The 67,696-nt window shown below is 52.3% G+C and overlaps 19 protein-coding genes across 19 annotated transcripts; 6 read left to right on the top strand and 13 right to left on the bottom strand.

Moving 5' to 3' along the window:
- Positions 1-459: 459 nt before the first annotated feature.
- On the top strand, positions 460-943 carry JN550_013023 (uncharacterized protein; the record flags this gene model as incomplete). Its single annotated transcript, XM_049311564.1, has 3 exons — positions 460-622; positions 676-754; positions 811-943. The coding sequence occupies 3 exons, from the start codon at positions 460-462 to the stop codon at positions 941-943; spliced, it is 375 nt and encodes a 124-aa protein (XP_049165015.1).
- Positions 944-3,453: 2,510 nt separating this feature from the next.
- On the bottom strand, positions 3,454-4,990 carry JN550_013022 (uncharacterized protein; the record flags this gene model as incomplete). Its single annotated transcript, XM_049311563.1, has 4 exons — positions 3,454-4,646; positions 4,700-4,747; positions 4,798-4,854; positions 4,906-4,990. The coding sequence occupies 4 exons, from the start codon at positions 4,988-4,990 to the stop codon at positions 3,454-3,456; spliced, it is 1,383 nt and encodes a 460-aa protein (XP_049165014.1).
- Positions 4,991-10,305: 5,315 nt separating this feature from the next.
- On the bottom strand, positions 10,306-13,631 carry JN550_013021 (uncharacterized protein; the record flags this gene model as incomplete). The annotated part of the gene is made up of 6 exons (XM_049311562.1): positions 10,306-10,852; positions 10,901-11,322; positions 11,388-12,817; positions 12,884-13,089; positions 13,163-13,363; positions 13,558-13,631. The coding sequence occupies 6 exons, from the start codon at positions 13,629-13,631 to the stop codon at positions 10,306-10,308; spliced, it is 2,880 nt and encodes a 959-aa protein (XP_049165013.1).
- An 11,354-nt stretch (positions 13,632-24,985) lies between these two features.
- Positions 24,986-27,682, bottom strand: JN550_013020 (uncharacterized protein; the record flags this gene model as incomplete). The annotated part of the gene is made up of 3 exons (XM_049311560.1): positions 24,986-26,955; positions 27,005-27,475; positions 27,526-27,682. 3 exons carry the CDS (start codon positions 27,680-27,682, stop codon positions 24,986-24,988), a joined length of 2,598 nt encoding a protein of 865 aa, XP_049165012.1.
- Positions 27,683-29,525: 1,843 nt separating this feature from the next.
- Positions 29,526-31,877, bottom strand: JN550_013019 (uncharacterized protein; the record flags this gene model as incomplete). Its single annotated transcript, XM_049311559.1, has 1 exon — positions 29,526-31,877. One exon carries the CDS (start codon positions 31,875-31,877, stop codon positions 29,526-29,528), a length of 2,352 nt encoding a protein of 783 aa, XP_049165011.1.
- A 921-nt stretch (positions 31,878-32,798) lies between these two features.
- Positions 32,799-34,433, top strand: JN550_013018 (uncharacterized protein; the record flags this gene model as incomplete). The annotated part of the gene is made up of 1 exon (XM_049311558.1): positions 32,799-34,433. One exon carries the CDS (start codon positions 32,799-32,801, stop codon positions 34,431-34,433), a length of 1,635 nt encoding a protein of 544 aa, XP_049165010.1.
- A 1,007-nt stretch (positions 34,434-35,440) lies between these two features.
- Positions 35,441-35,884, bottom strand: JN550_013017 (uncharacterized protein; the record flags this gene model as incomplete). Its single annotated transcript, XM_049311557.1, has 1 exon — positions 35,441-35,884. One exon carries the CDS (start codon positions 35,882-35,884, stop codon positions 35,441-35,443), a length of 444 nt encoding a protein of 147 aa, XP_049165009.1.
- Positions 35,885-36,775: 891 nt separating this feature from the next.
- On the bottom strand, positions 36,776-40,327 carry JN550_013016 (uncharacterized protein; the record flags this gene model as incomplete). Its single annotated transcript, XM_049311556.1, has 1 exon — positions 36,776-40,327. The coding sequence occupies one exon, from the start codon at positions 40,325-40,327 to the stop codon at positions 36,776-36,778; it is 3,552 nt and encodes a 1,183-aa protein (XP_049165008.1).
- Positions 40,328-43,205: 2,878 nt separating this feature from the next.
- On the bottom strand, positions 43,206-44,796 carry JN550_013015 (uncharacterized protein; the record flags this gene model as incomplete). The annotated part of the gene is made up of 5 exons (XM_049311555.1): positions 43,206-43,369; positions 43,420-44,283; positions 44,336-44,547; positions 44,607-44,662; positions 44,743-44,796. 5 exons carry the CDS (start codon positions 44,794-44,796, stop codon positions 43,206-43,208), a joined length of 1,350 nt encoding a protein of 449 aa, XP_049165007.1.
- Positions 44,797-45,391: 595 nt separating this feature from the next.
- On the top strand, positions 45,392-46,759 carry JN550_013014 (uncharacterized protein; the record flags this gene model as incomplete). The annotated part of the gene is made up of 1 exon (XM_049311554.1): positions 45,392-46,759. One exon carries the CDS (start codon positions 45,392-45,394, stop codon positions 46,757-46,759), a length of 1,368 nt encoding a protein of 455 aa, XP_049165006.1.
- A 457-nt stretch (positions 46,760-47,216) lies between these two features.
- JN550_013013 (uncharacterized protein) lies at positions 47,217-48,743 on the bottom strand (the record flags this gene model as incomplete). The annotated part of the gene is made up of 2 exons (XM_049311553.1): positions 47,217-48,627; positions 48,694-48,743. 2 exons carry the CDS (start codon positions 48,741-48,743, stop codon positions 47,217-47,219), a joined length of 1,461 nt encoding a protein of 486 aa, XP_049165005.1.
- A 1,232-nt stretch (positions 48,744-49,975) lies between these two features.
- JN550_013012 (uncharacterized protein) lies at positions 49,976-50,455 on the top strand (the record flags this gene model as incomplete). The annotated part of the gene is made up of 3 exons (XM_049311552.1): positions 49,976-50,147; positions 50,248-50,345; positions 50,399-50,455. 3 exons carry the CDS (start codon positions 49,976-49,978, stop codon positions 50,453-50,455), a joined length of 327 nt encoding a protein of 108 aa, XP_049165004.1.
- Positions 50,456-51,377: 922 nt separating this feature from the next.
- On the top strand, positions 51,378-52,544 carry JN550_013011 (uncharacterized protein; the record flags this gene model as incomplete). Its single annotated transcript, XM_049311551.1, has 1 exon — positions 51,378-52,544. One exon carries the CDS (start codon positions 51,378-51,380, stop codon positions 52,542-52,544), a length of 1,167 nt encoding a protein of 388 aa, XP_049165003.1.
- A 262-nt stretch (positions 52,545-52,806) lies between these two features.
- JN550_013010 (uncharacterized protein) lies at positions 52,807-53,634 on the bottom strand (the record flags this gene model as incomplete). The annotated part of the gene is made up of 1 exon (XM_049311549.1): positions 52,807-53,634. One exon carries the CDS (start codon positions 53,632-53,634, stop codon positions 52,807-52,809), a length of 828 nt encoding a protein of 275 aa, XP_049165002.1.
- A 678-nt stretch (positions 53,635-54,312) lies between these two features.
- On the bottom strand, positions 54,313-55,744 carry JN550_013009 (uncharacterized protein; the record flags this gene model as incomplete). Its single annotated transcript, XM_049311548.1, has 5 exons — positions 54,313-54,766; positions 54,823-55,291; positions 55,344-55,380; positions 55,445-55,549; positions 55,607-55,744. The coding sequence occupies 5 exons, from the start codon at positions 55,742-55,744 to the stop codon at positions 54,313-54,315; spliced, it is 1,203 nt and encodes a 400-aa protein (XP_049165001.1).
- Positions 55,745-58,159: 2,415 nt separating this feature from the next.
- JN550_013008 (uncharacterized protein) lies at positions 58,160-59,365 on the bottom strand (the record flags this gene model as incomplete). The annotated part of the gene is made up of 1 exon (XM_049311547.1): positions 58,160-59,365. One exon carries the CDS (start codon positions 59,363-59,365, stop codon positions 58,160-58,162), a length of 1,206 nt encoding a protein of 401 aa, XP_049165000.1.
- A 549-nt stretch (positions 59,366-59,914) lies between these two features.
- Positions 59,915-62,308, top strand: JN550_013007 (uncharacterized protein; the record flags this gene model as incomplete). Its single annotated transcript, XM_049311546.1, has 1 exon — positions 59,915-62,308. The coding sequence occupies one exon, from the start codon at positions 59,915-59,917 to the stop codon at positions 62,306-62,308; it is 2,394 nt and encodes a 797-aa protein (XP_049164999.1).
- A 635-nt stretch (positions 62,309-62,943) lies between these two features.
- JN550_013006 (uncharacterized protein) lies at positions 62,944-63,927 on the bottom strand (the record flags this gene model as incomplete). The annotated part of the gene is made up of 1 exon (XM_049311545.1): positions 62,944-63,927. The coding sequence occupies one exon, from the start codon at positions 63,925-63,927 to the stop codon at positions 62,944-62,946; it is 984 nt and encodes a 327-aa protein (XP_049164998.1).
- A 697-nt stretch (positions 63,928-64,624) lies between these two features.
- On the bottom strand, positions 64,625-65,830 carry JN550_013005 (uncharacterized protein; the record flags this gene model as incomplete). Its single annotated transcript, XM_049311544.1, has 3 exons — positions 64,625-64,877; positions 64,929-65,610; positions 65,668-65,830. 3 exons carry the CDS (start codon positions 65,828-65,830, stop codon positions 64,625-64,627), a joined length of 1,098 nt encoding a protein of 365 aa, XP_049164997.1.
- Between the last annotated feature and the right edge of the window lie 1,866 nt (positions 65,831-67,696).

Here is a 67,696-nt window from a genome sequence, read left to right as displayed (position 1 = left end):
ACAAGATCTCCTTCATTGATTGGCTTTCACCATAGATCCGTCTAAGAAAGGACTTAAATCGGCGAATGGGAAGCAGATCTGAGACCCCGAGACTCCGCTTTATGATGTTCTGATGTCAGATGGTAACTAATGTCATCTCCGTGACTGCTTACGGGCTTGCCGAGTCCTAGGCCAAGCAGGAATTGAACGCCATGAAGCAACATGGATGCATTCCGAATGGTTGGTCAAATGGAAAAGATCAGCGAAGGATTGAATCTATACGGTGTCACTTGCAATGCACAGTCGCGAGGCTGAGTCTATGCTACCCAACAGTTCTGATACTCGGAAACCCCGGGACCGCGGGATCAGCAGCCTTACTGACAGCGCTGATTATAAGAGCCAAAAGGAACGTGTGTTTTGCACAATTCTCAGTCTCAAAGCACATCTGAATCTACTTGCACCAATCGACTATTCTGCGAGATGTTTGCCTTCAAGCCCGTCGCCTTCGCCACAGCGCTGCTGGGTTTGGTCCATGCTGCACCAGCCGTTACAGAGCGCCAGGACATTATCTTATTGACCTTGTGTACTGACGCCAACCTTGGTGGATCATGCCTAGATTATCAAGGAACCCCTGGTGTCTGTGGTTAGTATTGGTTAGCAATGAATCCCTCTGACAGCTCACTAACCCCTGCATAGGCAACGTTGTAGGTGAATTCGACAACAGCATCAGTTCCCTTGTGGCTGGAACCGAATCACGCCCCTGCATCTTCTACAAGTATGTCATCTCAGTCCGTTGGTACAAAACTTGAGAGATTAACAATGAATGCACAGCAATCCCAACTGCGATCGGAGCGGCGGCTCAGTTACCCTTGGCGGAAGGCAAGATGCTCTTCCAGCGGGCTTTGATAACAGCATCAGCTCTATCGAATGTCTAGCCTGCCTGATCCCCGAGGGATGCCCTTAGCTCTTTGACGGGCACCTGGCTTCTTGAGGGTTGGAAACGTGCTGCTCTAGGTTACGTGGATATTTTTTGAACTGTCGGCTTGGGGGCACCGCACCGCTGGCGAATGTCGTTGCGAAGGGTATTGCACGAAAGGTTACCGGTCTGTTTACAATGCTTCCGATTCGCCTTCACTATCTTCTCGCCTTGACGAAGGCAGTAGTAAGCCATGTTCTAGCGCGGTCTGACCGGCTTCAAAACGCTCTAGTATATGATCAGGAAAACATGTAGCCTATTTCATGAAAATTTTCAAGCTACTACGAGGTGAAATAAAGTTGTAAGGAAAGGGCGTTGAAGAGGCGTTCCGTATCTACATGCTTTCGTCATTTAGCAGCTGATGAAGGCGCTTCCGGGCGATTTCAAAAAGTGGAATATCAGTATCTCGCAACTACCATAACAAGCTGTACATTGAATGTATTATTAATGCCCCGTTCAAACGTAGTTTATTTAGTGCGAGCATAAGCCAGAAAAGTAAGTATAGCAAAGTACACCAAGGGAACAAAAATGTTGCTGTAATTTAGTGATAAATGATTGCTTTGGTGTGATTTTGGATATACACATAAGGTTAGGTTGCTGTCATACTGAACATTGTAGCATGCCCGCATCGGAGACAACAGCAGTTGGTTTCTTACAAGTAATGTATCGTTTTACAGAAAATCACTAGTCGGGATGTGAGCAGTCATGTGGTGCGCCGCTCTGCTTACCATGGAGCGGCCTGGCCCGTGGTCTGTTCCTCCTTCCATATGACATGCAGCGATTCAATCTCGATAGAAACATCTTAAGACATGTCCAGCCTAACATGGGTACACCACCTTCTTTCACTCGAGAATACCGTTACACTTGAAGATTGCATTCACCCTCTTAGGGAAGCTCAAAGGGAAGCTCAAGTTACGACCCATCCTTGTTTCGCTATTTGTTCTTGTAGCAATTCTTATTGTCTCAAGTCGCGACTTTCAAGATGGCAGCGTCAAGCAAAAGTCCTGAAACCATAGCTATGATCCAGCAAAGTGAAGTGAGCGTACCTTGGTGCGATGAATTTGAGAAAATGATTAGTGGCATGCGGTAAGTCTTTCTGTGCGGCAACCCTCCACTTTCTCAACCTTGACGGCTTACCGGCCCTCGAGCAGTCCTCTTATTTCAAGAAAATCACTGATATCAAATCCTACGGCCATGTAGTTTCAAAACTTCCAACGACCAACGACTTGTACAGTACAAGGTCGCCGTTATGAGGAAACTCCAGTCTTTTAACGATGCAACAATTCCCAACGACGCTACGCTCGCATCACTGGCATCCCGTCGAATGATCGTGGCCAAGGGAATGCTCGGAAAACTTGGTACAAATGCGAATATTGAGCCACCTTTCTTCGTAACGTGGGGATGCAACATTTTCATTGGTGACAACGCCTATGTGAATCGCAGGTGAGACTGTTTTCATTAATAGCATTATAGCCGTGTTAAGCATTTTACTTGATCTCGTCCCAATACTGATGTTCCAGTCAGTGTTTCGATATATGACAACGCACCTGTGATTATTGGTGATCGTGTTCTTATCGGGCCGGACGTATGCATTTGTACGGGCACACATGATATTCACTGGCAGGCCCGTGAGGAGGCTAGTGGTACCTCATTTGCCTTGCCAATATCCATTGAGGCTGATTGTTGGATTGGAGCAGGTGCAATCCTTCTACCTGGTGTCCGCATCGGCAGAGGTGCCACAGTAGCAGCGGGAGCTGTAGTAGCGAAAGACGTTGAATCTGAATGTGTTGTGGGCGGTGTACCTGCTAAGTTGATACGAAGGTTGGGATAGCACGCATATAAATTTGTGAGCACAGGAGGGGTATTGATCCAAAATGCATCCTGCAGATCATAAAAGTGGCCACCATCAGGCATGACTCTTATATCTGCATATCTATACTATTCATGGTATCTTAATGCTGTGCGGCCACCCTTTCAGCCAGTAGCAGAGTCCCCAGCGCGTAGGATGTGAGAACGTGGCAGTACGGCCTCCGTGACATAGATTGTTCCATTACTCTGGGGCTTCAATGCTCGGGAGTCCAGTCCGACGGGTGTTCGAGGCAGATACTGTATGCTGAAGTCGATCTGTGAAAGGCCAGCGAGGAATGCGTGACATGTGCGCATTATCATCAAGGTCGCTGGGCAGTCTCCTGTCGTGAAAACCGTTCCCCTAACCAACCCGCAACGAAAGTGCTAGACGATCTCCGTTGGGCCTCAGTGCTGAGTCAGCATCTCGCTTGCCATTCCCTGCCTCTCTAATGCTCCTAAAGTCCTGGTTGGCAACACCTAAACTTCATAGTTGCACCATGCATCCCCCTTCCCATACTTGACTAGATAGGCATTTCACGCACTTCGCGTTTGTTCCGGGTGCCTCAGTTTTGACAAACAGGACTCCGATGAAACCAGCTCAACATAACTGACCAGTTATGTAAGATCAGAATATGCATGCTTGTTAACTATCAATCTTTAACCAAGAAAACCACAGCTCCTAGCAGTGATCCTATTATTAATGTTGTCAGGATACCCGCGCCTGCCCGATCAGCATTTGTTATTTCCCTGGGCTTGTCAAGCTTGCTGTCGTCGCTGACACCGCCATCCACATGGCCGGCAGATGTCCCGCCCGTGTTAGATGTAAACGGCGACATAGCAGAATCGACCAACATTGTCATGATCACGCTCATGGCATTTAGCTGTTCACCGACGCCTGATGTCTCCTCGTACGTTGAGTCTGCAAACCAACTAAAGGTACATGCAGTACCGGGGTGGCCTTTGAAATTGGAGGGTGAGCCAACACAGTGCTGAGCGGCTGCTTTGGCCGTGCTCTGCAACAATCCCATAACTTGGTCGTACGTGAATGGAGCGAGTTTTGCTGTGGCGGCCATCCACCGCGACAAAAGACCTTTGAATGTTCGTTGATCGTTGTTGCATGAGCCTGACGTGGTCTCGCAGGGGGGTTCCCACATGATGCCGCCCTGGAACATGGTCTTCGAGACGCTGTCGACCATTCCCTGCACGCGGGTTTTCCAAGTGTCCGATTCCGTGAAATTGTACATGTACGCGGCACCATGGAGGAAGATGCCTGCGTTATATGTAAACAAGGCGCCATTGATTTCCGTACAATTGGCGCCTTCTGCGACGCCCGCACCATCTCGAACAGTCCATTCGTCGTTGATGAATCCCACACCTTGCTGCCATTCAAAAATCTTAGTGGCCCAGTCTGCATATGTCGTGTTTCCAGTGAACCGGGCTAGTCGTGCGGCAATGTTGAAGAAGCAACCATTCGAGATGGAGTTCTTATAGGTGTAGCCGTTGTTGAACGTGTAAATCTGCCACCTTAATCCTCCGTTGCAGGAATCGCTAGCTTCATTCCACCGTTGGACATACTCGTTGAAAATAGCCTGCGTGAGACCCAACCAACCTGGCTCGCCTTCGGGAGGATTTTGGAAATTCAGCTCGGCAGCGGACATGGATGCCAAAGCCCAGAAGCCCTGGTCGTCATTCCCCAAGGCACGGGTCTGATTTGTTGGCATGTAGTCGTAGTCATCTCCTCGCTGGTGCCACATCGCCTGATAGGTGATTTCATTATAAGAGTCGTCTCCGGTAAATGCCCAATAGTCGAGGAGTGCACCGAACATGGCTCCCGCTTGCCACCCTGGTGTTGAGGTCAGCTCTTGGATCACAGGTTGGATTGAACCCAACACGAACAATAATACGGATCGGGCAAGTTCCCCGGTACATCACCAGTGTTGTTGCCTTTACAACGTCAGTCAATCTGCAGTCCTTCGCAGTCTCGAGGACAATACCTGTGTAGAACTTGACAGCTCCATATGCTATGGTAGCGGCGGCCTCCTTGACCGATGCTATTCCGAGGTCAGTACCCGGATGATCCGGGGTAAGCATATCAAACTCACCATCATTTGTTATATCCACATCAATCGCAGTGGCGTGAGAATTGAAAAGTTGGACCAGCCCAAGTAGACTCAAAAGATGCCACATCATGAAACACGCGGATATAGATGGTGCAAAAGAAGGAATGTTGGTCTCTCTATCGCGGTCAATCCTCTCACTGAAACCTTCGACCGCGCGAGGACAAGATAGACAAGGACGGCCGCTCAAAGAAAGTTGAACTGAAAACACAAAGAATGGGAATCTCGTCTTGAAATCGGGAATCCATGGACCCCACCCAGGCGAAAGGGGTACAAGACCATTGGCATGGCCCCAGTTGACTATACTTGGCGTTTGAAGAAAACCTACGGCGCAGATGCTCAACCGCGTGCGACAGCCTTGGCGACGTGCGATACGGCTGGGCAGCCAGCGGGCTCACCTGTGGCCAAGAAAGGAAGAGATTACGAGTGTGATGACAAGAGCACCACCAGCCACGTTCACCGGAAAGACTCGATTTCCAACTGCGCGCTCTAAATGCGCTGCTGGGCGGCGAAAGGGCCATATCCGCTCCACGCTTGATGGTAATGACCCCATAACGCTGGATCTGACTCTACTTGAGACCCTGAAGTTGCGGAGAGAAAAGGGCTGTCGAAATGAGTTGGTGAGTTGTACCACAGCTTGCGTAAGAACTCATTTGGCGCCAGGGTCTTGGAGCTCACTGACAAGAGACTAATTCTCTGGGCACCCGGGCTACTGGACACCAATTCTCGTGTCTCATCTCCGCAATTCTGCACAGCCACAGAATGCCAACCAACGCCAAGCAGACTTGACTTGCTACACGAACTTGCACTCGCCGTATCGATCCCTTGAGCTGTGCTCCCGGAGGTTCCGCCCCAACTGAAGCGGTATGATCATCTCCCAAGCTGTCGGATGGATCTCAGGTTCTTACCCCATGTCATAATGTGGATTACCATGTTTCCCCATGTAGTTCTCCCGTTCTCCACTTATCGGGTCGATGGGACCGAGCAATGCTGCAAGGTTGACTTCTTTAATAATCTCGGCCTGTGGCAATGCAATGCAGCTGCCAGAACAGAAGCAGAAGAGAAACCACACGCACGATGCGTATCATTCAAATGGTGTGTGTGGTATTCCGTGCGTGCCGACCCTCTGTCAAAAACACATAAGACCTATGGGTTCAATTCGACTTTGACTTTATATTTATTCAACTTTCGAGACGACGTTGGACCGGGTTTAGACTCACAAATGACTGCTTTCCTGAGAAGAATATGAACCTCGCCATGATGCAAAGTCTTGCACGGTGCATGTGCATGTTCGGCGCGTATCACTTCATGTAAGACGAGCCTCGCAAGCAAAGCAGACAATCGATATAAACTTGGCGTTTCGGGTACCTGCTAGGACATAACGGCCGCCTCGAATCACCACACGGAAATTAGTAGTCCTTTTGAGTTTGAGCACCTCTTTTACGTGATGGAATCGACGACGAGTACCCTTATAGCATGGGAATTTTGGTCTCGAAGTCTACCTCCCGGCAGGTCATGTGTATAGAGATTTTGCAACATAATCAAACAACATAATCAAAACATAGGCGAAATGCAACACAGCCGCGACGTTTGACCCAGACCCAACAGCAAAAATGGCACGGTGATCTGACAGACGACGCATGTTATATTAGTGCCATGATACGTCCGGCACATTAAGCCTAATCTAGGTCTTGTATACTTCTTCTTCGTCTCACTTTTGATTATTGTTCTTTTTTTAATTCCTCGCAGAAGGGCAGTCCCCTCACTTTGTTGGAATCAACATCTATTCAACATATACTTACTACTCTCTTTTTCGAGGGTATTTCACGGTCATAGGTCATGATCGAGCTTTGACAAGATTCGTCACAAAAACCCGCGATGGCTTGTGTTACTACATCGCAAAATACAAACATCAAGGTATATTGAAATCGCACGGTATAATTGCCGCTTACACGTGCCTTACACATGGCTTGTATAGCCTTCGTCGTCGCAGCGTAGCTATTGCAACTCAGCCCTCTTCGACCCCTCAATTTCGACGTATACGTGGTCCTGATAGTCCTGGAGTATCACTTCAGCTTAGTATCCTCAGACATAAAACTACTGATATCATTTGGTGTGTACATTACAAGACCGGGTGGATCGGAGATAGACTCGGTTAGAGCCTCACGCCCTACCATCTATCTAGTTACGACTAGACCTTGGCACAAAGTTCTAAACTTATTAATAACTACCTTGACCTGTATGGCACGTTCGACTTTGTCCGATTATCAAGGGGGCTTCCCTAGGTCAAACTATCACTGACAGGCCAGCATAGCAGACGCTGCAGAGGTTTGGCACTAACAAAGCAATCCATGCCGCTGTCAGAGTTCACTTTGATTGCATAGGCGCACGCTGATCGAAGGCACATTTATACAGAGTGCTCAGTCAGAATCCATGGAGTGTCGTTATGTTCAATCATCCCGGCAAGATAGTCCTGGAAAGTATTACCACAGCATGTGCCAGAGCCTCTTGGCAGTTACCTATCTGGTCAGTGCACAATATCATAACCACAAAATCAAATAGAAACTATATCGCGAATGGCCCACTACCGGCGCATGCTGAGCCAGGTAGTTGAGAAGTTTTCAAGCGACATTAACAGACGTTGGAGATGAATATAGCGTGGCTCTACAGCCAGCAACGTTGTCCAGTGTCTTGCTGATAGTCTGGATCATTGAACCAGGAAAAAGCACTTTTGGGCGCATGGAAGTGCTGAATACTTGACTAGTCATATTGGTCATATCACAAGAAAATACCGTTAATGCACTCCATATTCACTTGTGTACGGAAATACAATTAGATCTCCGTGGTACTGTTACCGTAGCACAAAAGGGCTGACACAACCATGAGCATGGACTTAGCCTTCAGCAATAACGGAAGTTATAGTCCGAAGAGCGACCTCCATCTTCTTCTTTACGGAACCAAAGCCTTTGAACGAAGCCGAAGATGGTTGAACCGCCACCAACTCGACTTCGTGGCCTTAGAAACAAGAGGAAAGCAAAGAGGTTGAGAATCAAGTGCGTTCAGTGAAAAAATAAGAGGCCGAAAAGAGATATTACAAAGTCACCAAGGCAGGAAATTGAACTGCACGTTTTAGGAATGCACCTCAGTTTTGCGGTCTAGGCTCGGCCGATTGTAGTGGAAAGATGATCTGCTTGTTGACATACATGCGTAAGAAGGTTACTAGGGCGTATCTCGTCTGGTATTGATCACATTATATCCAAGGGCACATGTGTCACCATCAAGTGGGATTTTACATGCGTAGATTGTTTCGTGGGAGGTAGTATACTGTGGAGTTCTTTGGGTGATCGCTCTAATCTAAATGTTCATCGCTTGGTGCTGAGCATGAGGCTCAGTCGCGACAATGTTCTCTTCAATTATCATTCGGTGTAGTCTGATAACCGTTCACGGATTACACAGCTTTATTAAAGACACTTATCGGAACTATCAAAATCTTGGTATCCAGCTTTGGACAGCTTGATAGATAAGTTCACATCATGACAACGCAATGACATGTTCCTGATTTCTTCCACAGCGAGAAGTGGTTTGATACGTTCGCTCTCTCATTGATCTCTACTATCACTCTTGCGGCTCTATTGCAACCAATAATGAGCCAAAGATTTGAAGAAAAAAATGCTATATTACATACAATGCATTTTTAAGTTTCTACACATTGTATTAACCATGTTGGAACGATGCTGATTCATGGACCGGTGTTGCAGTGAAATTTTCATCAGAATGTAAATTAACATAGATCTAACAGGTTACGTGAATAACCTTACATCCCTCTACCTTTGGTCGCACGGCTACTACGTTGAAGTCGTTTCATCACGACCTAGCTTTATCTACAAAAGCAGGCACACTTTCGCCGGGTATTTTATTCCTCTTCTTTACTCGATGTGCACTATCAACAAAGCAGATTTCGACACGACGAACGATCATTGCCCAAGAAAACACATAATACCTAAATCTCAAGAAATCAACTCCGTCACAATGCCAGAACAGGTTCGTGCCCACAGCTTCTCGTAGTATTCCTCAACAGCATACGGCCCTGCTTGATAGCTGGACTAATATCGTGATTTTAGGCCAACACTAGTAAGAAGCGCTCCCCCTCGCCGAAGGTTCGCGAAGCATCCAGGTCACGTTCGAGATCAAGTTCCAGGGGCCGTTCGCACAGCTCCCGGCCAAAAACAAGCTCGAAGCCGACTTCATACGCCTCGAAGAAGCTGTGGGAGCGCCATGTCGAGAAGAAGAAATAGGGTGGTTAGGATAGCATGAGGTACGCCATACGCAAAGTAATCTTAAAACGCGTTAAAGCGAGGCTCTGACAGAGAATCTCTACGTGGTTTTGTTGACATGAGTTGAACCATATGATATCTCGACAAGATTGTCAGCATTGTTGAGAAGCATTATGATTAAGTGAGTTTACATGTATGAGAGATCTAAAGCTCACGCCCCCGTCCAATTCTATGGTGAACTCCAAAGCCTTGACCCTCGTCTGTATGCCTAGTCTCAATGCACCGTTGACTGGCGAATCCAATAACCCAGGGAAATGATGGGGGGTATAATGCTAATTTCCGGCCAAGTTCCTGTAGAGCCATATCTTTCCGGTACACCTTGCCAAATCTAACCCATCGCCAGCCAAGTAGATCCTCGTTACCATCTAGCCCATCTGCCATCATCTCATCTACCAGTACAAGTTCGGAGTCGCCCCTCCCTCCAACTAATGAAAACACAGACCGCCTTCCCTGACAAGGACCCAAAGAAAATGGGAAACGTAGAAAGAAGAGAGCAATGCAATGGGGAGAACCAGAAATGCAAGCGGTGAACTTCCAGAAGCCTAAGGAACTGCAAAGCAGAAAAGGGGTAATAGGAAAGAGAACACGATGTGATATGCCGTTTGAGAGAAAAGGTCGCCTGACTGCCTTCAACACCCTCCTCCTGCGTCGCGCAAAGCTACGCGTGATCCACAAGCCTGACGTTCCCCAGCTGCACATGGTCGATTCTCCAGAGTGATTAGCCAAGTCGGAATTCAAGTGCAATGTTATGGCTTGGCAATGATGCAGGATGATGCAGGCAAGTTTCATCTGCATCTGTAAATGCAGAGGCTGCAGAATGCGTCGCATCGCTTAGAATCCATTGTTGGGAGGTCGAGACTCTGCAGACTGGTGGGTTGCGAAGGTATCAGAAAGACCCCCCGAGTCCGTCCCCGTAATGAATGTGTCGGGCATCGTGTGGGTCCGTACGCTAGTAGATTGGTCCAGTATGTTTGTGAGGCATGACAAAGGGGCATCCGATAGTGGTGACCGTGACAGTCGAGCAGGCAGGTGTTGGAGAGAATCGGATGGATCAGGCGAGATAGTGAGCGGAAAGCAATTTCCCGTAAGGCGCCGTCGAGAACCGTGGAAAAATGACCACCGGGGAAAGCCAAGATATGGTGTGGTGTGGTGGGTGAGAGGTCATGATAGTAGCTGCGAGTAGATGGAGTGCCGCGCAGAGTCGTGATTGGGTTGCGCCACCAACGCCACAACACCTGACCCGAGCTACACCCCACACAGCGGCCGAGTTGAACCACAACCCGAACACCCTCATGAGAAGCACGAACTCACATGGCGAAAGGTCGTGTGGTGGTCCTCCCATGGTGACTGCCAGCTCCGCACCACCACATGCAACCTCAGCGCGGGTGCTGCCCGAAGGGTCGCGGTGTCTCAGTCCGCGCATGACCTCTACCATGTCTGCATAAACGCGCCGTGCCGTTATGAAGGCATCAGAGGACGATGCACGGCTCACGATCGACAGCAGGGTTGGCTTGCCACCCCTGTCCAGATGGCTCCATTGGAACGACGAGTCGCATCGCAAGCTGCTCGGCTCATCCGGGCAGTGGACTCGACTTGGTCTGCCTCATGCCCGTGGACCACCATCCCCATAACCACCAGCCCCATACACCTGGCCTTGGTGCTGGTGGCTCGTATAGGTCGATACCGCCCCCGCGTCAATGTAGCCGTTGGTAGTTGCTGCATCCCACCGTGTGGGCGGCTGTGGCGTCAAACCATAGCTTGATGCTGAGGCGTGCCGACCGTCCGGCGTCCCGTAGGAGGGCATGCTTGGTATCCTGATGCCGGCGCTCGTGGGCGAGTGGGACTTCAAGCTCGGCGATAATGGGCGTGTAGAATACGAGCCCCATGACGAAGACGCGCCTGACAGGGATCGCGGTGATGCAATATGAGGGTCATGATGTCCATATGTACTCTCGGGGACCGTGGTTGTGTGGGCTGGGTGTGGGTATAGCGCCGGGCTTGTGCTGCTCACACGGGTGAGCATGGCGTGGCTCGGGGTCGGGGCAACGGTCGAGGAAGGCGATGCAGACTGCTGCGCATTAGTCACTGGGCTTCGAAAGCAAGGCCCGGTCCACTGAGCCACACGGGACTTACATATTTAGAGATGATCTTCTTGAGCGCCGGTGCCAAGATCTTCCAGGGGAACACCTTGACATCCTTTTCGATGTTGCGAGGTTTGGGATTCGGGAATGCCATGATGATCTTGAAGAACTCCTCGCTGTCTGCCTTGGCCTTGCTCACCGTCAGGGGGCGGAACCCTTCCAAGTTGCGTCGGATGCGGTTCTTCTCCTCCACCGTGAACCTGGCAGGCGCCGCGACCAGTTGTTCGAGCAGGTAGATGGTGTCAACGCTGGTAACAAAGCACTCGCTCTTCTCGGCCCAGTATATGCAGCTAATGCAGATGCTGTTTGCCGGGCGTTCGTTCACACCCACTGGCTTGAAGGTGGCGGTCAAGGTCGACCCCTGTTGATGCTTCCTGAATAGCACGATCCTCCTGCGGTTATCCCACTCCTCCTTTGTCCACCCAGTGGCCATAGACTCTAATTCGCCGGCGATCTTGAGCGCCGCCTTTTGACTGTATATCGCGTAAGGATTGAAAGACGAGCTAGGCGCCCCAGACTGCAGCGTGCTCGTGCGGACCAGCTGTGGGTTGGCCGAGGTCGGCGCCGGCAGTGAGGACAAACTAGGTCGAGTAATAGTTGTGTGACTTTGGTGGCTCATTGTCGGACTCCTCATGGAGTGGAGTGAAGCTCCGTAACTTCCCCATAGCGAAGGCGTTCTGATTGGAGGCGGGATTTGACGCGTGTAGTCGTCCGCGTACGAGGATCTATGGTATGCTCCGATCATGCTGCCGTTGGTGCTATTGCTCGAATAGCTCGGGTCGTAAGCAGTCGCGGCAGCAGCTTGCTGTGACCCCGGTGGGTATCCATAAGTATTTGTAGCAGCATCTGTGATCTGGTCCTGTTCAGACTTTTGCGCATCTATGTGCTCGGGTGACTGGGATGCGGTTGGTCTTGTGACTTCCTCAGCTGCCGCATCAGCTGGTCCTACTTGGGCGTCGTGATATGTGAACGTGCCTATATCAATGGACGCAAGGGGCTGCGCGTCTGGAATTTCAATAAGAAGTGATAAAGGCACGTTGACGCTGGCGCTCCTCGTGTCTTCGAAAGATGGCGCATCACCGCTCACCACATATCCGAAACCGCTGGCGTCATGAGAGTCCCGCACGGCGTGTGCTGCGCACCTCTGTTCGCCGAAGGCGAGATAGAAATGGCTGGTCACTGCAATCAAGTCATAAGGAGCCGATATTCTGATCATGACCTTGGTCGCGCAGACTCCAGATTCTGGCTGGTAAGAGATCAGGGTCGGCAAGACAGGTGCCATGTACTGGCTAGCAGAACCATTCGCCGTGAAGGCCAACTGATTGAGTTGTGCGGCAGCATTTTCGGACTGGTGTGCCGCTGGGAAGGACGGCGCCGAGTATTGATATTGCGAATCTGGAAATGGTCTGACTTGGTCGTATCCTAAATCAAAAGCTTCTCAGACATTGGGGTTCGATCATGCGAGGGACTTCGGGACAGGAATCTTACCGTGCATCTGGGGCGGTTGTGACTTTGAATACGAAGCCGTTGTCAGGAGGCCAGGTGGGGACTCCTCACGAAGAACTCCGCCGTTGGCTCTCGCCGCCGCCTCCTCCTCGTACCTAAGAGTCACAGTCTCCGGGGACTCGATGGCGTCGTCAACAATAATAGGCCTGTCGGTGTGAAATTGAGGCTGCAGAGACCAGTTAGGTCTGCTATATCTTGGGAAAATAGCCATTGCGCATGCGGACGGTGCCAGAACTGGCTGTTTTGCTGATCGTCACTCACCTCAAAGAGCTTGTAGGATTGATACCCGAACTTTGCAGCAGACATTCAAACTGCTTGCAACCAAAGTTGTCCGGAACAGCAGAGGCCGTGGCGCCCGAGGATTGCGATGCAACACTTGTTTCGGGAACAGTGTTGCGGAGACGGGTAGGCCTCGCGAAAGCTAGTACTGTGGAACTTTCTAATGCCTGGATGATCCAAGGCCTGTAGAAACGTTGTTTGGTTCTGCAATGTCTAAAAAGCGCCCTATAGACACGCGTATGAAGGGCCGAGGAATGGTGAAACAATACGACTCAAACTGGGTTATGCCGTTCTCAGTCGCAGCTTGGGTGGGAACCTGTTGAGGGAGTTAATGGCACTGAGATTGGCCTAGATCCCAAAATTGCAGTTTTCCTGACCTCAGAAGGTAGATTAATAACACAAAATATTTTGCTTCAATCCTTTGATGGTAGAACTGGTACGGGTCAGTCATGTTGTGAGGTAGCTCATTGGCTCGTAAGGCTGGTTGACAAACTAACTGAGTCGAGTCTCGGAAGAGGGAATCGTTCAAAACTTCGTTTCTCCACTCATGAAAATACCCAATGAGACAGCTATACAATGATCAGTAAGTCAGTCTGGCGGTAGAAGATTTCCTTTGACGTTTGGGTAGCAAGATTTGCTCCGCATATGATGGTGTTGCCAAGTTTCTGGTGGTTACACCTCAGGCTGGGGGATGTTGTATCTCACCTAACACTTCCGTAAGCAAATCAATCTGGGGACCGATGCAGTGAAATCCGGGCGGTTCCCTAAAGGGGTTGATATTGTGGACAGCTGGGGGGAAGAGGTTCGTTGGTAATGCAGGTAGCCCGAACCTGTTCGCATGAAGTCATGTTAGAGCGAAGTGCAATCAGAATACGCAAGCTCCCGAGTGGTTCGTGGGCTCCGCATGGTTCGTGCAATCGTTGGCAGAACCAGAAACATGACGGGGGAGGGGCAAAGGGCGACAACTAACAAGATCTAGAGTGGACGAACCAGAGAACTGGAACAGTTGGAAAGACAGCCGTCAGCAAACGGAGGACCCGAGTTGTCAAAGAATGTGTGAGACGCTGTTCCTCAAACTGGGACACTGGAACAGAGAAAGGGGAGGTTGAAAGTGTAGAATCAGAGAATTAGGTTTTCTAAGGAGGAACGAAGGGTTGATTCTCGAAGTGGTGGTGTTGAGCACAGTGAAGTAATGGGGGCTTGTCATCAGCAATCCTGTGATCGGTCGAGACCATGCATTACACGAGTCTTTCTACCGTAGAAAGTACCTTTCCCTAATTGTTCGCGTCCTGGGCGTTTCTTTTCGACGCCGCCCGGTGTCCCCCTCGTGATTGGTCTAACGGCGGCCACAGGGTGTTCGGAGCTTCTTGCATCTGGCTGCATGCAATCTGCTTTTGTTTTTGTCAAATCCACACTGGAGGCTCCTTGGAATTTGGACGCACGTGCAGGGTGAACCGGGAGGTTGCTTCGACATCCAGTATGTACATGGGAGGAGTGGTGACAGGGGGGTGTGAGTACAAGTAGCGGCCTGACAGGCAGAGAACTGTGAGCCGGCCGTTGAGCAGCGATGATGTCTCACGGCTCAATCAATGCAAGGGGGCTTGGGTCTGGTACTATGGGGGAGGAGAAGGAGTGGTGGAAAGGATATTGTCCTCAATGAGAGGACTCCGGGCTGCGATAGCATACTCCACATTAGACGGGAAGGGAAGTGGGTCGAGAGGGAGACGGACAGCGGGTTCCCTGGGTCGATCGCGGCATCTTCCTGTGGGCTAGTCGGGCTTTTTGGAAGAAAAAGCAGACAGATGGCAGATGGCCCAGGAGAACGGGGAATGACAAGACAGGGATCAGCAGACTTACGAAAGCCTAGTGCCCTGGGACAAGAGCGTGTGTGTGTAAGTGCTGCGGTGCTTCCAGCTGCGCCGGTGACGCCGCCGTGGGTGTGGATAGAAGCAATGTGCAATTTCGAAGTAGTTTTGCCCAGCAGTCGGGGACTATACTCCTCCAAGTCAGCGGCATGGTCACCATGAACCCTCTATTCGTGTTGTGAACGTAAATCCAAAACGGCGAAGCAAAGTTGAACCGGGGAGCAAAAACGCCATCGACTGGTCAAAACCCCCCCAAGATCCCTCGACACACAGTGGCGTCCGACAATCCCACAACATAGTACCCAGCTTTGTCAGGTAATCATGCCAGATGCCAGATGCGAGCGACGGCGGTCACTTTGAGTGAGAGAGTGAATGTACACTTGCTCCGATTGGTGATAGTCCGGGAGTCTCATTGGCTGGGCGTTCAACTAGTCTGTGCAGCTATTGGGTGATCGACGCCTGCGGGTTGCGAGTGGGTTGCAGCCCATTTTGGCTTGCGCGGTACATGGCGGACCCTGGAGTTGGTAGGACGACCAATCTCTGGTCCATTGCGATGCGCTTTTCTTGTGCTTGTTACGCCCCGATTACGTCCGAATCCTTGGCGTGGAGACGGTGCCCTCCCCTCCAGCTCGTAACCTCAACTTAGGCGGGCAGACAGCGGCACCAGCCGCTGGGTGGAACCTGACGCTGAAAGAACCAGCGTAGCGTAGCGTCGGCCAAACAGTTCCCTCGAAGCTACTAACATCGCTGAACTGGCCGTTGTGATGTTTGTCCTCCGATGCGGTGGTGGGACTAGGCCGAGATGGACGTCTACTTGGACGACTCAATCGAGGGGTAGCATTCCTTGAGGATTCCAATGGAAACGTACAGATAGGAGAGCAGTAGCAACTGACAGAGTGTGAAACTGAGGAGCCTCTGGAAACGATCGTCTCGCCGCGGTTCTTTTTCCTAAGCCTGGTGGTGCTGGCCGCAGGCCTAGTCGTATGCAATACACACCCTTGGTCTGCTGCGTGTAATCTTGCCGGCATGTACAGCACAGGAGAGACAAGAGCTATGGCGCACGTCTACAGGTGAGCTTGGTGTGGAATGAAAGTCACCCAAGAATGAACTGGGAGAGCTCAAGTGAGAAGTCAATGGGCCGTAATCTTGAATATGGATCAGGAGAAGTAGGACCATGTCATTGTCGCCATTGCGTGCACCATTGTTCTCGAAGGCGCATGGGCAGAAGAGCTGCCTTTATTGCGAATTCTGGCGCTCGGCAACAGAGCATCATGGCATACCTAGCCTTGATCAGAAACTCAAGTCCCACAAGGTGACCCATGGCATTGTCTAGCTGCCGGGAATGGCTGCTCTGAATGCCTTGATGTACCATGACCGTATGTGACTGTGTCTGTCTGTCTGTCTGTCTGTCTACGCCTAGATATTGCGGTGTGGTGGTAGGCGGGCAAGTCGCAGCGGGGGGCCACTACGATGCTCTACAACATGCCGTGTCTCGAGGACTGGCGATGTGCTTAATCGGCACGTTATGCTTCAAAGCGCATGCAGCCTGCCGGGCTGGCGGAAGTACCTCGTCAAAAGTGCCGGCCGCTCACCGTGCCAGGCACTCATAGTACTTGTCATTTTTATTTAGGCCGGGAATCTCTCGGATCTTGGAAAGATCGGAAGGGGCCAGGAGCTGATGATGCTATCCAGTGCGACTGGTATCCATCGACATGGCCCCCGATAGCCCCTAAGCCCGGCGGCAGGATCCCCTGCTAGCTCCCGCTAGACCTTACTCAATAGCCTGGGCCTAGTGGAAAGATACCGCCGTGGGGACTATCCCCACCATGCACCTTAGCCGAGCTTTAGTCCCCTGTTCCTCCAGCCCCAAGGACGCTCCTCGCTGCAAAGGTTGCCGGAAGCGTAATTCTCTGGCCAAAATTGGCCTCTAAGCATCGTTCAGGTTGTCGTGTAGATAGGGGCAAGGGGGCCGGGGAGGATTCGAGCCTCCTGGTGAAGCGTGAGGTGACCAAATTAGTCTCGCACCGGCCCGGAAATGGGCTCCCAGTCGCTCACCTCTGTTGTAGGCCCAAGTGAGAAAGAACCTTCTCGCAAGCTCAGCAGTGGCAATGTCTCCATCCCGAGGACTCCCAGTTGCAGTTTCGAGTTCCTTTCACTACGGCCGTACTTGATCTGTCAGGCGGTATTCGAAACCATACATGGTAGGTTGGAATCAAGCAAGCAGCGGAAATACAAGTGCTACCGAAAGGCTGGTTGGAGCAGGGGTGGCCATCACACCCTAATCACATTCGCATACGGGTGTGCTTGTCGCTGACAGTTTCCGTGTGTTCTGCACTGAATATTCATCGAACCAAGGCCCCCATGTGTACCTGGGCGTGTCTTCATTACTCGCTCGAGATCCATCGGTCTCTGCCACAAGCTGGTGCGGCAGATGCCCAGCAAGTTTCCATCACCGTCCCCTTCGCCGATTTTTCAGCCTCTCGACTGGGCTGGCCCATCTGATTGTCTTGGGCCCCGTAGGTCGAGGACGAAGTGGATTCTTCGGGTCGCACCCCTGGAACGTACTAACTAGTGTAAGGGGCTGGCTTCTCCACAAGATCCCAGGAGCGACAGAATTCCGGGGAACCCGAACCCACCACACATTGAGATCTCGGTAATCGGAGCCGTACACAACCTGGTCGATTGTATCATGACGTTGCTTGTCCTGGAGATATTGATCCTTTTTGATCAATGTACCTTGGTACCCAGAGCCTCGTCGGGTGATGCCGAGCCTTTGGTACTGCACCAATAGCAGTTCATTTTTTCATCTTTGCAATAGCCCATTGCGATTGCAAAATCGGCTCCAAAAAGGTGCTACGCTCAAGGCCATGTTCAGACAGGCCATTGAAGCTCAGGAAATCCCAACCCACTGGCCTCTGGTACTTATCGCTCCCCACCCATATCTCACACCAACGTTGCATTCAGCACAGGCCCGATACATGACTATAGTTGTGTTTCTGCGTGAAGCAAAGATACGTACGAATACGCCTTCGCTCTGGGAATATCGTGTTTCATATATGACAGCTCTGCCATTTGAGCCAAAAATGGTAACGGGAAACGAGACGACGCGCTTGGTTACATACAGATCATGCACGGGAATGTGTTCTCTCAGATCTTGCGGTCTCCCTTGAGACCTATCCCGACTCCTGGGAGCGTCCCACACCACCCATTCATTTACGCTGTGTGACGTGCACCACAGTAGCCATGGCTTGATGGGGCCTCCTGTCCTCTAGACTTGGCCGCGCTCGCTCCCAACTGAATCAACACCGTGGGCTACGAGCGGGTTGCTAGTCAGAGATAACCTGAGGGTGTCACAACTTCTGGTCCCCCCAACTGGTGAATACCATTGCGCTGGGAAGCTATCGGGAGCCAAATTCCCGGTCCACTTCTTTGGGTCAAGATCCTCATGCGACTAGCCAAACGTTTCCCGTACGCCAGTTCGATTTTGTACCTGAAGCAAGCTACCAAGCGTTATAGCCGCGAGCACGAATCCAATGGCGGGGAACCTTTCGCTAGTTCTCATCTGTCAAGGTTTGTTGATTGGCGATCTGTTCAAATACCAACACAACTCGGCGCAAGACGCGCAGCGTTGACATTGTTCCCAATGTTCCCCATGAAATCTTCAATGCCGAATTTTCGGAGACCTACCTGTTCCGCGTTGTTCATTTGGTTTGGTTTACGTGATCTTGGTTTGCCGACATTCTTCCTTGGATGCTGGCTTAGGGGCCAAGTCTTGTCATTGGTCGACTTGAACCTTGAAGCTATGATCAATTCTCCATATTTGCCTCCTTGAGCTAGTGGCACGACTATTCCGGTACGATTAATCGCCTCTCCAACGCTGTAGGCATCTGTTCTCAATCTTGTTCTCAATTTGATAACTACGCAGATAGTAGTTCCCCCCAATCAGTGGGTTGTTAGCCAGCGCGACAAGCCGAACACATGTTGAAGAGGATGGCAACTAGTGCATCTCTGGGTCTTACCCTTCCCATGTTTCCAGCAGCCATCCGTATTTGGGGTGCCTGATCTCAGTCTGTTCCTCGATCCTGCAGCGAGGCGTGTAGGACAGTCACCCCGAGCTTTACGTCCGTAAGAGACATCTGTAGTGCAACTCCAATCGAGTTTGGAACCTCTGCGGCGCAGTGCTTGGCTGACACGAGTCTTTTGTGTCACGGCGTGGGACACTCTGTAGAGGCGACTCGTTTCAGATCCCCAGGGTTTACGTAGGAGTTTTATCTAACAAGCTTCTAGAATATCTCAGTATCCTTGACTTGCTACATAGTCACGAAGACTGGACATGCTGCTGGAGTGCTAGAATCTAAAATTTTAGTAATCTTATCATTAAATCTCATGATGCAGGCTTCGTGGGATTTAGTATCGGGTATAGTCCTGGGTTAATAAGAAATACACTGTTGTAAAGCTCTTCTCACGGTATAATCCTCATCCATCTGACATAACGATTACCAATCAAGGTTGACGGAAAATACGTGACGCGTTTGTCTCCTAACAAATATCATCTCCACCCTCTCAAGACCAGGAGGTAATTACGGAGTACATGAGCAAGGCTGCGGCCAGCCAATACTCGAAATTACGAGGTAATATCTGGTTGGGAGTAATTTCCTGGGTCCATGAGGTCGGTAGAGACAAGTTACCACTGCCATCCCCGAGCAGCGCAATATGCGGCTTGCCGCTTCAAACTACACTAGCGCCGCCGAGTTGACAGCAAGTACAAACGAGTGAACTGGATTCTACTAGGTCGGAAGCCTGTCATCCCGGTGTATGTTTGACCAAAGATAGGGGTAAATCTTAATGGGATGCATTGAAGTTGCATCTAAAGATTGCCCTTGTGGAAGACTGATGAATAGCCAACCCCTGCCAAAACTGGAGTGCAGCTCCAAGCCTTCCCTCATTCAGATTCGGCCTGCCGCTCCGAGGCGAACCCATCCGCTAGGATGTCTCATGGCATTGCAAACGACCGCACGTGGGATTTGTGCTCACCATTTCTTGCTATTTGATTGCAACAGCTCAACGCTTAGTGCTTATCTGAGGCCATTATTGCACGTAGGCTTGCTAAGGGTAGGCTATTCCCAGCCAGCCCGGTCTTGGTCAGCCAAAGGCACTCAGCTTTCCTCATGTATGCATTCTAACCTATGCATGCACCCGTTTCTCTGCGTTCCAGGCCAGGCTTGCCGGGTATACTTTGATCAGGACCAGATCGCCTTCCCAGCTCACACTCACTTGCATTCCGACGCTGGGTTTCTCCAAAGTACGCAGAACCTTTCACCGGGTGTGACGCAAACGGTAGTTGGTAAATGTCGAGTCTAATTTGGAGCGACGGCCTGGGGGCCGATTTTGCGCGCACAGGCACTCCGAGATGGGGTTCTCGGCATGGAGGCACAGGTGGCTTTTTCCAGGGCGGTCAATGGCCCCAAAGTCGCGGGTACGCGCAGGACCTCTCAGACCATCCTCGTGTCATGTCATCATCGATTGGATGGGCTTTAAGTAAGGGTTCCTGGCCAAGGCTTGCTGAGGGCGCCTGCAAAGCTGATCCTTGAGAGGCCACCGAATTGCTTTTTGGCGGTGACACTTGATTGGAATGGGTCCCCATTGTTCACGGATGCATTAGCGGTATTCGCAGGTCATTTGATGCGAGGCATGCTCGACATCCACCTCGAGGTGATTGCGCTGTAAATTCTATTGGGTGGCTTACCGAGTATATATTGACGTACACCCCTGACACTTACATCGAGCTATGGGAGTAGCTATACAATCGAGCTTCGGAGACAACTGCTTCACCTCTTCTCCAACGGATTGTTGGCATGGAGTACGATGCATAATCGGATCATTAGATTAAATGCAACTGATTACGCAAGACTTTTGAGATTATGTCAGTGGACATATACAATAACAGTACTCTCCTATCATCTTATGGTACTCGCCTCCACTAATAGAACTTAGTTTTAACTTAGTTTCATTGAGAGATCACTGCCCATTACAAGACACTCATCTACTAGATCTCATTCATATTGAACTCTGTGCAAATAGTCGAAACATAAGTCTTGCTCGCACACGACTCAGAAGTCTAGAGTACCATTCATCTGTGAGTATCGTCAAGAAGGCTCAGATGGGAGATTATGATTTTCAGATGACGTGGTCGGGAGGTTTACAATACTAGTGGCGTGTCCAAAATATTGTACCCCCTAATGGGTGTTGTCAATTACAAGCGCAGGCTTGAGTGTAATCAACGAGACTTCCGTTGTTTCATCTCATGTCCCAAATGTTGAGGTGCAGTTGCCAGTAAGATGTCCTGAACGCCCCTTTTCAGAGATGAGTCCAAATATCACGCAGATGTATTAGAAAACCGGACACAGCGAAATTCAGGTTGCAGTGTGTGGTGTGGCCGCTAGTTGATCTCGCTGTGTCCGGTTTTCTAATACATCTGCGTGATATTCTATTTGTTTACACGCACTCTGGATATTCGAAACGCGACTCTCATTCTTATTTATGCTTTGTAAATATTGAGCAACGCGAAATGAGACGCAAAGATGTCCCAGTCAAGGCATCATGACTCAGTCCAGCGAGCGTTGTCGGTACCGCAAGTTGATGGAGGCCAATTGCCCGCTATCCAACTACCTCCTTCACTGTCCGTTTTCCGTTTGAAAACGGGTCATCAGATACTCCCTACTCCTTCCCAATGGCTCACAATTTCATGACAGGCCTGGTCCTCCTTTCTCGCATGCCTTGGCGAAATTTGCCGCTGTTGAGTTCGTCCGTCCTTTCCCTATATTGAGCATCAAAGCAGAGACCCGACAAGGCCACTGTTCTCTCCATGTAGTTGCTTAAACAGAGGCTCCCACACAGTGATGCTCCTGATACTTGCCTTCCCATTGGCGAGCGGCCAGGAATCTAACGCAACAACTTTGTCGACGGTGGCTTCAACAGCTACACCGAACCGGTTATCTCTCTCCTCTAGGAAAGAGGCATAAGCATCGACAACAGTCTTGACGGGAGTAAGGTGTTCCTGTTTGACAGCCGCGACCATCTCCGGGGGGATAATATTGGTGGCGACGATGCCGGGGCAGACGACGTTCATTTTGATATTTTCCTTCAATTTCAATACGTCCGCAACCCCTCGCATGAAGTTGATGACTCCTGCCTTTGCCCCATTGTACTCAGGATAGCTAGGGTGCGGTTGAACGCCTGCTGCACTTGCCGTCCCTACTATTTTACCACCTCTTGGGGTATTATGACGCATGAAATGAATTGCCAGCTGAGTCCCATATATAAACCCTTTGTAATCAATATCAGTACAACTCGTATCTGGCGCGGGCGGGATTTCATTGAGTTGAGCATTCTTGTGCGACAGGATGTAGACAGAGGAGCGATCAACAATCCCAGCGTTGGCTAGGAGTGCATCGATGCGGCCCCACTTCTGGTATACCGACAAGAAAGCACGGGCTTGCGAGTCGTACGAAGATACGTCGGCATGAAAGAAAACAGTGCCACGGCCAAGTCTTTTTGCTTCAGAGGCATTTTAGCTACTTGCTAGTGCAGAATATGTGGTTTCGTAGTACCTATTACCTGGCCTTCTCGTTCGTTAACATCAATTAGAGCAACTAACCAGTCTTTGGAAGCAAGATACGTAGCCAGAGCAAGGCCCATGCCGGACTACTATATATGAGCCATAACATTAGGTACAATTGGAATAGAAAGACTCACAGCAGCACCAGTCACAATTGCGACTCTCTTGCGGTATTCGGAGTGCATTGTGCAAGTTGTCCCTCGAGAGCTCCTAGAAGTGGAAATATTGACTAGGACCTCACTGTCTCATCCACGCTCCCTAGCAACCTAAATCTTTCAACATTTATATACGAGTGGTGATGATAAGGCTAGCGGTGGAGAAGAGCTTCCGTGCCACTGCCCCTGTGCGAACCGTCAGGAATTCGATTTCCACCGAATACTGCCTGTCGAGTCTACCAATGTTCCATGGCTGCGGGGAATCCACCCCCCACTTCACGCAGCTTGCCTTGACCGTGATGGGTGCCTAACCCTGTCAAAAGACTAGCAGATAAAATATTTGGCATGCCTCACTTTGAGCAGTTGCATTCTTATATATGAATCATTTTGTAGTCATTCACCATTGTGACTACCCGTTTGCGGCAGAGCTCTCCACCGACGTAAGGCACCGTGGAATACGTAAGCCACATGTGTCAACGACTCTTACCATGGTGTTGATACAAATGATACTGTGAGGCTACGCAGAGTTTTGCGTGGTCCGTATGCATGCACTCGTGGGTCACAGATTCTATAATTTTACCATACTTCTGGTTATTCAGTTCTACCGTGTATTAGGTTTGTCTTGTAGTCTGTGGATACACTACGTCTCCTATATAACGCACCTCTGAACTGTGGCAAATTAGCGAGAAAATGGAGTCAAGTTGTTCAGGCGGGCATAGTGAGTTTGGACACGAGATAACTAACAAACCGAAGAATTAAGAGTCCCAAGTGGGGATATTCCCAGACTGTATTATAGTCAAAATCCTTCTGTGACTCTGATATTTGACGCGAAATAGTAATTCAAGCCCCATGCCTTACCCTCTACCCTACGCCGTTGGCCAAGTGCACTGCGGTTCGTAGCTCCAACTAAAAGTAATAGTTCTATGCCGTCGGAAAGTCTACGCGTCTTCTTCTTCTTTGGTGCACGTATCTGTTTTCCAGCGTAAAAAAATAATGCCGTGCTTCTTTTATCAATTGCAGAGAGCACATCATGACTGGAAACATGGCTTTTATGACTGCGACACGTACTCGAGACAGGCAGAAAACGGATAACTAACCCACCAACCTTTTGTTCATATATTTACGTCAAAATTATCAAAATGCTCGTGGAGCTAGGAAACCCCTTGCAACTCGTGTGATAGTAAGTCTGGCATCCTCCGTAAGGTTTGAAAATGCCCACCATAAGAATTCATCGTTATGTGCTACAACCCAACTAATTCTTTTTATCACGAGTACTTGTGTATAGTAGCTAAAATGATGGTTGTGTCGCAACGTAAATTACGGATATGCAAAGGTGATATCTGGGATATAGACCGTTTATTCTCAGGAGCGTCTCGACAAGACCATTATCACCGTCAATTACTTCGTATTACTTCGTATCAGCCAAGAAAGTCACTTTTCTGCAGACCAAATCAAGATATGTGACTCTGTGCGAAACACATCGGATGATCTAGGTTAAAGAGAACATTAAGAGAAGATGTGGTCAAGTTGGCAGTGCTGCCATTTCCAGCGGCAAATAAAACTATCATTTGTAGTCGACGTTAGGTCAGGTGGACGGAAGTTCTCCCAATATCCATTTCCAATGGCTATATTAGTTGATCTGAGTTCTACACACGTTTCCGGAACCAACGGGGCAGGAATAATGGAAGTTTATTGAACAGCCTTAGGAGCAGTCCAACGTGATTTGTCTTGGTCTCTCAGTCATCTCACAACCAATCAGGCCATGAAATTGAACATTGTTCATCGTATACCGAGTCTAGAGATTTCTCAATCACTTGCCGACAACCGACTTGATTGTGGTCTGTCGTTCTGTTCTATAGGTGAACAGCACACTCTTCCAACACATGATTAATGAGCAAGCCAATACTCTCGTTTTCTATATTAAGAAAGTGAAATTTCGTTCCTGTAAAAGATCTTTGAGCTTTCATGTAAAAAGTCCCATCAGCTGGGTGATTATGGAGAGCCACAATCGCCAATACACAAGTAGCCTTGGGTTACGACGATTTTGGCCCACTCAAAATTCCCTTCGATTTATTTCGACTATGACGAGACTATGACAGGACGATGTTATTTTGAACCCCACTATGCAAATTCCCGCACATTTTTTTCGTCATTCCCTTGTTGTTGGTTACAACGGGGGCGCATTCGGGTCCATCATGCACTGGTCCACCCTCATAAGCTGCTTTCCCGTAGCCTTGGCAATTTTGATGAACTGCTTCAAGTAACTGACGGTAGATGGATATAGATAATGCATCACCACCAAATTGCCTCCCTTAGCGACATCTCTCTTGAACGCATCGAGTTGTTTCTCCGGAGTGGTTGATTCCGCCCAAATCCAGTCTTCAACGTCGACGCTCCACTGCACGATGTAAGGATCATCGATCACAGCAGCAAGCCTCTGTCGCATCCGGGCCCCTTCGGTGCCAAAGGGTGCCCTAAAGTACGGCGTGTGCATCCCTTTGAAAGTGTCTGAAACCGCTCGAATCATGTTGCTGTACTCCCAGTCGATCGAGGCCTCGTCCGGTAGCCCTTCAAGCTTCGGGTGTGTGTAGCTGTGCATGGCGATCTGGTGACCCTTGGCGGCCATCCCGTTGTAAAGTGAGCTGAGGTTGGTTGTCGGGTCTTGGAGAGCGGCACCGACCGTAAAGAAAGTAACCGTGATGTTTTCGTCCTTGACCGTCTGCATGACTTGCTGTGCCAGTTTTGGATCGCCATCATCGATGGCAAAGGCAAAGGAGTTGGGCCGCTTACAACCGAAGACAAAATTTCCAGAAGGCAACTTAGACGGCACCTTCCAACCAGAAGGGACTGAGCTGACGATTTCGATCTTGGAAAATACGGTAGGTGTCAAAGTATAGAACCCCTTCAGGGCGACGCCGATCACTCGGGTATGGTTGATATTGAAATGGTTCATCGGAATGTAAATGTCAGAATTGGAAGCGTATCTTGCGGCTTCAACAGAGTCCCACGTTTCAGGATAGGGCTGGATAGCTTCGTTGCACTGCGCATTGTGCTGTTGCAAGGCAACACTGAACTTGTTGCTTCCGGAATAGGCAATGTGTAGGTAGGCGTCTTGGTACTGTGTCATGTCGCGGCAGGTTTCCGTCAGTTGCGTATTCCACATCAGGTCCGAGTCGTTGGTTTTGAGTGTCATTTTGTTACTTTTAAACGTCGTCGTGATGCCATCATCTCCACCGTGCCATTGACCGAGTGCATTTGTGTCAGCACCTCCGAATCGGTCAATCACCAGGTTGGTCGCCTTACTTGGCGGCGCTACCACGGTCGCTGTTGGTTCAGCAGGTTCGACTGGTTTGGGGGCTACATACTCAACGACTTCATTCCCGCAATACATGGCCACCGGACCCAAAGTTACTGCCTTCTTCAACCCGGTGAGATAGATCATATTGAACTTGCTCAAATCGATGCCGGAGAACTTGGACAAGGGGATGCTATACAGCTGATCGGTCCCGTCGAATGTCCACCCGAGCTGCTTCGTCGTCAGGCTCGCCGTGGTCATATCGTCGGTCCCACAAGTGCCCTTTGTCGAGCCTAGCTGTACGGTAAACTGAGAGCCGGCTGCGGCATTGATTCTCAAAGAGATTCCACCGTAACTTTGTGCGTTGATGCAGCCCACTTGCGTGTAGAAGTACGAGTCCGTGTTTGAGGGTGTCAGGGTGACCTTGTTGTCGCTGACGACAATCGACTTCATGGTACCGTCGTCGCTGGAAGATTTGAGGAGGGCATTGTAGTAAAGGAATGTCAACCTCGATTGCGAAATCCAGTCATCGATCAAGAGGTTGCTGCAAGCCTCATTCGCAACTGGAGTGGCGGCTTCAGGGATGGCAGCTTGAGTCGCGGCTGGAGCCTCTCGTTCTTCAACAGCGGTTCGGCGCCCCCAACCGCCCCATCCATCGTCATCGCAATCATCCCACCAGTCACAGTCTGACGTTGTTGGTACCGGCCTGCGAGTAGTAGTACGTCTAGTGGTTGTCCGGCGGGTGGTCGTAGTTGGTCGCCCAGGAGTAATCCACGGGTTTGAGGTCGTCGTGGGAGTGACTATGACCGTCGAGGTGACCGTTACAGTGGTAGGGCCAGGAACTACAATGTCTGTCAGATTGCCCAGCTGTGATTGTGTTGTCAGACTTACCTCCTGGAGCTGAGGTCGTGGTCGGACTCGTGGTCGGACCTCCAGGCGGAGGGGGGACTGGAGCGCCCGCGCTGCAAAGCAAAGCGATATTATCGATTTGCCAAACATTGTCGGTCCCAGTCATGCCCTTGGAGAAACCATAGAAGAGTACGCCAACAATAGCATCCAGGTTCGCACCCGTCCACGAGCTAAGAGGAACGGTGATTGTCTCCATGGATCCGGCGAGGCCGTTGACCGTATAGTAGTAGCTCGTGTACGAGTCTGTAGCGGCACCGCAATTGGGCTGGGTCTGGAGCTCCAGAGAAACTGACGCGGCCTCGGGCCCTTTGATTGAGAACGACAAAAGGTCATATCCTTGTGTCTTGGCTGCGGTACATGGGAACTGCTCGTACATGTACGATGTGGCCGTAGAGTTGGGAGTAAAGGTGAGAACGCCACCTGTTAAGCTGGTAGAGTTCATCGTGCCATCATCTGTAGTTGAATGAGAATGGCGCACTGCTGCAAGCTGTGATTCATCTTACCGCTAGTTGCCCCCAGCAAGCTGTTTTCGGAAGTGTTCCATTTTGAGAAATCATCGATAAGCAATGAGTTTGTGCACACCTGAGCGCTCCTTTGCAAGTCCAAGGCTTTTGTCGCCCCGATGAGGGCCACATAGCCCAAGACCATTTGGAACAACATTGTTTCCCAAATACCGATTTGGACGTGTATCGGATACTTCGACTAAAAAGCCAGACGCAAGGCTTCGTGACGCCGCGGGATAATCGAGCTATATAACCCAATTCATGGAAGCACCGCTGCCCCCCGAGGAGTAAACCATGGTTTGGCCTAATTGCCCTGGCTAAACTCCCATATTGCAGATACCACTACGACACGAGGCACTTTGGATGAACAACAGGGTCTCGTCCTTTGCACCAGTCTGGCCATAGTTTCGCTGTTTGTTCCTCGAAAAAAAGAAGTCTGGCCCCATCATTGGTGCCTCGTCGAGTATGCGGCTGGGCGGACCGGCCATGAATCCCTGCCCTGGGGCGTCCAATGAAGTTGCGTTGAATTTCCCCAGATCTCGTATATAGGCAGATTAGCCCTGCCCATAGGCAAGTGCCGTTTCATCCGAACCCATGGAATGTTCTGTCTAATCTCTTCGCAATTCGGTAAAACTCACCGAAAGCCACCAAAGCTTGTTCATCTAGACAAGATCGAAGCTAGAATCTGGCCCTCCGGCCAGTTGCATTAAGAGACGCCGCGCAGAGTACCAAAAACGGATTCTCGTCGGTAGTTACGCGAACCCTTCTCCAGCTTTTCATTATGGCGAGGTAGGTGTCGCTGAGGGGTCTGGAACATAGCAATGCAGAAATCAATTGGCAATACCGAGCGTCTCTTGCAATCCCGCAGAACAATTCCACCAATCTGTAGAAGATGATCGAAAACGAGGTGTTCGCTAATGCGCTGTGTATGCAAAGGCAAGATGCGGGCTTCTTCCATATATTACCCCCGCGTCGGGAGCCGTCTTGGCAGAACTGTGCATCTTAGCCCTATATTACCGTACCTGAACATCTAGACTCCGGCCTGCAGAGCCAATGTAACTTTTCACAATACGTCCTATCAAGAAACGAGTCAATTCATGCTCACGGGAATTTTCGCCATCCGTGTCCCGAATCCAGCATCTTGTCCGACATTTGTTCAGTGCGAGGCATATTATGAAATCACAAGTAAACGTCCGGCCTAAGCTTTCTTAGATCTTATATGTCTGCTGCGGCTTCGAAGCATGGTCCTTATTGGTCCAGTACCGCTTCCACCGCTGGCAGGCCAGGTACCATCCAAGGGTAACAACAGCTGTAACATTTGCTGTTTTTAGCGACAGTCTCGCCGCTGGCCTGTTGCTTTTGCTTGCAGCTGTACCCATACCGCCGGCAACATCAACGACCAAAAGTGTGTAATTACTCACAAGTCACCGAACAGTTAGACCCAACTACCGGGGCTGACGTGTGCTTCATTACTGCACCTTCCGGGAGATGTCGGTTGAATGCCCTGGGATCCTTGTAGATGGCCAGCCGCCAATTCCGATGGAGCTTTGACAAATATTTTCATCACTCGTTGGCCACGAAGTCAGGACCGAAAATGTCGTAATCGGCGTCTCCAACGCCGTGACACGTTACATACCACAAGTCCAGCTTCGCCCCTCATCCATTGTGGCACGACCAGAGGATGATAGTAAACAGCCCATCCATTCACTGTCTGTTGGGAAGACATCACGCGTTGTCCGAAGTCGATCCATTAAGCCCAGCTGTTTGGCGTCCGCCCAACCACCACAGATAGACGTACACCACCGGGAAGCCTAAAGCGGTACAGCATGTTTTCAAAGTGACAAAGAAACACAATACAAGGCACGCACGAGAGGTGGGGTTTATTTTTTCTCAGGTGAACGATGCCAGTGTGTGATATCAAATATGATTCAAGAGACGCCTCTTATGCATTAGTCTATAAGGATACCCAGTCTATCTCGAGACAAGATGGTACAAAGTTGCTAACCAAAATCGTCCGTTGGACCCTGTACATCAACGACCTCCTGGCTGTTGCCATGCCCTGTACTCATTAGGGGTGAGGCTTCTAGAGGTGGCGCGGTGGCGCCGGGAAACCCTGCTGTGCTTATTCTCCGCCCTCTCGTGTTGAGGACTTCGCTCTCCTCATCCACCTGATCGCTGTCTTGGACTGTTGACTCTTCACCGTGCTCGTCAGCCTCAAGTTTCTCGTTCAACTGCTGCCCGATTCCGAGCATGAAGGCGCTCGCGCGCTCGAATTTGTCAATACCATGCTCTGTTGGCAAATCGCCGTACATTCTGCGTGCTTCGTTGAGGCAGCGCTGGGCTGGTATGTACTTGGACTGTGCCAACCATGCATCGGCGCCTAGTATACTCCAAAGCGCCGACTTGCGCCTTCGGCTACCCAGCTGCTGGGTTCCCAACCCGGTCCTGGATGCATAGCAGACAGCGAGCCGCTCCTTGATGAGCGCTTCACCTACTGGGCCAAGAATTTTGCTTTCAATCAGGCGGATTCCCCATTTAGCAGCATCGTCGATGTTTGAGCCGCCGCGTAGACGGAGCAGCTCGATGCCGAGGATGAGACAGCGGACCGCGCCGTACGGAGCTGTGCAGCGGGTAAGGTAGGAGTAGACAGCAGCCTCAAACATGGCGTCGATGGTCTCGGCGCGGGTCTTTGCGCTCAGGTTCTGGGGCAGCATGAGCAGGCTGATGGCAGCCATCTCATTTGTTGCCGCATGATATCTCCAGGCTTTGTCGTTACTAAAGTCGCCGCGGAGGATGTCGTAGGTAGAGTAGGCGAGTTTCCAATCACGAAGCATGAACGCGTAATCGGCGAGCTTGCGCATGATGGCCTCGGGTGCGTCCTGGCGATAGAAGCCCAGGGAGTCGTAGTTGCTGCCCGACCCCTGAGTTGCGCTAGACGACTTGGATGTGCTGCCAAATCCCCACCGACGGGTCAGACCCAGGAAGCGTCCAGCCACACCTCTCCGCCGAGAGGCGACCTGGTCATTCCAGACCGAGACGTGGCGCTCCATGGTAGGTATGATGGACTGCGTGACCATCTCGCGGACGAAGGTCCGTATCGCAGTTGCGTCAGATTCGTAAATGTATCGCGTTTGGTCTTCTAGGTCGTCCTGGTCGTCGTGCCTCCTGATGTTGGCCAGCTCCTCAGAAGCGGACATCCACTCGCTGGTCGGTAATGGTATGCTGTCGTCGTCGGTTGCAACGCTCTGTGTGCCACGTATCCTAAGCAGGTGGCAATGCAAGCCGAGATTACGCTTCATTTGATCAAATAGCGACATGGATCGTGTGATGTCATCCGACTCTTCATCGTGAACCAGTACATAGTATCGCAGGTATTCCGAGTCCACCCAATTTGGCAGCCTTCTGTCTCCTGTGCTCGACTGGGTGTATAGATTTCTCAGCGTCTCGATGGGTGCTGGATTCCTCGAACTTATCGCGATGACACATGCGACTGGGTGGGCAAAGGCCTCATGAGGAGCTATGGGCAGGCCCGATAGCAGCCGGCGCAGGTACAACGAGTAGTAAGGCGATGGCACATCGATATCTAATCCATGTTTGGTGGCAATGGGGCTCTGCGAGGCCGCAGGAGCGGAATCTTCTGCGTAGCTCAGGTGGCGCTCCACGACAGCCTCAACGTCAGCGAGGGTCCTGCCGCGAGACGAAGGTTCGTCTTTGCCGCCGCCTGTAGTCTTTTCCAAGGACCCGTTCAGCGTCTTCTTGAGTCCGCCCGTGGTTGGCTCTGGGTGCTCCAGCCCTTCGCCAAACCTCACGAAATGCACTGAATAATCTTCGTAGGTGCGACTCGCCCCATTACTGTCCCGTATGATGACCTTGCCCTGTATGCGCTCGCCAAAGGGCCGTAGCAGCTGCCAGAGGCCTCGGTCGAAACCCTTCTCCCCCAGCAGCTGGTCGGTATCGTCGGATGCGTAGACGGCAACATGCGGCACGAAGGCCTTGCATATGAGATTCAGCGGGTCGCCGGGGCTATCCCCTGCGCCCTCGAGTGCGAGCGCATTGTTAGAGCCGAGGCCGCCAAATACAGAGCCCGAGTTGACGCGCGAGGCGAGTCGGGCGCCGGCGGGCGACTGGGAGCGGGAGCCCGGCGGTGACAAGGTCGAGGCGTAGAGAGAGGCTGCCGAGGGATGCGAGCGGCGGTCTCGTATAGGCAGGGTGATTTCGGACTGCGACAGCGGCGTTCCGTCTACCGAAGCCAGGCGTGTCTTCTGGACGTTCAGCGGCGAGGCGGACGAGGCTGCCATGGGAGGGGTTGGGAGCGGTTCAGTCGGCGAGCCATGGTCGAAGCTGGACTCCATGGCTCCCGGATGGCATGAGGAGCCCTCCGCGTCTGGAGGGACGGCACCGTTCGATGTTGGGGGTCGGCGCTCGTTCGGACCGAGGCGCCTAAGCCAGGAGACTCTGCCTGTTGGAGACAAAAGGGACAAGCAAGCCTGGTGGTGTGCCCTGCTGAAACTGGATCTGGAAACCCGCCCCTTGTCTTGTCCACTGCCGATGCCTTAAGTAGGTGCCTAGGTAGGTCGATGGCGTCTTGCCGGCGCAGACTCCGGGCGAACACAACGGTGATTTCACCAGCGAAAGGCGAGGGCTCCGCGATGGGTATGCGAGTCACGGCGGTCCACGTATCGGGATCGCTATCGATAGCTTCCCCAAGGTCTCCGGGGGGTCGGCAGGTCGGCAGGTCGGCCCCGGGCGTACCCATGGTCAACTTGCTATCGACTTATGTACCACGGTACCAACAGAGCTACCCGTGGATCTGGCCCCACAAGAAATTGTACAATCACGTGGCGTGCGTCTTGTGTTGTCCAGCATTCCTGGCTTTGATCCTTTGATCTGCATGGGACTATAGTATATCCCAGCATGGACTACGTGCCCGGAACTGGCCTGTGAATCTCTTGGGGGGATCCCTCTTGAATCTGTCAATAACAGAATTGGCATTCTCCAGCTCCCAGTCCAGACACCTCCATTACTGTGTCCAGCAGCTGTCAGCCTCAATTGTGTCTCTGCCAAGGCTAAACTGTTTAGCGTTAGCAGCCCATCCGCTGCGACAGGCAGGGCGACGGGCAGGGTGTAAGCGAAGGATGTCCTCTGATGCTAAACATAGGTCCGTCAGCTACTATCTGTCATTTCACATTCGTTGCTCCTCCATCGCCTGGCTTCTGTCTCCATGCTAGAGCAGACAGCGACCCACGGCCATCCAGCGGCAATGGTCCTTCACCATGCGGCTTTTGGACACAAAGACGAGGAAACTCCACGAGTTCAGCGGTCGCAAAGTGCCGTCTTATGCCATCCTGTCACATACCTGGGATGAGGACGAGGTCACTTTCGGCGACCTGCAGAGAAAGTTTCCTTGGTATAAGAGGAAGCATGGGTATGCCAAGATCAAAAATTGCTGCCGGAGAGCTCTCCAGGATGGCTTGCGCTATGTGTGGATCGACACATGCTGTATCGATAAATCAAGCAGCGCCGAGCTGTCAGAGGCCATCAACTCCATGTATCAATGGTATCAAGGCGCTGCAATATGCTATTCCTTTCTAGCCGACGTCCCTCCCGGCGACGTCCCAGACAACCCGGAATCCTGGTTTCGACGCAGCCGCTGGTTTCGACGTGGCTGGACGTTGCAAGAGCTTATCGCTCCTCGTATGGTGCTGTTCTTCAATAGCGCCTGGGCGGTCATAGGAAGTAGGAGCAGCAGCAACACCACTGACGTCGCCATCAAGGAGTCGGCCCATTTCGTAGATCTCGGTCCCACAATCGAGGCCATCACCGGAATCGGCTGGGATTATCTGATAGGCGACCCCGGCAGTCGAAGACCGATGAGGAAAGCAGCCATCGCAGAGCGCATGTCCTGGGCGTCAAACCGCGAGACCACAAGAACCGAGGACATGGCCTATTCGCTTATGGGGCTGTTTGATGTCAACATGCCTTTACTCTACGGCGAAGGACGAAAAGCCTTCGTCCGACTCCAGGACGAGATCATGAAGGCCTCGGGGGACCATACAATTCTCGCATGGGGTCTCGATATGCCATATGGCCATTTCAGCATCGGTGGTTGCTTGGCAAGCTCCCCTCAGATGTTCACGACTGCTGGACGGATTGCGCCTTCTGAAAGCACCGTCCTGGTTCCCTTTGCGCAGACCAACGTCGGCTTACGCATCGAGCTTCCCGTACGTGTAGATGAGAAGTCTGAGGCGGCCATAGCAATCTTGGACTGTGAGCATAGAGGGTCCCCCTTAGCTGTCCCTCTTCGAGCAGTCCGTAAGTACGATGGCTTTCTCTCGGCTGAGCGATACTGCCCAGTCGTTCGGGTGGCGGACGACATAATTCGTCGGGCTGCCCGTCGTACGATATACATCCAGAGCAACCCTACACGGTCCGATCTCTTTTTGTACATCGATGCTTCGGCTTTGATTAAGGCCGGTTGGCATCTATCCGAGGCGTGGCCCCCGTACGCCGCACTTGAGACTCGATCTTACGATAGTCAGATGGTTCGAAACGCTGTGGGCTTTGACACACTGCCTTATTTGCTTATATCTTTCAGTCAGAAGGATGGCCAGCGCTTTGTGGTTCGACTCAGGTTGCTTAAGGAGAGTACACCGAGGTACCGGATAGCGCCAAAGTATGCGGCGGACTTTAGTACCTTGCCTGATCTGCATACTACAAGAAAGCTAGGGACAACGCCTGCGGTAGAGTCATCGCTAATGCAATTGTCTTTACGAGACGGCTTTGGCGATTCTCAAGATTGGAAATACTCACTCGAAGTTCATCGCGCCACCATTGGGATTACCTCTTTGGATGCGCTGAGTACATCGCCGTCTTCGTCCCTAGCAAGTTTTATTGTATTGGAAGCATAGGACCACGAGGGGTTTTCTCTGGGAGTCAGTTCAAGGTCGACCTGCATTTTTAAGATTTCTTTGTTCTCATACGAGCCGCGCAGGTCGTACAGTCTTATTGATAGCAACGTAGAATGAGGTGCAAAGTGACTGTGTAGAATTATCAGAACAATTAGGATTATGATTGCCCTTCACGGTCTAGGTTGCACGGTTGTGCAAGTCTTGAAACAGAGATTCTCGGAGGATTCGGGGTATGTACTCTCAGAAACCTTTACTAGAAAAGAAGTCAAGCCATTAAGCGCAATTTAAGCGCAATGTAAGCACAATCTGAATGTCAAATCTATCTCCGAGAGACGGGAATTCGATGGTAGTAATGCAAGGGGAACTCAAGGCTGGTAGAGGGGAGAATGGTGGGAGAAAATAGCCCCAAGACTACAGGGCAGAGCAGTCGTATTTACAGGCTGCCTCTCGCTACTTGACGGTGAATTCATCTTTTTACTCTTCGTCCCTTGGGGTTGCCTCTGGCCTCCAGTGAACCAATGCCAAGCGACCTATTATATCAAATTCGTATCTGGCAGAGGTTAAGGGGTTATAACGTTGATACTTATCATTTTCCCCCCTTCAGGCACCAAATAGGGCTGATCGTGTCCTTAGGACTTTGTTACTTTGCATGAAGCGGAGACAACACGCGAATAGACATCTTGGTGGTTTTCATCCATGATACTGAAGTCAAAGGGGGCTGCATACAGTGCAAAATAACCATTCCCAACCGTGCCACATTTCGTGTCCCCCAAATACTCTTGATGAGTATTTGAGGAATATTAGTCTGTATTTTGTGGCATACCACAACATTAACACATCACCTGGGCGCTGCAGACCCCGCAAAAGCGAATGCCACACCGTCGGAGAAGCTCAAGTCGTCCGCTCACCCATCATCGGCTAAGCCCGTCATCAAGTGCTATGTCGCTTGTCAGCATAGCATCTCTGATTTGACATTGGCTAACTCTGTACGCACACAAACAAACCATTCAGTTATTGACATACTTGAAGTACTTGTCGACGCCCCGGCCGACCCCGGAATCCTTCATGCTCTGCTCAGCAGACTTGGTCCGCTCGAGCCCGCTGCCGGCACTGTCCCGCCGTTGCCGCCCGCCCCCCATGAGCGCCTCCATGATGCTGCTCCTGCGGCGGCCTTGGCGGCCCGGCGTCAGGTCCTCGAGGAACTGGCTGCCGACGCCCGTGGCATCACGGTAGCTCTCGGTAGTCGGGCTGGTGCTGGTGTTGGTGCTGCCCGTAGACGCCGTGCTCAGGTGGGATTCGCGCCTTTCACCGCCAACAGGGTTGGAGGTTCTGTTAGCAGCCGGAAGGTTCTGGGTCTGCTGCGACTTGTCCTGCGAAGCGCGGCGGTCGTAGGGTGTGAATGTGTGCTTGATGCTGTTGAGGAAAGAATGCTCCTCGTTACTTGGCGCCATATTATATTATACGAGGTGTATGTTCGTGGTATTGGTATCTTGTGTTTGTAACGGTATCTGACATAACGAGCAACTGTTCATGGTGGGCAGCTATGGGATAGAAAAACACCACGTAGAAGGTCACAAGCTGTGGCGAACATTAACCTAATTTGTGGGGAGCTTCCCCGGATCGTCATGGTGATGACATCGCCAAAGTTTCCCCGTGACAGGACCCCAAAATGGAGCGGTTGCACAGAGTTTCAGCCATTTGTAATGGTCAACCCCGATTTTCCTTTTCGGTTTAGGATCTACCCATGGCGGGCAAAGGGTCAAAGCAGGGCAGGCTTGTGGGATTAGGAACCACCTGCGGGCAAATTACCAATAAACATGATACAGGACTGGGATGCCAATATGATCGAACTTCGAACGGCTTTGGTGCCGTTCTGTCAATTATCATCCAACCGAATGGTTGGTATCTAGAGTGGAGATTTGTCTATGCAGCGCGGACTCTCTTTGAGCCGCACGTCGATCTTTTGCTCTCAAGTTCAAGCACTGAACCATTGGAACCCTGAACCCCTGAACCCCTGAACCCCTTGACCTAGCCAGGTCCCATCCCAGTTTTGTACAAGCAGTTACTGCCGCCATTGAACGCCTGGCCACTGATATCAATCCAGCCACACAGATCTGCCTGACCCAACGTGGACTTGAGAACATAGGAAATACCGAAGACATTTATGTCCTCCGCTTCTCTGGAACCGACCGACACCCCGGCCAAACCGGATGGGGCCCTTCCCACCCGCAGCAAACTCTTCCTCTCTTCTCGCCAACGCACGGGGTATCGTAGTAGAAGCAAAGCATTGGAGGACAAAGGAAACTTAGACAAAGAAAATAATTCAGGCAGCTGTAGTAGGTTTATGCTGCTACAGCTTCCTCGCCACTGCCACCTCCAAGAAGCTCCAAGACCTTGTTAACGACAGCGCTGGGGTAGCCCCGGGTAAGCATCTCGCTAACAACAGTCTTGGCACGCTCCCTTTGCTCGACTGCCAAATATGCACGAGTCATGGCCTCGTAGGTACTTGGCTCACGCTTGGCACGGCTGACATCGTTGTAGACAGCCCTGGCCTTGTCGATATTCTTCTCACTAGTCCAACCGTGAATTAGAGTGTTGGCAATATACGGAGTCAGCTCAACGTGACGACGTCGCATCTCGGTGAGGATGGCCTCTGTATCAGACACATGGTGGTTGGCGACCATAGACTCGAACAGGGCTTGGAACAGACAGGGATGCGAAGGGATGCTGGGGTCGCGCATGACAGAATCGAAGATCTTCCTGGCGCCTTCCATATCGTGCAACACGCAGCCACGAGCGTGGATGAGTGATGCGTAATGAACTGGCTCTGGTTGCTGGCCTGAAGAGCGAATCATGTCCAAGACGGCCTCGGCGGCTGTCAGGTTGACGGGCTCAAGGGTGGCGTGGGTGTCGACAAGAAGCTTGTAGGTGTGCGAAGTGGGCGCGATGTTCTTGGCCTTCATGCGCTCGTAGTACGCCAGGACCTTGGTCTTGTCTCGCTTCGTAGTGAGGAAAAACTGCATCATGCTGTTGTAAGGAGCAGGACGGGCCTTGTAGTTGGGCATCGCCTCCATCTCGTCAAATAGCTCCTCAGCAAACTTCTCATCACTGACACGGCAGAGAGCGTTCACCACGGTTCCGTATGTGACACTAGTAGGCTTGATGCCAAGAGCGCGCATCTCAGCAAAGTAGAACAGGCAGTCGTCGATACGTCGAGCCTTGCCTAGCTTGCCAATGAGTGCGTTGTACAAGAAGCTGGAAGGCTCAACACCCTCAGCCTTGGCGCGGTGGAAGATCTTGACAGCTTCGGAAGCTTCATCGAAAGTCTTGGTCGACTCCTTCAGGGTAGTGATGTAGAGGCCGAATGTGTTTGCGGACGGCGCGGCGCCAATGTCGAGAAGTTCCAGGTGGTACTGCTCAGCCAAGGTGCGGTCGCCGAGGGTAAGACAGGCACCGACCATAGCGTCCAAGATCGAGGACCAACCGTAACGAACAACGGCAAACTGCGGAAGCAGAGGTACATCGGTCCGTGCCATGGCAAGGATGTCGTGGCACAGATCCATCTTGTTCTCGCGAGCAGCGGCCGAAATCATCTTGGCATAGGTAATGTATCTTGGGTGGCGTCCAGCGCGTCGCATGTTCCTGAACCGAGCTAGAGCTTCACTGAGTCTGGGCCCCTTGCGGCCGTGGGCACCTTCCAATTCATCCGAGATGATGGACGAGCCCTTGAAGTCAGTGTTGTGCGCATAGGGGTCAAAGTTGTCCTCGTAGCTCGAGACAGTCGGCGTCGACGGGTAGGGCGATGCCGAATACGTCTGAGGAGGGTAGCTGACAGCCGACGCAACCTCACGCGGATCAGCAATCGCACGAACAGACATGAACTTCTGGATGAACTCTAGGCCTTCCTCCACTTCATCGACGAGCTGCGGGTTGGCGGCTCGGATGCGCTGGAACATCAACTCCGACTCAGCCAAGCCCTCGGCAACCTGACCTGAACCAATCATGGCCACAGCATACATGGTTGTAGGCTCGATGAACGAGGCATTGGTTTCGATCTCGGGGTTGCTAAGAATCTGCCAGTAGCGGGAAGCAGCGGCTACGTCGCCCTCGCGGATGCTGAGTGCCAATAATGCCATGGCAGGAGTGCCGATCTTTTCAAACGATGAGGGAAGACTGGCGAATGCCGCCACGGCCGTCGTCTTGTCGCCGGCATCAGCAGCAGCCGCCGCAATTCGGGCAATTGTGGAAAGCTTGCCGTTGGTCTCGATGCTCTGGGCCCATTGGAGGGCTTGTTGGAAGACACCTCTCGCCGTCAGGCCATTCACGAACCCAGAGCTGATGATGGCGTCCTTCATGTTTGCTGCGGAGGCGGTATACTCGCCGACGATCTTCTCGTAGAACTTGACTGCGCCTTCGACCTTGTCCGAAACCACGTAGGCATTGATCAGGGCAGCGTACACGCCAGCATCAAGGCGGTCATTAAGCGTGTACCTGCCGCTGTCGTGAGCAATGGCAAGCTCCTTGTACTCGTTGTAGCACTCGACAGCACTGGTCAGATCACCCGCCTTGGCAAATGCGTTGATCATGTTTGGGAAGGTCGCCGCCGAAGGGATCGCGCCACTGATCTCCATGTGGGAGAACATGCGCAGCATGTCCGAGACCCGACCCGCCTGCGCACACGCCGAGATGAGCTCATGGTAGGTCTCAGTCGAGTAGTTGGCCTTGTCGAACTCGACAGACGAGTCGAAAAGCCTAATGGCCAAGTCGAGTCTGTCGTCTTCGGACAGGATGGCGTGCTCCAGCTCGGTCGAGGCAAACATGAACTTGCCCGGCTCCTCCATTCCTCCAAAGCGTAACCGCTTCTCCTCGAGCGCCTGCTTCAGGCTGGAGACCTCGAGGCAGCGGGTGGCGAGCAGGCTGACCAGGATGTTGTATGTGTCGCTGTTGGGCAGAATCTTGCGCCTCATCATGTCGGCATACACGTCCAGGGCCTTGGACACAACCTCGACCTTGGCGACGGGGATGTGAATGGCTGCGACCAGTAGAGCATTGTAAGACTTGGCGATGGGCTTGACGTTGGCGACCAGCATGGCCTCGAAGACGGCCGGGATCTCCGCGTACCGGCCATCCTCAGAGAGCTTGGTGAGGTGGTCGGCGTACGTCTGAGATTGGGGATCGACTGGCGGAGTTGCGGTGCGGGCGATGCTGGCGGGCATGGCCGACCTCTGAGTCTCGAGTGGAGGGGTGGCAGCTCTGGACTGGACACCACTGGCGGGCGAGGGCGTCGGCGTCCTCAGGGACAAGGCCGTGCCCTCTTCCAGAGCCTCCTGCAGCCTGCGAACCTCGATCTCCTTCTCTAGGGCGGCATCGATGTGCGCCAGCGCCACGTCGGCGGCGACCGCGACGGGTCTGTCGTCCGTGGCATCCTGGGCGGCCTCGACGAGTCCAGCATCGTGCGACGCTGCTTCAGACTCGACCAGCACCGACGAGGCGCTCGGCTTCCACTCAATCGGCTTTGGGAACTGGAACTGGGTCCACTCCTTCTCGATCTCGGCTACCTCCTCCTCGTTGCCGGCAGCCTGGGCTTGGTCACGCTTCTTCTGCAGAGCCTCGAAGTATGCGTCTAGGTTGCCAAAGGAGTTGTGCCTCTCCTGGCGGTGGCCAGGAGCAGCTGCTGTCGAGGCCGAAGTCGGCACATGAAAGGCACTCTGCAGCTGCAGGCTGGTGAGGCCACCGACGCGCTGGCTGTTGCGCCGTGCCCACGAGGGGCGGTTCTGTGAGTTTAGAACATGGGGGTGGGTGGCGGCTACGACGGACTGCGCGTAGCCGTGGGTGAAGGTTTTGCTTAATCCTGTACGGATGAAGTTCTGGTACAGGGTCGAGTGGATGGGCATTTAGATGACACCAGGAGGGGAGGGTGGCTAGGAGGACGTCTTGTCAGTATGGGGCGCCTTCGGATAATGAGTCAAAAATGCTGCGAAATGTGTAGGCTTGTCCATTGCAGCCAGCTCCAATGACACCCAATTGGGAGCCAGAGGCGTGCGCAACCGGCCGGTCCTTGTGCAATGTCGCCGGGAACATGAGGCGCGAAAGCCGTCGACCAGATCAAGTCGGCCAACAGCCACACACATACACACACGATTGACACCGGGTTGCTGGGCACGCGACAGGAAACTTTGCTGTAACCCGTGCAATGACGGCAGTGATGATCTCGGGTCCACTTACATGAAAGGAGGGTAGTGTACGTAACTGCAGGTTCATTTGACAGCCTCCTCAAGCCGTCAAACAAACGCGCGATGCTGGAGAAAAAAAAGGGTAAATTGGTGGTTTGGTGATGGGAAGCAAGAATGGAGGGACAGAAATTCCTCAAATGCAGCAGGGTGGTGGTATACAGTGGATGATATGGATTGTGCGCATGCTCGGGTGTGGGTGGGTGCGGCGTGTGTGTGAGAGGGTGTCCCAGTGCGCTGGCTCCTGGCTCCTGGCTCCTGGCTCCTGGCTCCTGGCTTGCAGGCTGGCTGGCTCTCGCTCACTTCTCGCTCCCGACACCTCTACGGCCGATGGGTGGGATGTGGGACGCACGCGATGGGGCGTCGAGTTTGCGTCCGTGATTCAATTGTTTCCCCCCCCCGTCAGATTATCGCATCTGGACCCCTGCCCGTTGTAATTTAGGCACTGTACTATGGCGTCCGGCCTATGTTGTCACTTTTCCAGCCAGCCAGTGCCTGTCTCGCGGTGGCTGTAACTCGCTAGCCTGGCCTTGGACGGAGCCGGTTTCCAGCTGGTTCGGTGGGGTTGGCTGCACTTCTGGCGGATGCCATGGGTGGACTCGGGAAGTCTGTTGTAGTGGCGCTGATCCCCCCTTCCCGCCTCTTTGCGGGCCTGTGACTCAGGCGACGAGGCACGCGCAGAGGAAGATGGTGACTGTTGACGGTGACAGTACTGTGCACCGTATATTCAGTGGCATACAGAAGTCATCGCGAGTAATGGCGTGGCACTGGAATGGCGGCACGCCGGTGGGAAATAATTCGCAGCCCGCAATCTCTTCTTCCCGTGTACTATGTAGTATGTAACTATATCATCAGAGCGAATCACTGCCCGACTTACAGTGTCTAGACTACCTATCTGCTCAGCTGGGCAGTAGCAAGCTTTGTGCTTACACTGTCCTGTATTCTTCTGCGTGTTATACGTACTGTATCAATAATATGACCTCTGCACACATTAACTGCGCACGTAGATCCCACTAGACAGCCCGGAAGACTCCCCTAGTACCCACGTAGCATCCCTTTTGCTGCTTGCATGTGGTTACCAGCAGGGATAGACCAACACTGATCTTAGGCCACGTCGCCATTCGCTTCCTCAGGCTTCTCTGTCCATGACGAACACGAAACCTGCCTGCCCGTATGCACAGCTTTGCGCGGCAACCTGTCCGCCTAGCTTGTTAGGGCTGCAGCGTCCGGCAGTCTCGGACGAGCGCTGGCCTATGCAAAAGCCAAGACGAAGAGAACAAACCGGACCCGGAAGGATTTTTGGCGTGTGGGGATGGGCCAGACCCTTGATTGGATCGACGCCGGTGACGGGCCAATGGGAACGCGTGGCATCCCCGTCGCGGGAAGAACCCGGAAGAGCCATCCCAGATGGTCGGGTGGATAGGATAAGCTATGCTATGTCACATGGGAGGCCTTCTGAGTGTGTGCATCATCGTACATGTCTTGGACTGAAAAAGATTCTTGGGGGGATAGCTCTGGAGAACTGCTGGACCAGAGTATCGCAATAGAGCACAGCATCACGATCAAGTGCACGAAGACTGTTGGTTATACTCTTACACTGGAGTCGTCTTTGGATTTTATCATAGAGACACCAGACTCAAACCCCCTTGTAGGGAGATTTGCTCCTAATCTACCAAGGTTCATGCGCAGGGGTTGAAATTTTCTGGAACACCAGAAAGAAGACACACCTCTCCGACCCCCTGACCATTGTGCGATGCTGTGTTGGCCGATGCCCCACAGGCTAACAAAGCCGCAGAATAGGGAATCTTAGGGGTCCTGGAGGGGCTTTCCAGGCACTGTACTCGTAGCTCTTATGCTGAGCAGAATCCGTGTGCGCCACGAAGACAGAGTGAGTTGGCGAGAGACACCATCAAAACAATGGTTGAAGTCGTGCCTATTCCCGTGGTGGACTTGACCATGCACTTACACCTGCATTAACGCAAATCTTGCCGTCCCTAGGCCACAGTAAGCTCACATACGACCGCGTGACCGTTTCCAAACGAAAATTGTCCGCGTAATTTGGGCACGCTAATCCGCACCGACCGGCCTGACGGTTCCTCCGGCTTACAGGCATCTCACGAGTTTTACGGTCGGACATTTGATGGTTTCGTCCGGCTTCCTAACCCCGAACCCCGTCGGAGAGGAAATAGCAGGTTCGGCTCCGCGAATTATCCTTGCTGCCATTCGGTCGGATCAGATAAGGTCGGATCGTCGCTCAGTAATCGTCATCCATCTGGCGTTGAGTCATTACATATCCACCACAAACAAAGTGACCTAGATACTATAGTATGCATCGAACCTCCCGAAGCTGAGCAGAGCTGAGAGCTGAAGACCGGCTGCCAACAGTGGAAGATTGAATACTTTCAAAGACACAATTGAATGGTATAGTATGACGGCAGAACAGTTTCTATCTGCTGGACGCCTGGTTGGCCATTTAATTAGGTAGCGAAGGATGCATTGCCGCAAGTAGACAGCCTTCCGTGTTGGGATATCGACGACAAGTTCATTTCTTGGAGAAGAATGACATGATGTTTCCCTGGCCTTTCGCCCCTGTTTTCTTGCCCTTTGCGGCCGGAGCCGACTTCTCAACCTTCTCAACCTTTGCCTTGACTGGCGGGGGAGCCTCGTCCTCCGAAAAGGACTCCCAGCCTTGCTCCTGTATCGTGACTGTGCAGTGTTAGGAGATATCATATGTCGAGTGATCAAGGCCAGCTTACCCAAGTATCCTTGGTCGTCCATGATCTGCTTCTTCTTGGTGACTCTTCTTCGGCCACGTTTCCGGCCATCACCAGTGCTTGATATTATCTCTGCCGGGCCGTCCTCGGCTTTTGGCTCCGGTTCGACCGCCACTGGCTCCTCCTCTTGCTCCTCCTGCTCCTCCTGCTCCTCCTCCTTTTCTGACTCCTCTCCCTCCATAGAATCCTCTACTGGGGTGTCAGGTTTTGACTCAGGCTCCTCGTCTTCGCTCTCTTCCATCATACGACGAAGCTCGGCCTGTCGGCTCTTCCTCGCCTTGCCGGCCTCGGGGTCAGGCTTGACATCTGGCATCTCGGAATCATCCTCGCCCTCGTCAGACAAGGCTGCGCTCGCCTCGGCGGCGGCAGATGATGTGGTGGAAGTTGTTTTGGAAGCGGGTGCCCTGGGCTTTGCCGCCGCTTTGGCAAACATCTGACTGATGCCGCCTGACGAACCCTGTCGCTTGAGAGACGGAGCAGCTGAGCTCTTCTTGGCAGCCGTAGTTGCAGGGGCCTTGCCCTCTTTCGCCGGTACTGCATTGGTCTCTTCTTTGATAGGCTGCTTTGCCTCCTGCTTGACTTGCGGCTTCGGCTCAACCTTGACAGCCGGTGCAGCCTGGGTAGCTGGCGCTGCCGCCTTGGTCACACCGGCCTTGCGCTCTCTCTTACGCACGCCGGGGTTTGCAATGGACCCATAAGCCTTTCCAGTGCTGGGCGACTGGTCTGCCATTGACATCTTCGTCACAGCCTGGGCCGTGTCTATCAGAAGCTGTAGATCCTTGAGCGGGTGGGGTGCCAGGCTGTAGACGTGTATCGAGGTGACCTGTTCATACTGCTGGACAACGTCTGGTTCCTGATAAGTGTCACATCGACTGAGGCTTTTGACATGCGCCCTTACCTTGAAGTTGATCCTCCTTGGCCAGGGTCAACGTGTGAATAGGGACCTCATCCGAGAAAGACGTTCCAAAGCCGGATTCGGACTGGGAATCAGTCATCTCCACGTCACCATCCGGCTCCTCGGTCTTTCTGCGAGTACCATAGACCAGGTAGGTCGCGTGAAGCGTGCCTGGGCGTTTATCATTCTGCCATTTATGAAATTCGTAGAGCATCCTGTGTGGCAGCTCAGTTAGGTCATCCCCAAATATGGCCAGGCCGCAGCAGCAACTTACTCCTTGGCAGTGTTCACATGGATTTTTAACGCCCGACTCAAGAGCCTGTACGTGACCTGGACAAGGACGTATTAGTGATGTGTGGAATGTTGGGCACGGGAACGAAGTGTGTCGACGAGCATGGCTGGATACTCACCACCTTGTCCTCAGTTAGGATTTGTTGAGCTAGGTAGTTGCGACATTCGTCCATTTCGATCTAAGATGGCTCTCCCAAAGTGAGATTCGACTTTGTTTGGCAGGGCGGATCAGAAAGGGCAAACCTCTCAAGGGTGACCGAGTAACAGGTATTGGAGTGTGTCGCCTTCTTTCTGATGGGGAAACGGGACGAGACTAGGATGAGACGCGACGCGGGCCTCGCGATCTCACGTGGGGCGATGATCCTTTGTATCTCTAGTGTCCCAAAATGGGACCAGCGCTTCAAGGCCTCTATAGCCCCTGGTAGAAGTTCGGAAGGCTGGCCCCGAGTGCTAACGAACGGGCACCCAATGACAGGGGGCTTAATTGGCAGTCGCGTCTCCAAGCGCGATGGTCTGGTCTGGTCTGGTTTGGTTATGTAACCGTAAGAGCCTGGATGATCGATCTCACACTTCTCGGGGCTAAAAGCTAAGGCGACAAAGAACGGCCAGAACTCCTGGCGAGGTCAGGCAGCGGTTCCGAATAAGACAGACAAGGCGCCTGTGTATTCCTCGGGGATTTCGTCCTGGACGCTGCTCTCAGATCTCGCCACGCCGCGACAGACCTGCACATGCCACCCGTAGCGAGTCGGCCCCAGTTTAAACACCACGATGAACGACCAGGACTCCTTCGAGGTCAGCGACTCGACCGACTGGCTTTCGACGCCGCTCTCGGGCCTCACAGCCGTCGAGTCCGCCCTCCGGTGTCAGGTCTGCAAGGACTTCTACAAGACGCCCATGCTGACGTCCTGCAACCACACTTTCTGCTCGCTGTGCATCCGTCGTGCCCTGTCTAACGACGGCAAATGCCCGCTTTGCCGCGCGAACGAGCAGGAGATGAAGCTGAGGAGCAACTGGTCCATGGAAGAGGTGGTGGGCGCGTTCGTGAAGACGAGACCGGCCGTCCTAGACCACGCGCGCAAACCGCCGACAGTAGTGGTGCAAAGCGTCGAGTCTCCCAAGCGCAGACTGGACGCAGACGCAGACGGAGCACAAGAGCCCAGAGAGTCGAAGCGCTTGAGGAGCTCGACACGGCTAAGCGCATCCAGAGGAGCTGCGGCGACGGCCGAGATGGCCAGACTCGAGGCCGACATAGCGGTGCCTGCTGACCCAGAGCAAGAGATGGACTATGACGACGGTCTGGTCGCTTGTCCGATATGCCTGATGCGAATGAGGGAGGCTCAGGTCGACGGCCACATAGACAAATCGTGTCCGGGCTCGCCCGTACCGGAGTCGCAACGTCGCCCCCGTTCTACTCCTAGAAATACAGCTGCCGGCCACAACGGCTTCCAGGCGTCCTCGTCCGCCTCTTTATCATCAATGCAAACCCCTTTAAAGAGACCCGATCGCCTTCCTGCTATGAACTATTCCATGCTCAAGGAACCGCAACTGCGGAAGAAGCTCGCGGAGCTGGGGGTGTCGACCGCTGGAGACAGACGGATGCTCGAGAGGCGGCACAAGGAGTGGATGACGATATGGAACGCCAATTGCGACTCATTACATCCGCGGAAGAAGGGCGAGCTGCTTCATGATCTAGACGTGTGGGAGAAGACCCTCGGCACACGCGCACCCCAGAGCTCCCGGTCCATTAACCTGGGAACGCACATCAAGGATAAGGACTTTGATCAGCAGGCTTGGTCGACGAAGCATGATGCCTCCTTCAAGGATCTCATTGCCAACGCGAGGAGGAACGTGGCCGATGCCAAGAAGAAGGCAAAGGCTGACAGCGCAACATCGACGGACGCAGCGACGTCCAACCCCGATAGCGAGATAGTCACGCCGAATGTATCTCATCCAACACCGGCGCCGCCGCACACGACGGTGGTTGAAGATGCACCTTACGTGGACGGGATACGGTCTCCTGACGTCCTTGGCCGGCTGGAGGAGTCTGGTACGGGATATCTTCATGATAGTGACAACAACGGCGACGATAATAGTGGCGGTCCGTTTCCTCAACCACCTTTCGTCTATCCGCCTTGACGACCTGCCGAGCGTGCCGACAACGCGTGCTCTGACAAGGAGCTCGAGTACCCTGCAACAGGCGGTGTTCGAAGGGGGTGAGAAACCTCGAATCAGGAAATGGCGGCTCCGATAGTCTTGCCCAAGCGCCGGCATTGCCAAAGTCGGGTGAGCGACCAGTAAACACAGCCCCCAGGATGATTCCTTCGGCACTCGATGGGATGGCAGAGCAATTCGGGCAGCATAGCAGGAGGGGACGCTTCCACCACAATAATCAATACAGAAATGCCCCTGAGCCCCGTTGGCTACAGATTGCGTTGAGCATGGCCACTTGTTGTACAAGAACTCTTAAAATGTTGCATTGATCTAGATATCGTGATTTCCCCCAGATGCCCGTTGTGTAGCAGCATAGCACTGCATCGGTCCAGCCCCTATTGTGGCTGACCTAGAACCCTACTATGTACGCTGGTATGGTAAACTACTCAGCGGCAAGTCGGATCGGCTCTCTGTCCTCTATTGACATACCCTCCAGCTCGCCGGCCGCTGCCGTCACGGGTGTGGGCGGGTTCTTCTCCCTGTCCAGTGCCGTTGTTGTCTCTTCTTCCTTGGCCTCCTCCGGCTTGGCGACCGGACCCAGTTTCTCCAGCTCGGCCAGCCGCCTCCTCGTCTCCTCGGCCTCCTTCTCCTGCTGTGCCTCCCGCTTCTTCCTCTCGATCGCCTCCTCCTTGGCCCGCTCTTCGGCCAACATGGCTTCGAACTCCTCGTCGACCTCGGCCTCATCCACGGTGGCTGCGGGGCCGGCCTCGGCGATGATGTTGCCCACCTCGTCGACCTCGCCCATCTGCTCACGCAGGTTCTCCAGCACGCTGTCCACCTTGTCCGCGCCGCCGACAGCTGCGTTGAGGTTCTTCAGGGCGACCGTGCTGGACTGCATCACCTTGACCAAGGCCACGTTATCCGCAGCCTGCTCGATCTTGGCAGCGACCTCCTCGAGTTGGCCCAGCGTGGCGAAGCGTCTCGACAGGTTGGTCTCGGCCAGCCTCTTGGACTTGAGCGCTGCCCGCGCCGAGACCGTGTTCTTCCTCCTGACAGCTTCCTGTGCAGCCGCGTTCAGCTCGTCGATGCGCTGGGTCAGCGCGTCTGTCTGCTTCGTCAAGTCCTCCATCAGCTCCTTCAGGCTCCCGATCGCGCGGTCCTCCTCCGTGATGATGGTATCCTGCTCGTCGGTATCCGAACCTCGTCCCCGTATCTTGATTGTCTGCCCATCGGTCGCGAGGATGCCCTTGTCCCTGCTGAGAAATTTGACCAAGACGTCAAAATCAGAGTCTGATAGTGTCTGCCCTTGCGTCTCCAGTAGCCCTTTCTCAAACGTCCGCCGAAAGTGCGCTCGAGAGAATGCGCGCCCAAACCTGCCAGCTCGGTCGCTTGCCGCGCTGCTGAACCTCTTCGCTCCGGTCTCTAGATTTGAGAGTACTGCGAACTGTCCCTTGGGTATCTTTCCATCAGCGCCGGGTGCGCCGACCAGCCCGGCCTTCCTCAGTCCCCACTTGGCCACATTCCAGCCCAGGGAGCCCCAGCTCTTGTAGTAGACGGTCTCCTTCGAGTCTAGAAATTGCTTCTGCGGGATCATCTCGCCGTTGGCCACGGCCTCGGCCAGCACGGTGCCCAGGGCCAGAGGTTGGCCGAGGGATTTGGTCTCGAGGGCGTGGAGCATGGAGTCGTCGAGCTCCAGCACGAAGTGTGAGCGTTGGGTTGAGCGCGAGGGGACATGGCCTGCTAGAAGAGCGGACGAGAGACCTCGCTTCCATGCATCGACATTTGCTGCGTAGCCGTCCGGGTTGAGGGTCCGTTGCGGCGTGAAGTCCGAGTAGAGCGCGGGTAGTCGGGCCCTGGGCGTCCCTTGTTAGCAAATACGGCACCGCGAGGGGTAGGATACATCTCTGGGAAACACCAACTTTCGGAAGTCCCCTTCATTTTGCAGGAGGTAGTCCAGGAGTTCGCCCATGCTGAGCCTGACGGGGGACGGAATGGAGGTGTCTTGCGTGGATGCCGCTGTCCCGCGGCGCGAATGTGGGGGCCGGTTCGGAAAGCCTTCCAAACGGCTAGATCGAGACCCTGGAGGGCTCTGCGGAGGCGTGTTAGAGTGACGGAAAGAGGACTCGGTCGGACAGCCAGTCCGAGGTCGTGATGGTTTGGTGGAGGTCGGATGCGAGATGCTGCAAGATCGTGTTTACAGGGGACTGCAGGAGCTTATCGGCGCGACGTCACTGCGCAGAGACGCGATTAGGCCGCCCTTGTCGTGGCCGGGGCATTTAGGTGGGGTGTGCTCCTCTGAAAGCATACCTAACTTCGGTGCCTACATAGTAAGTACCTAGGTAGCTGTCCACTGGAGGCAGCCTGGCTCAGGGCCAAATGGCACCAAGTCAAGCTAGCGAGGTCAAGGTGGTATTCAGTCCTATACGAGACGTCTACACAACTACCTAACTGGCATATACCTATAGCGCACCCGCGCCAGGCGCCCCTTCTTTGAACAGCTTGAGAATATGTCAGGTACAAACTTCTGGCCGCATCATCCTGCCGTCGTTCGCCCCCAAGTTTGGCCCAAGTTTTGGCTTGCGACCCCCGATCTCAATCTGCTCGGTCACAACCGCCTTTGCGCCTTCTGAAGGTGTGTCTATGTGTTCACACAAGATCTCGGAACTCCGATGCTCGACAACGGTGACTCGAATGCTTGCGTGCGGTAGGGCCAGCTCGTCATGCACATGGGTAGCTAGAGAAACCAGTAGTTTTGTCCCACTACATGCAGGTTGCTGACAGAATTACTTACCATCGTACCACGTCTATGTTGAGCTGCAACCTGGGTACCGGAGCCCGACGTGGTTATTGCAATAGCAATTGCTTCTCTCTTTGGGGCCATGCCGCCCTTCCCCGAGACCCAAAGATGACGCCAGCTTTGTCCAGGTATCAACGTGATGACTTGGGCCAACCTTGTCAGACGTTTGATGCCTTCTCTGGACGGCAGTAACGTTAACATGATGAATACGAGAATGATATGATGACCAGGTTTTGTTGTGGCGAATTGCATGAATCCTAGTCAAGAGTATAAAAGAGGGATTACCCGCTCGCTTGTCGAGCATCTTATAATTGTTGTCTAGACAGACTTCGAACCTCATCAACTCTCTCTCCATACCTTAAGAGTTTCTAAACATAACCTCATAGAAATCCGCAGAATTCGCAATGCTTTTGACTCGTGTCGCGGGTGCCTCTGCCCTTTTCATGAGCATTGTCACCGCATCGCCAATTGAGAAGCGTGACTTCGACGCTCAGCTGACTTTCTTCAAGGTCAACGGGGGTTCTTACACCGTGAGCGTGCCGGCCGACTCAGCTCGCGCCGAGGTTGTCAAGATCAGTACGTTATCCAGCTCCAATTCTGAGAAATACGCCAGTATTTCATTTCCTTACTGTCACACATTCTAAGCAGCTCGACTGATTCATGACGCTTCTACCAGCTGAGCCGGAAGAGGTTGCCGTTGTTTCTAGCGCTGGCGGTGCCACGTGCTCCATCAAAGGAGTCAAAGGGGTTGATGTTGTCATTGTTGGACAGAGGGTAAGCCGTTGAGGTGCCCAGATGTGGTCGCTTCTGTACTAACAGCATTGCAGTCCACGCAGATCCTACCTGCGCAGCCGATCGACACAGTGTACTGCTTGCAACTTTAAGCTCTCAGCACCAGTCAAACGGAGAAAGGGCATACTGCTCATAAAATAGGATGAGTGTATTATTAAGTTGGAACTTTGTTCTTAGGACGACATGTATGGACTCGATATACACCATGATGCTATTTATCTGTTCTACCTCTACATTCAATACATGTCTGGATCCACGGATTGTCGGAGACCAACCTCCAGTCTCTGATGCGACTCAGGAACGTTCTAAGATATAGGCAATCATAGGTTGGTTATCAATCACAAATTTGATTTGCAATATCTACGTGCCGGTGGCGGGTAAAATATAGATACAACAAAACAATTCTTCAAGACATTGCTTCCTTACACATGGAGCACTCTTTGTACTCTGTCTCGTAAGACACCAGCAAGATCTCAAGGCCTTAGTATAGAGTGTTCATTTCAGGCAATGAGAGCCTAGGGCCTCCTGCATGGTTCTAACTTCATTTGGCTCCGGAAACCTTAAAAGCATGGTTTCCATCGAGGGGTCCCTAATTTGTTGCACTACTTAAACCATCGCTACCTTCGCCAGACAACTCATTTTTTCAGTAGTATCCTCCCTCCCCTGGGCATAGCTGCCAATCTAAGTGATCACAGTCCCGAGCAACACAAAATGTCTTTGCAGCAGACACTCTCGCAACCTTTGGTTGTGGATCCCATCGACGACCATGCACACACCGTGGTCTTTCTCCACAGATTCCCTGCAGAAACCACAGACGATCAACTTCATGCCAAGGTGTTGTCTAAGAAAGTCACAAGCAACGGCAAAACTCTTCAAGAGCAGTTTCCGGGCATCCGATGGGTGTTCCCATATGCCAAACTGCACACTACAGACAAGACAGGAGGACCAACGAGCGATCACTGGAGCAAGCTTTCGGCAGAAGACATCGCTAATCTTAATCTGGAAGACAATGAGATGCCGTACATCACCAAAATTGTGTTGAGAGAAGCAAAATTGGCTGGAAATCTCAATCGAGTTATCGTTGGTGGCCAGGGCGAGACCGCTATAGCAGCCCATGGTGCCATCACCAGCTTCCCAGAGATGCCGGATGGCCTCAGTGCCCAATCTCTGGATGGCCAGAGGTTCATCGATTCAGCACTCCACTCCTCTTCGACCGAATTATCCCAGCTAAGACTCGGTGGGTTCGTTGGCATGCACGGCCAGGGTGATGAAGCCACCCGAGACCAGCGCACACTCTGGCTCATGTCCAAGTTTGCCAACAAACAGAAGATCAACGACACAATTGTCTTGAATACTCCTCATGAATTCATACATGGCGGCTTCAAGAATCCGAACTCACCTGGAGATGGAACTAGAATAGATGACTTTGCTGCATTCTTAAGCTCCATCGGAGTTCCTAGGACCGAAAAGTCTCCGACCGTTCATCGCAAGGTCGAGCGCAAGATTGGACCTCTCTCGGCAGCGGATACTCTGGACTCTCAAAGCGCCGAGGTGGCCGCCAGGCTCAAGCACGAGCTCACCGAGCAAGAGAAGCACCAACAAAGGCTCAAGAAACAGAAGCAGGCCGATAGCGAGGCTCGCGAGCGTGTACGCCAGAAAATAGAAGACGACAAGCTGGATCGTAAAGATCGAGAGGAGCGTCAGCGATTGAACCGAGGCCACATTACTAGCAAGAAAGATGAAGACCCCAAGGCGATGGCTGACCAGCGGAATTACTCCGATTATTATGCGGAACTTGTCAAGAAAAAAAAGGCTGCAGAGGATGCGATCACCAAAGAGACACAGGAGCGCACGCGAAGATACATTGAGGAAGACAAAATTGAACGCAAAGAGCGCCAAGAACGCGAGCGTGCCAATCGCCTGGCAGCCGAAGCATCCCAAGCCAGTGATACATCACAAGTACCGACTGAGCGCCCTGCCACAGTCCCTCAACCCGCTAACGACGGGCACAATACCAGGAAGCGCCGGAAGACAGCTAAGCGCTATCGAGGCCAAGGATTGCGGCTAGGTGGCAGTGGCGAACAGGTATCTCTGAACCAAGGCGAGATGAGTGAGACTCGCATGAGAGCACTGGGTCTTCTCGATAACGAGAGCTCCGATCATGATGAAAACGGGAAATAGTTTACTGGTGAAACTTATCCATAAGTTGGACTGCATCTGGTAATTCGAAAGCAGTAATAAGTTGACAACTTTTGCTGAATGAACTTTCTCTCATGCTAGTACAGAAATCACGCGCTATGGTGTGGCTGTGACTATTCGCTCTGTTTCTATTTGTTTCGTACCAGGCCATATGTCACTGCTGATGAATTAACGCTCTTGCTGTCCCTGATCCATGGTTCTGCAACATTTCACCCGTGATACATGTTTCAGATCATACTACCGATCACTTGAGATCGAACCCACGTTCTTGTAAGACTTGATTCCAGATATGGCGGCCGCTCAGAGATTCTACTGTTGCAACTCTCCGGGCACAGCGCTCCGTCCAAGACGGTATACCCTCACGCTTCTGTCCAGAATTGAAGCTTGCAAGAGCATTATCGTATGATTTGAAGTTATTCGCCTGTTTCCCGGAATCGTCGACCCAGGTTTCTCTGTGCAGCACCTCGCCCAAACCCAGCCGAGGCTTGACAGAAGCGGTATCAGCTGGATCAGGCCGACCAATTGCGAGTCCAAAGAGGCCAATGACACGATCCGGGAAGTGAAACAACTCAGCGACTTCCCGCGGATTATTGCGCAGAGCGCCCACATAACAAATACCCAAGCCCAGAGACTCGGCCGCAATCGACACATTCTGCGCGGCTAGGGAGGCATCGATCGACGCCATCAAAAACATTTCAGTATATTCCAGGCCCACGCCGGCGGTTTGACGCTGTTGGGATACTCTTGTAAGGCGGCTCAGATCGGCGCAGAAGACAAGGAACAGCGGAGCTTGGCGAATGAAGTTCTGATCACCGCACAAGAATGCGGCCTTGTCCTTTCGTGAAGGGTCCTCTACAGACAGCACGCTCCATGTCTGCAAATTGGACGAGGTTGCTGCACTTTGGCCCGCAGCTACTAGAATCTCAAGTGTTCCCGGCTCCAACGCTTGAGGGATAAAGTTCCGCACTGACTTATGTTGGAGAAGAGTTTCCAGAGTCGGGTTGGCTGCACCGGAACCATGAGTCTCGTCGCAGCCATATCGCGCTTTGAGGAGGTCCGAAATGCTTGCCATGTTCGTCGGTCTAAATCGTTAAGTATGTCAAACACAAGACATTGGTATTTCTACCTTATCTCAGCAATATAGTCCACAATAGTCCTCATCACGTCATGCGGACTACAAGTTGTTCAATAATACATGACAGCTGGCAGGCACTTGGCCATTCTAGTCAGGCCCGCCAGGCGTAACAGCTGCTCCCATCGTCAGCAACTAGGTGGCCACCAGGCTATGCGAACCAGGAAGAATGGACTTCGTTGATAGTTGGATCAGCTAACTATCGGTTTTTGAGTGTATATGGTGTCGAAAGGTATCATTTTGATTATCTACACAAGTACTAGCCATGTACAGCCCATGCATTCAAACTGTTAACGATAGCCGCAATTACCTCAGGTTTTGGTCGCTGGCTAAACCTTGGTGGATCAGGATTTTGTTGGGGTTTAATAGTATTAAGCTATACCATGGTGGCTCAATGCACTGCATACTGTGGGTCAGGAGCGTCATATGCTCATGCAATCGCGATGAGAGTCTTGTAATGCTTCATTATGTAGAATTGTTCATCACGCCACACGAGTGTGAGGTATTGATAGTGGGTACTGTAGTGGCTGCAGCAATGCTAGGTCTTGTGATGAAATGGATATCATTCGAAATATCAAGGTTATAAGAGTGAGACCTGATACTCAGGCAACCCGGTTGTTATATCTTGGTCCAGCCTCGCTTCTTGTCCTTCATACTGTCGCTACGGACTCGGGTATGCACTCCGGGATGGCTCTTTGTCGACTCAAGTGGGGCCGACCCCTCGTCATCATAGAAGTAGTTCATGTTTGTTGGCGGGCTCTCCAGAGGCTTCAATTCAGTCTGGCTGCCAGGTCTTGGTAGACTGTTTGAACTGGTCTGCACCTTCGACTCTTCATCCGTACGACGATACTCATGTTCCACACTGACCTCTTGCGTCACAAAGATGGCTCCGAGATACGGCGATAGCACTGGCCAAAATATGGGGACAGAGGCGCAGATACTTGCACAATCGCACTCAAGGACAGCGAGGATCAGAGATATCGGTCCATACCACGTCGGGTCATGGGTCGGATAACGGCCGGCCTTGTGCTCTACTAGAGTCTGGAGGCGCCAAATCGAGAGAAAGGTTACTCTGCCTAAGCATTAGCCTCGACTGTCGGAAAGTATTCCAGCGTATCCAGTACTTACAGAGCTCCCATCAACAACAAGGCGAGAAGGCCGATGCGCATCTTGAGCGTCATGCATGGCTTGAAATAAAGGTGGAATGGTATTGTGAGGATGACAATGTCGAACACCATGTTCAGAGCCGTATGGCTGTAGAATGTTCCCATCAATTCCTCCGTTGACCAAGCCCCATACGCCCAACACTTGGCATCTGGAGGCGAGTACCAATAGTCCGCAACGGGCCAACAAGGGATAAATGCCAGCATCGTGTATGCCAGACCCCATAGTGAGACCAAAACAATTGTCACTTTGGACATACGATGAGGCCAAGTACCTTTCTCAAAAACACGGAGGTACTGGCACAGTAGAGACAATTTGATGAAAGTCGCCGCGAGGTTCAAGCTCGCGTTGAAAATGTAGAATGACACCAGGTATCTACCGGCTTGTCCAACGGTCAAATATAGCAAATGCTGACCGGCTCCGAAGGGTATGGCTTAGGTCATGTTAGTGAGGAATTACTCTACAGTATGTGCAAGTTGACTTACATATGAGAAGTGCGACTGATCCCAGCGTGCCAGTGATCTATTTGTCAATAGTGAGTCTTGTTCATAGAAGATCTAATCCGTGTGGTTTCTGCTGTACATACCAGGTAGAGAACTACAAATAGGTCATCCCACCAGGGAGACCGGACAATTCGGAACCGTACCCACAATCTAAAGCAAACAAATGACCACGATAGGATCTGGAGTAACTCATTCCAAAATCAGCGCTCTTGTCGAGATATCAGGGTGAGCTGTCTGCGACGAACCAAAAAAGTAATGGTCAGTCCCATGATTGTGGGCTTCTTGTTTGACCAGGGGATTGGATCGTTCAGGTTGTCATAGTCGCTCGGGTCCAGGATGTCCAGCATCGGCTCATTCTCATCGTATCCAGACGTAGCAGCCATGATCGCAGGCCGAGGGGCGACGTCGAGCCGCAACTATTCGAATGGAAGTTGACGCAGTCCTCAGGTCGAAGGACCATCAACTTCCGTATATGTAGGAGATGCATCGTCTTTTGAACTGATCGTGCCCGTTGCCGGCTGGTACTGGCAGCTGAGGGCCTATTTCCTGAAGAAGCATTGCAGACCGATGTTCCTGGTCCATCACGTTGCAGCTAGATCTCAACAGGCCGTGGAAGGCCGTGCTTGTTGACGCCTGCAGCGACGATGCCAGGGTTGATAGGCGTGGCAGGCTTGAAACATGCCCATATCCCGGCAAGTCGCTGCATCCACCTGCCACGGCTTTTTAGCCGACTCACGATAACCGGCAGTGGGTGTCGACCCTAGCGACCAGATGTGTGGTTGCAAGACGCCAAGACCAGGACAGGTCTGTGCCAAGTGGGAGCCCAATGACACGAGGGCGTGGATGTGGGTGATTGAATCGAAGTGGTATTCTTGCGGGGGCCCAAACGTTAGAGTAGCCAATAACAGCACACAATACTTGAGCACGAACCCCTAGCCAACGTAATCAACTAACCACCCCTGCAAAGATAGGCATATTGGACCACAAGCTTGGTGATTCCGGCCTTGTGTCTCCCACCATCACCAGAAGCCTGACGACAATCACGCTGCTCTATTACTCTACGAATCTGCATCTACTTCTGTCGTCGTTATATGAGAGAAATAGCCGGGAAAATAAATATTAAAAATGAAATAAGATAACATAAATAAAAATAAAAAAAAACAGCTCGTCTTTCGTGTGCACTTGAGCAACTCAAAACCTTTCATCCATTGCCCTCACGAGGGACCATCTGTTCCACTATGCTTTGACCCATGACAGGGGTTCAGCTTACCCGCTCACTCCTAGTTCACTCGTGTGCCCCGGTGCTTTGGGATGACAAGCACAAGCAGGCGGGTGATTGACAGAGCTTGTCGCGGCTAACACGAAAAGGGGTTTACTCCACTCCACTTTCCTGGCAAAATAATCCAGAGAAATGTCTACGAACAATATACTATACTGCACTTGCTATGTAAAGAGTGTACTCACGGACTATGAGAAATGACCCGTGAGAGCCTTATTGGTACATTCACAATACTCTGCTATTGTATCTTACTGCCAGCGAAGGTATCAAGGGGTTTCAGCCCATGAATCCAACTAGTTACGGTAACGCTGCCAGATGGGTCGTGTCGCCAGGGAAAATCTATATCCGGAACTAGGATTACTAGACTACGGGCTGGAAAAAGGCATCGTTTTGAGTGACAACTTATAGAGTAATAATCAGTGCCTGCCCAACGAATTTTTCTTTTTCTGGAGAGAGGGCGGGTGTGCTGGGTAGAGTTGAGGTATTCTGGTGATGAGGTGAGGCTACTTGCCCTCTTTTATTGTCTTAATGATGCCTGCGATAGCGCAAATGTTAGGTTTTGAAAGACTTGCATCGCATCCAGTAGTGCCTCTAGAGTTGGGTGCTCGTACTATAGGCCTTCCAGACATCGAAAAGAAGGTTGGTATGCATATGGACTGACATGTGGACACTCTACCCCGCAAAAGAACAAATGTCTCGAAGTGGCTCACACTTGGTATCCGATCGCGCAGCAAGCCATGGCTCTGCCTCACTAGTTTTCTATGTGCACTACCGACTTCTTATAATCTAAAACATCTGTCCGCAGGTCAGTGCGTACGTCAAAGCACAGGCGTGGCAAAAGCTGAGAGACGTCGGCTGCAGATGGTGGTTGACAGGCTGGTATGTCCTTAGCTGCTATGTGACGTGCTTCTCCACCCCTATGTTGATGTAACATGATGTAGGTCGCCCACCTTACCATCAACTAGAGTGAGATTTGGCAAGTTATGTGGGCGAGGACCGACCCAAAGCGTTTGGACCCAGCATAGCTGAATGCTCATTCGCTCTAAGCCGTGCTTCAGATAAAATGCTGAAGGCCCGGCATCTCGAGGAAGGCCTGCGCTATGTTAATGCCCTGTTTCTCTTCTGCATCAGCAGCGGCATCGTTGCCGTTGAAGTCAGCTCGTAGACCCGGGGTGTATGACATTTTGGCCAATATGAGGCTTTCATGGGAAGCTAAAAATAACCACTTACTTCGGGCTGAATCTCACCCCTACAGAGTTTACAGCTAATAGACTTGTATACGTTAGGGACAAGTGGACAAGGATAGAACAGGCTTGTAATGATTACTCAAGTAGCCTTAAAGCAAAGTCACATGAGCAAGATTTACGAAAGCCTTGCATTGCAAGCAACCAGATTATCTGAGACGGGTATTTGCTTTTTTGGAACTCATAATTTCTTCGCCGGCTGTGCGAGGTGGAATAACGGCCCCGTATTGAACTGTGATGCATGTGTTGAAGCCGTGTCAATGGTGCGTAGTTCTCTAGCAGCCCGGAGGGGCCTCGATTTCTTGTGGAATAGGATCTGGAGCCCGTTCGGACGCAACTCTTTCGAATATCTCAGCTCGAATATCCTGTAGCTGATCATTCGCGTGTCTCAGTTCTCTTGCCTTGCCATCCAGTGTCATCTTTGCCTCTACAAAGGCAACCTTCACGAGGACAAAGTTCCGCTCCATTGCCAACAGGCGCGATTTCACTTTGGTTTCCCAGGCTCTCGTCTCTTCATTTGCCCTCATCCTGCTCACAGCGCTGCCGCAATCCAGGTCTTCGGTCAAACTTCCTTGGATTGGGACTGCCGGGAGAGCAATGACAGTCAGCATTACTGGTGGAATCCCCGATACTTGGTTTAGCAGAGCTTGTGCTGACTTGAGCTTGTGAATGGCGTTCTCCAAACGACCGAGTTTAAACTCCAATTGACCGCCAGCAGCGTCCGTGACATCCTTCCGAGCCTCCGTCAAGATCGTGATAACTCGCTGCACTCTCTCCACTTGGAGAATTGCGTCGTAATATGACTGCAGTGACTGCTCAGCTGACTTTTCAAAAGCATCTTCCTGTGGGAACTCTGGAGTTGGCCCCTTGAAGACGCTGCCATATAGAAACTCCAGCTCCTTCTTGGCTTCATGATGCCGGACTGCAATACACTCTAGTTCTGTGCGAATGGTGGTGGCCTTGTTATATCGAGCGTCAAGCTGCTGCTCTGTTCTCTTTGCCTCTTGTTGCTGTTGTAGTATATCAAGGTAGTCCCGTTGCTCCTGCTCCTGCCGCCCCTTGAAATGCTGTCCACTCATCCAAAATGCAAACCTCCTCGCAGGATTACCCGTGTAGGCATTGTGTTGCTTGAGGGCTGCCTCCCGCTTCTGATCTAGCCATTCCCTGTCCCGATGTAACCTGGATATACTTTTCGAGAGCTCAGCAATGCGATTCTCTTGATGTTTCAATGCGTCTGGTGCGTCGCTGGTCTCTTGGATGATGCGACGGAGCTCCCTACTGCGTGGTGCCGCCTGGTGGATTTTCTCTCTTATAGACATCGTAATCGAGCCCGCAACTCGACGTGTAATCTTTTTGACCTCGCTGACGGCCACGTGGTTCTTGCCGCAGACCTTCTGCATCAAGTGGCCACGAGTATGTGCATGATTGCAGCGCCGTTTATCTACATACGAACCATGCCATGCAGCTTCTCCCTCAGCCATAATGCCAAGCGAGGCTGGGCATCATTTCACGGCACACTTATCCGCGCCGCACACCTTACAAAATGATCATGGGGGGTTCAGGTTCAGTCCCATGACTTCTCTCGGAATGGGGACCATTGGCCAAATCATGGACAACGAATGCTGAATCTGGCATCTGTCTCCGAGTTTTCTAGGTTTCTGTATATGCGTAGTCTTTGAATGTATGCCTACATGAGACACGGACGTCGGTTTCGCACCCGAGAGTACAGGACAGTAGGCACCTATATTACCATCCAATGTAAGTTAACTGAGATCGGTTAGGTCGATGTAGGCCAGCGCTAAGTTAACTCTTCGGGCGGCTGGCCTGGCCCCCTGCCCAGTGACTTTGCGCTGTGCCCCGCTAACCTACAAGCTCCGATGCCCCCCTCCTAAGGTTTTCATTGAGGACCCAAAGCTCTCACCGCCAAAAAGTTGGAAAATTCTGCCGGATCAATTGTGGGCTTCCTCTGTGGACGGATTCCCGATCGCCTTGGACACTCGCGAACAAGGGACCATCAGAAAACAGCAAAGATGGCGGACGATGGCATGCTCCTCAACTTCGACCTTGGCGAAGCTGCGCTGAAGCCGCAGGTCAAATACACCGGCGGCCGGTGGAGGGATCGATCGCATGCCCAGCGAACTGCAAAGGGCAAGCCGAGCCTCAAGTCGTGGGACGGCGCAAATGGCACACCTGTGGACAAGGCCCGCCCGCTCGGGAGAGGCGACGGCGATGACGGCAATGATATCGACGGCGATCGGCCGGTGAAGCGACTGAGGACGTCGGGCGAAACACAGGGTCGGACTCACAAGGGCGGATCGGATCGTACAGATGCCAAGTCGCTGTCGTATATGACGGGCAAGCTGCCGCCAGGGAGCATCAGCTCGGGGTCGAGACAAGGCAACCACCAGATGACCAAGTCCGGCCCAGTCACATCGAGGCTCTTCACATCCAACCCGGCGCAGAAGACGGTCTTTGACGAACCAACCGAGGACCAGGAGCCGACGAAACCTTCCAATGCCCCCCTGTCGGAAGAGGCTGAAAACTTCCACGCCTTGGGCCTATCGAGGCGCATTGCTCTGCACCTTTCGAGCAAACTTGAGATGAAGGCTCCGACTTCCATTCAAAAAAACACGATCCCGCCGCTCACCAAGGACGACAGCGACGCTTTTCTCCAGGCCGAGACCGGTTCCGGTAAGACGCTAGCTTACCTGCTCCCGATCGTACAGCGTATCATGGCGCTCAGTCACGACCAGGACGGTACCAGTACTGGCACCAAGATACACAGGAACTCTGGACTTTTTGCCATCATTTTGGCGCCGACGAGAGAATTGTGTAAACAGATCGCCACCGTCCTGGAGAAGCTGCTTCGCTGCGCCCCCTGGATTGTTAGCACCACTGTGATTGGAGGCGAAAGCAAGAAGTCGGAAAAAGCTCGCATCAGGAAAGGCGTCAACATCCTGATCGCAACGCCCGGCCGGTTAACGGATCATCTCGATCACACAAAGGTGCTCGACGTTGGTACCGTCCGGTGGCTTGTGCTGGATGAAGGCGATCGGCTCATGGAGATGGGCTTCGAAGAGGAGCTGAAGAGTATCGTCGGACAAATTCGCAAAGAGGACCTAAAGAAGCAGAACGCTGAGGGTGTCAGACTCGATGCTTTACCTCAAAGGCGCGTCACCGTTCTTTGCTCCGCCACTATGAAGATGAATGTCCAGAAGCTGGGCGAGATCTCGCTCCAGGACGCCGTCCATATCACCGCCTCAAAATCTGACGACGACGCCGATGCCGAAGTGAACGAGTCCGTGTTCTCAGCCCCGGCTCAGCTCAAGCAGTCCTATGTTATAGCGGCTGCCAAACCCAGACTTGTCACCCTGATAGCGTTGCTCAAGTCTACCTTTGCACGAAAAGGTTCCGTTATGAAGGCCATTATCTTCATCTCGTGTGCCGACTCCGTCAACTTCCATTTCGAGCTTCTCCGATCCTTAGCAGCCTCTGCGGCATCTGAGGATACGTCGAAAACTGCCAACACTGTTGCTGACGCTGCGTACATAACCTCGCCGGCGAACCCGAAGATATCACTGTTCAAGCTTCATGGATCACTGGCGCAACCCGTGCGCACAGCTACGCTCACGGCTTTCAAGGAGGAGAAGGAACCGTCCGTGCTTATCACTACGGATATATCGTCTCGTGGTCTGGATGTGCCAGCCGTGGAGCTGGTCATTGAGTATGACCCGGCCTTCAGTGTCGCCGATCATCTTCACCGAATGGGACGTACAGCGCGTGCAGGGCGTGCCGGAAAGGCGGTGCTTTTCCTCCAGCCAGGAAGTGAGGAAGGCTACATTAAGCACTTGCAAGCTCCTAACCTATCCGGCCAGTCCTCGGATACAGTTATTGAAAAGGGCTTCATCACGCCGATCTCACTGCCAAGAGCCTCGGCGTCCGATGCTGAGAGTCCTGTCCTTGAGAGCGAGAAGTCTCCCTTCAAACGTGCCGAGGCTCTACAGCTGCACCTAGAGCAGCGGCTGCTTGAGTCTGAGAAGACTGGGAGCAAGCTGCTCGACTCGGCACGCCAAGCTTTCCGCTCTCATATAAGAGCATACGCAACCCACGTCAAGGACGAGCGGGTTTTCTTTGACATTACTCAATTACATTTGGGACACACAGCCAAGAGTTTCGGCCTCCGTGAGGCACCCGGAGGCATTGGAGGCGGTCCATCAAGGCGGGTGATCAAGGGCGGACAGCAGAAGTCTGGAACTGCGCAGAAGCGGAAAGCTGCAGCCCATGATAGCGATGATGATATACCAAAGAATAGGGGCACCGACAAGGGCGACGGAATGGGAGTTACAGACGAAGAGGCTGCAAAGCGTATGCGTATGAAGATGAAGGCAGTCATGAGTGCAGCAAGCGAGTTTAATATCGGGTAGCTGATTTCAACTACGTCGCACGTCGCTCACAATATACGGATGGGACATAATGTAGCCATTAATACCTGCGTTGAATTACAGAGTCCCGTTACATGTTAAAATGTCGCATTTCTCATGAGAAAGGTGATGCGTTGGGTATCACTTAAATTTGTGAAAAATGTCTACATAGCAGGCTTCAAGTAAGTCCTGCCCCCTTTCCCCTATTACTCAGACTATGCTTCTATCCGGTCGAACAACCTTTTTCCTGGCGAAGATTGCACTCAATAGACCACAGCAGTCTCAGATGCACCAGCGATATCCCTCTATGACGCGTAAAGGTCACCATATTAGGGCGGAGGCTTGGCCGGGAATATGCGCCTAGTACGAAGGGATGGTTGAAGATCGACCGAGACAGACGGATGTTTCTCCAGTAAATAGCCAAGGTTCATGGCCAGAGCATCCGTGTTCTGTGTTACCTGTGACCGTCACAGCCAAAAGTCGAATCCCGATAGTAGTATGCTAGTTTGCTTGGGTCAGCAGTTGCAGCGACGATAGGAATCAAAGAAACACCTACCAGTATTCTGGATTACGGCGTAATCTTGATGGCTCATGCGAACAAGATTGAGTCTCCCTTACGTGACTCCATCGCCTTCCTTTCAACGCTTCTTATTTTTCTTGCCACCCTTGGGCTTGGGCTTGGGCTTCCCGGATGATCCTTCTAGTCTCTCGAACTTGTTGGCATGCTCCATGTCGAACTCCGACTTCCTCCTGCGGAATAGAAGCATGGCAACCTTGGCGTCTTCGATACTGGAGTGATGCCCAGTCTGGATCTCAATGTTCAGGATCTCCTTGGCCAGCACCCGCAATGCCGGCTTCGGACCATGCCCGTACTGCCGAAACCCCGAGAAGCGGGCGGTGTCTCGTATGTGCGTCGTAGGGTGTGTCAGCATCAAGACCGCCAGGTCGTGCCTTATGTCGTGGCCCACGAGGATCCGACCCCTGACAAGTTGGGCAATCTCGCTCTGCACGTCGTCAAACTCCCGGGCCGACGCCATGTGCTTCGGGGTTATGCCCGTGATCTTGGTCCGCCAGTCAGTGACGCGCTCCTTGGGCCGCACGTACGAGTCGTACACCTGGCGGCCATGGAAGTCCACCAAGCTCACACGGGCCAGGACCGAGTCGTGCCCGTCGGGCCCGACACCCACCATTTCGCAATCCATGGCGACGTACTTTCCCAGCTCGACGTTTGGCGCAAGGCCCTCGTTGACGCGCGGCTTGTCCGTGTTCATGATTGCATTGCGCTTGACGCCCAAACCGTAGGCCTCAGCGAGTGCCTCGGAGGATATGTCATTGTCATCAGCCCAGAGGGCGAGCGACGGCTTCACAGTCGTGGATGAGCCCCTAGAGACGGTGGACGACTGTGTGATACCCATTGGCTTTGTCGAATCTCGCCCGGGTGCCTTGGACGATGAGCCAGCGCGCGAGCCCTCACTTTTCTCCACCCGCCGCTTCTTGGCCTCCTGCAAGTCTGTTGCTGTCTCGGGTTTCCTCTTCGTAGACAGCTTGGTTGATGAAGGACCAGGCGCGGCTTGGATTTGGGCCTGGAGCTGTTTCCAATTTGATGATAACCCCGTCGCCATCATAAATTGGTCGCTGAAAGTTCTAACGACAACCTTGGTCTCATTTCCTATTTGACAGGAACTGACAGAAGAAGTAGACCTTCACGTGCAGACAATGAATGAAGGCCCGGGTAAGATGGTAGGTAGATGAAAATCCCTGAAGTCCATAAAAATGAGTGGGTCAAGAGGCAGGCCTGGCTCTGGATGCGCCCACTAACGAAAAGTCATACAGCGCACTGCCCCGCTAAACGCATACAAACTCAGGAACCCGTAGCAGTCGTCCCCGAGTCGATCAGCACCCAACCTCGGAAGCTATAAAGAAAGTCGTCTTGCCTCGCAGGCGGCCAAAACGGTTTCCCCCATGTTAAACAGTCTATCGGACCCGTGACAATCGGAAGTGTTGCTTTCGCCAGGATAACTCTGCATTCAAATGCCGGCCCTCAGGTTCTCTGGAGACTTATTTACAATGCGCCAAGACAACCAAGAGTTTGCCGTTCGGCAAGTGCCAGAGGGCGACTGTAGTCGAGCGCCTCCCACAGACTCACATAAAAAGCTACTTGCTGAGGGGCGCGCAGTTGAAAACGATAGATGGACCCCTTGACTTTTGTCCACATTGCTGTGCTGGTTCTGGTTTATGCTATACAACCCCAACTTCATGGCCGTGACATCTCATATCTCATCAACTATATACATTGGTAATTATCCGCCATCGCAGCGTTTAGTGCTTGCCGTAGTTCTCGTTGACCAGCACATATCTGTATCTGGCCTTACCAGCATCCATATCTACCACAGCACTGTTAGCATCCTTCAATGGCCTCTCCTGAACCCAAGGCTTGATCTTCTTGTCAACGGCCAGCTGCAACATCTCCTTGATCTCGCTAGGAGCGCCGATGGCACTGCCTCCAACCTTGATACCGTTGCCAATCAGAGTGAAAGCGTTGATGTTGGGCAGGTTGCCGCCGTCAGGAGCACTGGTACAAATCAGCCATGTCATCAGAAGATACTTTGGCGCGTGAACTTACCCAACTTGGATAAACGTGCCCTTAGTCTTCAAGAGCAACAGGTAGTCTTGAAGAGGCATCTTCTCGCTCGAGACAGTGCTGACAATGAGGTCCAGAGACCGCCTGTTCTTGGCAACCCAGTCCTTGTCGTCGTCGGTCGCGATATACGCGTCAGCGCCAAGCTTGAGGACGTCGTCCTTTTTGCTGGCCTTTCGCGAGATCCCAACAACCTTGTCGGCGCCGAGTGCCTTTGCGAACAGCACACCGAAGTGGCCGAGACCACCGACACCGACGATGCCGACCGTCTTGCCAGGTCCGCAGCCGTTTTGATGCAGCGGCGAGAAGACGGTGATGCCACCGCACAACATGGGGGCTGCGTCAGCGGAATCAAGGCCTTCAGGAATAGGGATGACGAAATGGCCATTGGTGCGGTTGTAGTCCGCGTAGCCGCCATACGATTTACCCTCGTCATTGGGGTAGATGGAGCCGTAGGTGTTGACGACTCCATTGGCGCAGTGGTTCTCTTCACTGTTGCTGCAGTCCACGCAGTCCGGCTTCAAGCAGGAACGAGCCTGAGCGCCAACTCCAACACGATCACCGACCTTGACGTGCTTGACATTCTGGCCGACACGAACGGCCTTGCCCACGATCTCGTGGCCGACGACACAAGGGTATGGCGTCTCTCCCCAGCCAGACTTCAGCACTAGATTGGTTTGTCAGCTACCATATCGTTTCAGGGTGTTCCAAGGGAATACCGTACTGTGCAGGTCACTGCCGCAGATACCGCAGTGGGAGATCTCAATGTCGACATCATCTTCGGACCACTTCTTGGGCTCAAAGTCACCCCACTCCATCTTCCCCTTGATGGATTCGGGCGTCTTGCCGAGCCATCCCTGGAACTTAGGGCTCGCTTGGGCTGCCATTGTAATTGATCGATGTTGTGTAAGTTTGGGATGTTTGAGTTATCTTGTGTTGTTTCTCGTGTTGATCTGCAGCTTTTCTTGAACGACCAAGCATCCGGAGGGTTGACTGAATGTGGCCATACTGCTATATATACCGCACGGGTCTGCGGGTCCGGCGGATATCTCTTGTCCTAACTTTCATCTTCATGACGTCTAGTGGAGCTGGTGACGGTTCTGATTTGGTGGCGCCTCATTGGCGTATTCTGGGACAGAGTTGAGATAGGGTGCTGACACCAAGAACGGCGGGCCCATCGGAGTTAGTGTTCCAAGTTTTAGGCGATAAAGGCATTCGGGAAGAGCTGGCGGGATAGAGTTGGCTCCTTGTGGGACTGCGGCAGTGGGCCTTAGTGAGCCTACAATCGATCTAGCCGATGAAGCCGACGACTGCTTCGGCCTTTGCGCATCCTGTTGCCCCAAGTTGTCTTGCTTAGTGAACCACGAAAGGGCCATGACCAAAGCGAATGGTCGCGAGTTATGTCTCCTAGGCTGGCAGATGCAGTTTCGCGTGGTGTGGCGGCAGGCGGGAATCAGGAAGAGTACAGTAACGAAGCAGCTAACTACTGTAGTCAAGCAAGCGCAATCTCCGCTCTCGAGCTATGGGTCCTTGTGAAGACGGCGGTCTGGCAATCAGAAGAAGTCCAGAGAACTGCATGGGATGGTCTAGCCTACGGATATTGTGCTTAACCCCGTGGGCAAGACCCAGTTTCCACTGCCATGAAACATGGCCCCAGCTGAGAAGTCCGCCATCATTCCGCCGCTACGTATTCGATTAGAAGCTGTTCCAATCAATGACCGTCGAACCATCTATTCATCTGTCTGCCTACATAGGTATGTAATAGCACCTCACGATGAGTAATCCGAATAACGCTCGGGAATAGCCTCACACCATATCTATTAATTTCTCTTCTAATATAACAATAATATAACAGTTGCATTCAGCCCAAGCCAACAACAAGGACTCACATCACGCAGGAGGAGAATTCGCTAGGTCCCACAGCTAGGGTAACTGAAGAGTCCTAGCTTCACAAAGCTTTGCTAAGCATTAGACCTGCTGCATCATCATATCAACCATGACATCCTAGTCTTGGGAGCCATGTGAAGACAGAACTCGCGGATTGGCCCATTTGGTCACATAAGGCGCCCGGCTACGTTCGTCGAGGCCTTTAGTCTTCGTCAATGCCGATTGCACCTCACCTCACCTCACCTACAGCGGCGCAAAGCAAGAAGCCACCCAAGTTTAGCAGACAGAATGAACTTGATCTCAACTTGCGGTATGTTCTAGGTGATATAAGAGACAAGGTAACGTGGAGCATTATGCCCCCGGACAGCACTTCCAAAGTGCCATGGGGGACTCGGCAATTCGATTGAGTTAGCACCTAGGAGTATGTAGCTTCGTCCTGGTGCTAAAGCGCCTAACCTCGGATGGATAATGTAATCACCTTCTTTGGACTTACGTACGTACTTAGGGTCTACTTAGGCAAGGATGAGAAATTGCCCATGTTACCCCCCTCATATTCCTCTCGTAGTTGTGATATTGGCTAATGGATTATTGCAACTGTTCTGTGTCCCGGAGCTTACCTCTCTTCAGCCTTACATGCTCTTGGGGGGAATTTCTTGGCAAGCGATGCGTGTAACCCGCGCTGCCGTGGTGATAAACATTTTGTTCTGAGGTTCAACGCCAAGGAGAAAAGCGTAAAGGCAACCGCATACATATCCAACTATCTAGTACCTAACACAAAGAAGACCTATCAAGCAAACGTTGACTCACCAAATCCTAAAATTAATGGCCTTCAGTCCTCTAAACTGCACTGTGGATGATTGAGAAGG

Source organism: Neoarthrinium moseri, assembly GCF_022829205.1.
Source record: "Neoarthrinium moseri strain CBS 164.80 chromosome Unknown scaffold101_Wmoseri_CBS_16480, whole genome shotgun sequence".
Taxonomy (NCBI): Eukaryota; Fungi; Ascomycota; class Sordariomycetes; order Amphisphaeriales; family Apiosporaceae; genus Neoarthrinium; species Neoarthrinium moseri.
This window is presented reverse-complemented; position numbering and strand designations above follow the sequence as displayed.